This window comes from Danio rerio, chromosome 16 (genome assembly GCF_049306965.1).
Source record: "Danio rerio strain Tuebingen ecotype United States chromosome 16, GRCz12tu, whole genome shotgun sequence".
NCBI lineage: Eukaryota > Metazoa > Chordata > Actinopteri > Cypriniformes > Danionidae > Danio > Danio rerio.
The window spans coordinates 38,719,882-38,788,173 of record NC_133191.1 but is presented as its reverse complement, the minus strand read 5'-3'; the positions used below and the strand labels follow the sequence as shown (position 1 = coordinate 38,788,173).

General features: G+C 36.8%; 1 long non-coding RNA gene across 1 annotated transcript; it reads left to right on the top strand.

The window, feature by feature from the left end:
* Nucleotides 1-7,736: 7,736 nt before the first annotated feature.
* On the top strand, nt 7,737-30,737 carry LOC141378243 (uncharacterized). The gene is made up of 3 exons (XR_012392254.1): nt 7,737-7,912; nt 23,515-23,652; nt 28,986-30,737. It is a non-coding gene; the product is annotated as an uncharacterized lncRNA (long non-coding RNA).
* Nucleotides 30,738-68,292: the final 37,555 nt, after the last annotated feature.

Below are 68,292 nucleotides of genomic sequence, written 5' to 3'. Positions count from 1 at the left end.
TTGTTATTATTCTTCATTTATTTGTTTGCTGGAAATTAGAATTGAATTTAGAAATAGTTTTGAAACAAATCTTTGTGCTTAACAAGCAAGATTAAATATGCAGGCTAATGGATGTCTTTCCCTGTTTCATTATCCACTAAAGTAAAGGAGTAAAGTAAAGAGTAAAAGTAAAATAAAAAGAAAGTAAAAAGGCCAAATGGAGGAGGCTCCTTTATCCTCGCGCTGCAGATGGTCTGTTTAACAATTTTTTTAGTTTTTCCACTTACAAAGTCCGTCATGTGAATAGTAAATGTGTCATGGCACGATGCAACTGACTCTTAAGGGCGTCACACACTGTATGCGACGTTCGGTGCCGCGACACGGCGCACACATAACAGTTAAAAGTATCGCACCCCTGACGCGCACATTTGCATGCTATTTAAGATGAAACTAATCAGATGGATCCCTGTGGCGCGGCAGAAATATGAACAGTGTCTTGAGTCGTGGCTGGGTGCCGAGGACAGCCGCCGACTTGCGGCACCGGTTTGTGTACACTAATTGAAACCTCTATTTAGAATTCTAAAATGCATGGTGCTGCGTGGCGCTACTCGGGGCGTCACTGAACGGCGCTTCTGGTGTGTGACCCCCTTTAAAGGAATGGGAGATGAGACTCTGATTGGTTTAATGCACTTTACATATACACACCCCTATTCACATTAAGAGAATAAGTACAACCCTGTTGGGGGGTGCAAAGCGTCCTTAAAATAGCAATAATGGATTCGGACAACCCCTTAATGCTTTTGTGCATTACTCTTTAGACTTTGTGCCTAGATCATTAAAATAGAGCCTATAGTGATTCATTCATTCATTCATTCATTCATTTTCTTTTTGGCTTAGTCCCTTTATTAGTCAGAGGTCACCACAGTGGATCTGCCAACCACCACAGTCAAGGCTCGAACCAGTGACCATCTTGCTGTGAGGTGATCGTGCTACCCACTGCGCCAACGTGACCCACCCTAGAGATACAAAGGACAAATATTTTTAATTAATTTAAATGTTTTATTTATTAATGAATCTTCTAAGTTTCTGAAAACTGCACACTTTGCATTTATTATGTTGCACCATGAAGTGAAGTCTTTATTTTACATCATGTTTTTATCATCCTCTTCCCACATGGGCCTCCAAAATCAAAACCTTCCCCCAGGCTGTTTTTACATAAGTGTGGTGTCCCAAATTTGAAATGAAACATTTGTCTAGAGTCAGGTGTTCTGATTCCCTAACAGAATAAAGCAGCTGGGCTTGGAATCAATATTTCAGTGTGAATAATCACACCACATATACATTCCCAATTACCTGTGCATTAGACCTCATCCGCTCCTCAGGGCAGACGCACGGTCCATTGAGATCTCAGCTGTGGGAGCTGCTTATTTACCCACAGTGTCGCAGCTCTGCAAGGGTGTAGACGTGTTGGATTAATGTCTATTGACACACAAACAATTCAAACATATGATTAAGCCTAAACAACTAGACATGCCCATGGACATCAGCGCCACAGCCCCTAAAGTTAGTGGTTTAGTGCCGAGCTTAGACACCTAGTTTGGAGGCTTGTTTGTACAGTACGTGTCTGGCCGGCCGAGGGCTCGTCCTCCCCCACACCTGATTAGTAAAAAGAGGCAAGAAGCTGGAGGAGGGGCCCGCCAACTGCCACCAAGAGCAGTGCAGAGAGGCTAAATACAGAGCATGCTCATACTGCTGGACATGTCAACTTCTGTTTGGTTTAACCTAGAAAATGTGTTCTGTTAAAGCTCACGGATGACTGTAGGGTGATGTTTAATAGTGTGTCTGACTTTAATCAAGTCAGAAAAAATTTACACAAACTATTTCAACTTAACTTTTTGTAAGTTTTATGTGACTGAAATCTGGCCAATGCGAAGAGCATGCTTTTGAAAACGATACAGTTATCGTCAGTGCAATCTAAAAACAACAACAACGTTGATGTTTTTCTAGGTTTTTTTTTCTCCAGGAATGTCTAAAAAGGCTGTATTTATTATGCTAAGCTGGTTTTTGGCACTAAGGTGTTGTTTACACTAATATATATTTATTTTTAAAATGCATAATTTTTGGGTACAATTTCGCATCCAAACTACTAGCACATTGTAAAAAAGGCTGTGGTTCCTCAATTCCTTCATGTTGTCCCAACACAAATCAATTATTCATTCATTCATTCATTTTCTTGTCTGCTTAGTCCCTTTATTAATCCGGGGTCACCACAGCGGAATGAACCGCCAACTTATCCAGCAAGTTTTCACGCAGCGGATGCCCTTCCAGCAGCAACCCATCCCTGGGAAACATCCACACACACAATCACATACACACTCATACACTACGGACAATTTAGCCTACCCAATTCACCTGTACCGCATGTCTTTGGACTGTGGGGGAAACCGGAGCACCCGGAGGGAACCCATGCGAAGGCAGGGAGAACAGGCAAACTCCACACAGAAACGCCAACTGAGCCGAGGTTCGAACCAGCGACCTTCTTGCTGTGAGGTGACAGCACTACCTACTGCGCCACTGCCTCGCCCACAAATCAATTAAGTTAATTTAATCTTTTTTTTTCCAAATATAAGTTGATTAGACATAAAACTGTTAAGTTGTGCCAAAAAAACTTTAGAATTATGTTGTTTCAACTTATTTTCAAGAATTCATTTTAACAAGCAGCAAACAACATTTTTTTTGAGCCTATCCAAAGTCTCTTTAAGGCAAGTCATTTCACTCGGCGGCCATCATTGAAGCACCTCTCAGGCAGTATGCTTGGGCATTCTGTCTGAATGAGAAAACATCAAGTTCTTTGAAACTGCTAGTCAAGCTTACGATTACATTACATATTTGGAATCAACAATAAAATTGAACAACAGCTGTCTTATAAGTTTCATTTCTAAACATCTGAATCAAACAAAACTGCATATTTTCAGGTTATATATGCTAATGTGCATGCACACTCAAAGGGAATGAGATCACAGCACCAACCTCGTTTACAGCAGTGTTACAAATAATCAACCTCTGGATAATGCTTTGTCAGATTGCACTGCTCTTCTGAAGTAATCCACAACTTGATCTTGATGGTGAATCTCCTCGAGAAATTAAAGTGATTCTTTGTTTACAAGTTTGTGGGTGTTTCAGTAATTGCTGTCATGTAATGTGCGTTTGACAGGATGGACTGTACGTCTCCTTTGTTTTTTTATACAGATTCCAAAACCGAAAAACGTTTGTTTTTAACTGTACTTGGTTATTTAAAAGCACAGATTTCAAGCTTTATCTGGATATATGTGTGTGAAGCAAGTATTCGCTGAGATTTCTGTGTGTTTGTTGACCACCAAACTGTCTAAAAAGCACACATCTGGTCCAGGGGCGGACTGGGACAAAAATTCAGCCCTGGCACTGTTGCCACACCAGCCCACATTACCACACCGACACAGCCCCACCCACGGACACGCACATTCGCTATTCATTTTGGTGTAAAGATGGTGAAATAATATGACATTCTTGCCAGATTTTGATTATGTCCAGGTAACCCTGGATTGGGTCGGCCCATCTTGAAACCAGGCGGCAGTTGCCGATTAGGCCAAATGCTTGACATTTATTATTATTATTATTTTTATAATCACCATCATCATAATATCACATCTAGCAAGAGATAAAAGCTGTCTGCACTTTAAAAAACAATACATATTGAAAAAAAAAACTGACCAGCCCACATTTAAAAATTGGTCCGGCCCATCTTGCATTTGCCAGAATTGCCAGAAGCCTGTCCGCCCCTGATCTGGTCCCCCGGAAAAAAATGTCAGTCTATAGCAATTGATGATTAGCTCCTGTACTAGTAGGCGGGGCTTCATTCGCCATATTGACCTTTACACTGTTCCCCATTCAAAACTATACAAGTGACATGTTTTGTGTATTCTATAGTCTTTGGTGTGTCTTTAAAAATGCTAAAGATTAAAGTTTGGAAATGCTGGTTTTCAGTGTCAGTATAGAAGTGGAAATGGAGGTCTAGCTATCTACAACCACTTTTTGACCTATTTTCTGGATTATTATCATGTATTTATTCATCAAGTCCCTCTCCACACAGAATGTGTTTTTTTTTAATTTTTTTGCGTTGAGAGGCACATCTTTTGAATGGTTTTCTAATGGCTGCAAACATTTTGCATACTGCATATGTGCCCTGCCCGACTCGCGTTTTAACTGCCTGCTGCGCCTTCCATTTTTTGTGTTGCGCCTGCAGTTGAATAAAAGTCAACTCTGAAGAAGCATGGAAGATTGCATTGGAAGAAGCATGCTAGGTCAGTTGTGTCTTCTAGGTCAGTTACGATTAATTTCACCAATCAGATAAAATCAGAGGTGGAGTTGAGGTGACAGCAGTGTTTGTGTTGTCAAGACGACTACATAGACTTTTTAAAGATGGAGAAGAGGCTAGTGGACAAATTTCAAATTATTTTAAGTGAACTGTTTTAAATTATCTGAGGGTGTTTGAAATTCTTGCTTCAAAAATCTTGAATATCACACTATTATAAAATATTAGAATTATAACAATATCAGCGGCATTGTTTGCGCATAATATGCAGATGATTCAGTCGTTGCCTAGTGGCATAAATAAGTGCATCATACTTTTTTTTTTTTCTTGTCAACAAAAAAGGTTGTGTGGTGCGCCAAAAACATGTTCGGCCTGATCGGCCCCTTATATGTCCATTACATAACTGGTAGACTGCAAGTACGGATGTTGGCAAAATATTAGCATTCAAATTGAGCATGAATAGTCATGTATCATACCTTTTACACTGTATAGTGTGGATAGAGATTGTTTTTCACAATTGCCATAAAAACACCTTACTGAAGAGTGTTTTCATTCTAAAATGCCGTTTAATACAAATACACACTAGTGTATCTCAGTATCATGAGCAACACAAACACAATCCTGTAGTTTCCTGTTGTTGTTTAAGTACTTGCATTTGCCTATTGACTAAAATTAGTGTAGTGTACACTACCGGTCAAAGGTTTGAGGTTAATTTTTTTTCAAGTTTTTTTGTAAAGAAAAAGATTTTGTTCATCAAGGCAGCATTTATTAAAAGTACAAAAAAGGTTAAAATGTTAAATATTTATTTATTACTTATGATATGTAGTTTCAATTGAAATTATCACTCTAGTTATTATTGGTTTTATAACTATTACCATTAATAATATTAATAATAGCAACAATAATAACTAATATTAGAGTGATTTCTGAAGGATCATGTGACTCTGAAGACTAGAGTAATGAAGCTTAAAATTCATCATTAAAATCTCTGGAATAAATGATTAAATTAAATGATAAACTACTTTTGAACAGTTGTTTTATAGTCCAATAACATTTTACAATTTTACAATTCGAACTGTGTTTTTGCTGAAGTATATGCAGCCATGGTGAGCAGGAGAAGCTTATTTTAAAACATTTAAAAATCCTACTGACCTCAAACTTTTGACCAGTAGTGTATGTGTACACATATTGTTAGTGTTTTTACATAATTGCAATTTTTGCTTATAAAGAAACAGTCTTGTTAAATTTTAGTTTTTCGTTTGAAGGTTTGGATTTTCAGTCCCTAAAAATGTCATTGTTATGTAAATAAACAGCCAAAATGCATCAAAACTTCTTTTTTTTGTTGTTGCTAAAAATGGCATCATATAAACATCACTTATAGCTCTCCGTTTATGTTAGCTTTCTGTTTCTGCACTTAAATGGGGCTTTTCACCATAATCAGCTGTTGAATTACACAATGTGATGGTCAATTTTATACAGTGCATCCAGAAAGTATTCATAGCACTTCCCTTTTTCCACAATTTTTTGTTACAGCCTTATTCCAAAATAAATGTAATTCATTTATTTCCTCAAAACTTTGCACACAATACCTCATAATGACAATGTGAAAAAAGAGTTTTTTTTAATTGTTGCAAATTTATTGAAAATAAAAACCTAAAAAATTCACATGTACACAAGTATTCACAGCCTTTGCCGTGAAGCTCTAAATTGAGCTCAGAAACATTCTGTTTTCACTGATCATTCTTGAGATGTTTCAGCAGCTTAATTGGAGTTCATCTCTGGTAAATTCAGCTGATTGGACATGATTTGAAAAGACATACACCTGTCTATATAAGGTCCAAGGGTTGACAGTGCATGTCCAAGCACAAACCAAGCATGAAGACAAAAGAATTGTCTGTAGACCTCAGAGACAGGATTGTCTCGAGGCACAAGGCTGGGGAAGGTTACAGAAAAAATTCTGCTGCTCTTAAAGTTATTATGAGCACAGTGGCCTTCATCATCCGTAAGTGGAAGGTGTTTGGAACCACCAGGACTCTTCCTAGAGCTTGCCAGCCATCTAAGCTAAGTGATCAGGGGAGAAGGGCCTTAGTCAGGGAGGTGATCAATAACCCGATGGTCACTTTGTTTGAGCTTCAGCGTTCTTCTGTAGAGAGAGGAGAAACTTACAAAAGGACAACCATCTGTGCAGAAATCCACCAATCAGGTCTGTATGGTAGATTGACCAGAAGGAAGCCACTTCTTGCCTGGAATTTGCCAAAAGGCACATAAAGGACTCTCAGACCTTAAGACACTAAATTCTCTGGTCTGATGAAACTAAAATTGAACTCTTTGGAGTGAATGCCAGGAGTTACGTTTGGAGAAAACCACGCAGTGCTCATCACCAGGCTAATAGTATCCCTACAGTGAAGCATGGTGGTAGCAGCATCATGCTGTGAGGATGTTTTTCAGCAGCAGGAACTGGAAGACAAGTCAGGATAAAGGGAAAGACGAATGCAGCAATGCGCAGAGACATCCTGAATGAAAACCAGCTTCAGAGTGCTCTTGACTTTAGACTAAAGCGATGGTTCATCTTCCAGCAGGACAATGACCCAAAGCACACCGCCAAAATATCAATGGAATGGCTTCACAACAACTCAGTGAATATCTTTGAGTGGCCCAGCCAGAGCCCAGACCTAAATCATATTGAACATCTCTGGAGAGATCTGAAAATGGCTGTACACCATCGTTTCTCATTCAACCTGATAGAGCTTAAGAGGTACTGCAAAGAGGAATGGGCAAAAATTCCCAAAAGAAAGGTGTGCCAAGCTTGTGGCATCATACTCAAGAAGACTTGAGGCTGTAACTGCTGCCAAAGATGCATCAACAAAGTATCAAAAAATCTTTTTTCACATTGTCATTATGGGGTATTGTGGGTAGAATTAAAAAAAAAATGAATTCAATTTATTTTGGCATATGGCTGTAACAAAAAATGAGAGAGATTTTTTTAACTGATCAAAAATAAATGCAGTTGAACATATTCAGCTGCACAACTATTTTTGACTTGCTTATTCTGCTTCATTTCAGTATTTTTAGAAAGATTATTAAAGGAAGTGACACAGAAGACATGAGTAATGTTGCTGAAAGTTCATCTTTGCCATTACAGGAATAAATTATTTAATTAAATATTGTAAAATAATAAAAGTTTCACAGTGATACTCTTTTACTGTATTTAGTTAAAAAAATGCAGCCTTGTCGGGATTTAGTCTTGTTTTGAAAAATATATTTGCAAGGCCAACCTTTTGAACACCAGTGTATCACTTAAAAGAGTGTTTTTGTCACTCAGACACTTTGCCCTGCTTTGCTAAGAGGATATCAAGCTCCCCAACCCCCTCCAACCCAGTTACAGAAACACTTCACTATCTACCTTGTTTATTTAGCTCCAAAATGACCTCTCGCTCTCTCTCTCTCTCGCTCTCACAAGAGCTGAGCAGCTGGATATTGCCGCAAAGCTGTTGTTTTTCGCCCTTGTTTCTTCAATAGATTTCTTAGTATGGGCCGGGAACTTGTTTTCATCATTATTCTGGCATGAAGTTTCAACAAATTGTAAGTAATATGTGTCAACAGGGTCACGTCAGGTCAGGGTTTGGGTGCTGGCTGCTTTACAAGGGCACTCCCAGTAAATACATGACGCAATTATACATTGCAACAGCTCGAATATGATTTTGCTCTTAGTGAGTTCTTCAAAAATACTGTAAATATGTCAGCTGTGTAGGCGTTGACCTGGGTTATTTATTTTTTTAATTCAAAATATGTCATATATATGCATGATGGCTGAAATAAAACAAAGCAATTCTTTATCTTGTGACTGGTCCCATAAGCAGAGTCACAATTTTAGGGCATAGTTCAGATTTTCCCAAGACTGCATGTATGACAGCAGGAGCGAGACCTTCTACTGTTTCACCAAAACAGAAACACACCTGCTGGGCTTCAGAGAATCTTCGCCCCACCCCCACTCAAACAACCCTCTCCCAAGACCAACATATGCATAATGCTTTGTCTTAGGCCCTGTTTACATCTAGTGTTCAATGCACTTTTGTCAGTTTGATGACATATAAACAACGCTAAATACAGATGAGATCTGAAATGTTTGTTCACTTTTGAGCATTCAAAACTGCTCATGTGGTTGACATACATACGTCAACAAATGACACCAACTATTATCAGTGGTGTAAAGTAACAAATTCCAAATACTCAAATTACTGTAATTGAGTATTTTTTCATCAATTGTAATAAGTTGTATTAAATATTGTGAACTTTTACTCTCTCTTGAGTACATTTTTAGCACTGTATCGGCCTTTTTACTCAACTATTTTCCTTCAACCTGCAGTCACTACTTTATTTTTCTTGTCTATGGGGATTGGCTAAAGTAGAATAATCAGTCCTGTAATTCTTGTTCAATCAAATCGACATAGAAACTAAATCGCATCATACTAAACAACCTCAAGACTTGCACGCTTTTTAAATGCAGCAAATAACTTGGAAGCTTTAAAAGTGTCCTATAGAAAAAGTCTAAAATCTTTACACCCAATGATTGAGACTGTTTAGATGCACGTCTCTGATGAGAAGTTGACTGATGCCTAATGACTGAGATCTCCAAATGGCCTTAAACAACAACTAACTGCGCTACAAAATGTTACGTTTACACTTCCCTGCAAAAATTGCATGTAAAACTTTCACAGCATAATACAACACTCACTACTATTGAGTACTTTTGAAAGGGCTACTTTTTATTCGTACTTTGAATAATACTTACAACAGATACTTTTACTCTGCTTGCATTACATTTTTGAGCATGTAATGGTACTTTTGTTACCAATGCACTAATGTTAATGTTCTGTTATGGGATTCACACTAGCAGCTTCGCCCATGAAAACAAAGTATTTTAAAAATGCTAAATACAGAGTTTTATTTTGAAAATGCTGGTGTTCTGTTTCAGTTTAGAAGTACTGAAACTTTTGAAAATGGAGGTCAGGTCTTCTAGACTAATGCATATTGTTTCCTGATTCCCTCTCATATGTTCATTATGCCACCAGCAGAATGCAAGTTTTAAATCTTACAGTTGTTTACAGGAAAAACAGCCACAAATACCACATACATTATTCACAGTTCACTACTGTAATATGCACTGGATTGGGGGTAATTTCAAAACTTTTACAGTAACTACTGCATATTAGAAATTTGAGGTATTCTACTGTAATCATAGTAAATCAAGTACTGCTACTATAGTTGAAGACAAAAATGAGACAGTTGATAAATAAAATATTAATTGTATCACAAAATATATTTGAAATAGATTGATGAATGAAAATGACTTTTGTAAACCGTTTAAAATATAAATAAAAATAATGAATATTAAAATACTGTTGTACATGATCTCGTCACTTTTTGGAATTGCCAGTGTAAAATATAAATGAATTACAGTAAAACTACTGTAAAGTTGTCTTACTGAAAAATTAAATAAAATGAAGCTGTGATAGGGTCACCTACATTCACAGATAAGTTGCGGTAAATTGCTGGCAACAGTGCTGCCAAAAAGTTCCCGCAAAAATACAATAAAATTTCTAGCAGTGTATGAATGATAAGCCACTCTAAATCAAAGTTTCACACAGACTTGACCTTCATCGGTTTATTAATTAGAATTTTCATTACCAATACGTACGTTAAATGTTAAGTTATATGAAGTGTGTTTGCCAAGGAGACTTAAATTTTGCGTTTGGTTTGGTTCAAAGGTGAATAGGTTTTTATTCAGTGTTTTTTATGTAAGTTGATACAGTATATACTTCCTTAAAGGATTAGTTGACTCAATTATTAAAAAATTCCTCATAGTTTACTCGCCCTTATGTCTCATCTGTGAGATGAGACATTAAGGTCAAACATTGCATAGAAGGAAGCACTGACCCATTTTAAAATATCATTTTATCCTGGCACTTAGGGACAAAACCAAAACACATGGATAAATTAAATTTTATCTAATATATTTAATAACAAAAATAGTTTTTTATTATTACTTTTCCAAGTGATGTTTAATGGAGAGAAGATTGTTTTTAACATATTTATAAATGCAAATGTTATAATATCTAATAACTAATATCTTTTACCTTTGCCACAATGACGGCACATGATATTTTACTAGTCATGTTGCAAGATACTAGAATTCAGCCCAAAGTTGAAATACTACAATTGAAAGGTTTCACTAGATTGATTAGGTTATCTAGGCAAGGTAGATTTATTAGGAAAGTCATCGGACAACAGTAGTTTGTCATCTAGCTGATAATAAAATAATAATTATTAAGGCGCTAATAATATCAACTTAATAATAACAGAAAAAAATGCTTTTATTACAGCAAAACTAAAAGGCACATGACCTTCTCTAGAAGAGCAATACACTGGGAAATGCTGTGAAAACATTTCCTTGCTCTGTTCAACATCAAAAATATTTGTAAAAGAGTCACAATTTCACAGAAGAGCAAAATGTTTTGCCTTGTACTGTAAATACTGTATTAGGAACTTATTAGAAATACAATTAATTCTTATTTTATTTCACTAAATTTTACTCTGTTTACCAAAATAGTACATCATATTAATATAATAGCTTTTTTTACTATACAGTATATACAGTGCTTAGCATATATAGGCACACCCCTCACAAATCTATGTTTTAAACCAATATTTTTAATAGTAAGCTATACAGTATTATACTTCTGCATACATTAGATTAATCAGTACTGAAGCCAAATCTGGAGCTTAACTAACAAAATAACGGTTATAAAAATTACGATAGCGGTCCAAAAACTTGTACACCCACATTTATATGTTATAGAAAAATATTACATACAAATACAAAAATGGAAAAATCAAGAGAAGCAAAAAAAAAAAAAAAAGAAAAACGTAGTTTTATTTTTAGTAATACTTTGCATGAATTTATTGTATTATGTTTTAATTTCTAAATATGTTTAGTGACTAAAAGGTTATTTTAATAAATACTTCTGTTTAGTAAATATGTTTTGTTTAAATGCACCAAAATATATTGCCTATATTCACTGAGAAATTGATACAAATATTCATTTTCAAAATGGGCTGTACTCAGTTATGCACTATATATATTGTATTTGTATATATGTATTTATTTATTTGTTTATTTTACATTTTATGTAGTATTATATAAACCTTCCCTATTAGCAAAGTAGACAAAAGAGACTTTAAAATACCAGGTGTCACAAACAATACGTCTCCCTTGTCTACTTGCATCTTAATACCAGGTGTAAACAGAGCCTTATTCTACAAATCAACTGGTCCCAAGTCCTAAGGCTCCAAGACTTAACACACACTTAACAAAATAAAGAGTTGTTTGCACCCACTCAAGATACGGGCCATTTGAAGGCATTCATCTAGTGCTCCAGACCCATCACAGACATCACCTTATAAAGCCTATAGCGACTGGCCCATAATCACCACACTGCCTGTTGAAGCGTTCACGGATAATTAAGGGGAAGATGTTGTCGGTAGATCAGCATGGCAGCACCATCTGCTAGTTTGTTGACTGACTGCTTTAACAGTGATGTTGGTTATACCCTTCCTGACACTTCTCTACACGCAGACACTGTTGAAAGCGCTGTTCTGGTGGTTTCGGCACCTGCAGACCCAGTTTTGTTCACGCAAAACAATCTGTTTCGGTTGTGAAGTGTGCACCATTTTTTTGCATGACTGGTGCAGCTGCGAGATCTGTACAAATCCCTGTCCTGTGCAGAGCTTGTGTTGTTGTTTTGAAGATGCGTGACTCAGTGTTTATGACTCTCGCTGTATGTACAGTGGAGCAGGATTAGACAGAAGGCCTTGTGGGTACCCATGGTTGTGATTGGCCAACCAACAGATGGTCACCAGCACTATTAAACAACATGTTTTTAATTTTTTTTTGTCTTTTGCATAATCTTAAGGAGTTTTTGTCTGTTTTTTTGTTGAATAAGTCACTTAGCTGAGTAAATTAAAGTAAGATTATTAAAGTTATACAGTAATACGATATTAAAGTAATACAGTTCAGCTTGATTTTAGTTTGCACGGGAAATGTGGCTGTGGTTTTAATAGTAAAAACTGTAAATATTCTACAGGTAAAATCTGCAACCTGATTAACCATCCAGATCTCATGAGAAAAACTTAATTATTTGACGGATTGTCTGGAAATTTGGTAATTCGTGCAAATTAATACAATTTCATTCATATGACTCATATGATAACATGATTTTTAAATGGTTGTGCCCAACTGAGCCTGGTTTTTCTCGAGAATTTGTTCTTTTTTTTTCAATTGGTGAAGTTTTATTCCTCTGCATTGTCACCACTGGATTGCTTGGTTTGGGACTTGTGGAGCTGCACATCAATGGATTTGCTCTTCAGTGTTTGGACTTTCAGCAGTGAAAATTAAACCACACTGAGCTGAACTAAACTGAACTTCAACTCTGAAACTGGACTGACAGAGTTCTGTGTTAAGCTGCTTTGACACAATCTACATTGCATAAGCGCTATAGAAATAAACATGAATTGGCGTGCAACCCCAAACCCCTCCCCTAACTCTAGCCCTCACTGGGAGATTAACTAATCAAATGTTTGAATGAGATTGTACAACTTTATACAAATTAACCACAAAATCCAAGATGTATGGATGGTCGTGATATTTGGTTGGATTTTGTTAACATCACTATGTTTTTTTTTTAATTATACATTTTATTTTACATTTAATATTCATTCATTCATTTTTCTTTGGTTTAGAACCTTATTCAGAGATCGCCACACTCACAGTGGAATGAACCACTGAGACACTGTGTCGCCTTGTTTTTAGTTTTGCACAGTAAATAATGGTAAAAAATCTGTAAATGGTTAAAATCTGTAACCTAGTTAGCCATCCAGATCTCATAAGAAAAACGTAACTATTTGTCAGAAAATGAGCTAATTCATGCAAATTAATACCATTTCATTTGTATGAAAACATGTGATTTTTTCAACATCCAAGATTTCTAAATTGCTGTGAAACTTTGTTGGGTTTAGAGTTAGTTTCATTAATATATACGTTGAATAAACATAAATTGACTTTCACAGAATTCCCTGAATGACACATTTTTTTGTTTACATCAATATGTTTTTTTGTTAATTTTATGTTACATCTAATATTCATTCATTTAATCATTTTCCTTCGACTTAGTCACTTTATTCATCAGGGGTCACCACAGTTTATAGAATAAAACAAATAATTTGGTCTACTCAAACACAACTATATATTGTAAATTCAGAAAACTGAGAATCAAGTAGTGAATACTTGCGGTCTCTTAAGTACTTTAATTAAACGATTTATGTGCTTTATGATATGCATTATATATCAATTAAAATATACAAATAATCACAGTGGGCGACGCAGTGGCGCAGTAGGTTGTGCTGTTGCCTCACAGCAAGAAGGTCGCTTGGTCGCTGGTTTGAACCTCGGCTCAGTTGGCGTTTCTGTGTGGAGTTTGCATGTTCTCCCTGTGTTTGCGTGGGTTTCCTCCAGGTGCTCCGGTTTCCCCCACAGTCCAAAGACATGCGGTACAGGTGAATTGTGTGTGTGTGGATGTTTCCCAGTGATGGGTTGCGGCTGGAAGGGCATCTGCTGCATAAAAATGTGCTGGATAACGTGTTGGCTCATTTCGCTGTGGCGACCCAGGATTAATAAATGGACTAAGCCGACAAGAAAATGAATGAATAAATGAATGAATGAAATATACACAGCCATAACAAGCTTAATAGGACAAAATCAGGGAAAATATGTCTTTTAATCCAATTTAACGTTTCATTAGACATGTTTATCTAATACTTCTCTAAATAAATCTGCCGCTTTAAGAGTCATAAGACAACGCTCTCCACCATATTTATGAAATCGTAATTAGTCACATTCTTCAAACACAATACACGCATTTTTTAACAAACTTTTTGTTTTTGCTCTCAGATAAACTGAACTAACATAACTGCTTCCATAACTGCTCAAGAATCCAACTTTTCCCCTGATTACCGTCACACAGAAATCACCCAGTTCTGCGTTAGCTGTCAAAACCACCTTGTACAATGCAACTAGTGCTCTCAGTTTTATTTTCCTGTCATCATCGAGCAGCGAAACCGAAGTTTGATTAGCTCTGCTATTCTCCCCTCCACCCGTGGCTGTTGTGTTGTGGTAGTGAGCTGGCTGTGGGGGTGGGGGTTTGTTATTGTTCAGACTTCTCATACCAGAAATGTCTATAAATACACGCAGTGCTTCCTCTTAGTGAACACAACGCCCCGGCTGGACGTGGTGAGTCAGGGCCATGCGAGAGGACAGTGGGTGGATTCTGGATAAGCACCTTTGAGGAAGACTTGTTCACTTGTGGATGGGAGGGTCTTGTTTTAGGGAGCGAGAGCAGGGGTTGCCTTCTCTAAAGCCCCTGTTTTTGACAGTGCCACATCCTGTTGAAAGCAACCCTGAAAATGAAACTAGAATAAACGTTTGATTCACCTTTGAGGTCAATAAGACTAATACACTGATAACTCATAACAGCCAGCTTATTAAAATAACCGGTTGTGTTAGCACTGTTGGACATTTTTTGCATTTTTGCGGTAACCTAATGGCAGCACTTTTGCCAACTGCCTCTTTACCGTAACTTACCTCTAATAGTATTTTACAGTAGGAGAGCCCTATCGCGGTTTAATTTTTACAGCGAAATATCCTAACTGCAACTTCTTTTTATGGTAAAATGCCCTTTACCACATTTTAATCATACAGTAGGACAATTTTTACAGTACTTTTACTGATATTTATTTACATTTTACACTAGCAGTAAAAAACTTTAATTTTTATTATTTACTATAACAAGCGACAAGTTTTGTCTTCAACTACAGTAGTAGTACTTGATTACTTTGATTACAGTAGAATACAGCAAATTCCTAATATGCAGTAAGTTACTGTATATGTTTTAAAATTACCCACAATGCTGTGCATTTTACAGTAGTGAGCTGTAAAGAATGTATGTGGCATTTTACTGCCCGTTTTTGCAGCAAGTAACTGTATAATTGTGGCAAAATCTAACGATGTACATGCAAAATAGCCAACCTGCAATGCAAGTGGTTTTGGATGTAATTACACTGGAAAACAATATCTGTTAATTAACAGTCTCCGTATTTGTTGTGTTTTCTGTTTATTTTTGGTTGTGAATTGGATTATGGTTGGAGCATGATCTCTGCTCTGTCGATTTTTGAGGTTCGACCTTGACTTTTATTGACATTTTTTCATAATAAAAAGTCATTTATAAAAATATAATGTATAAGAAATAATATATGGAGAAATAAGTCTGTAGAATAACAGACAATGTACTGGCAGTTTATTACAACATAATTTGTACCATAATGTAAAACACCAACCCAGACTATATAGCACTTTAAACTATTAAAATATATTCATAAAAGCCCCTTTTCAAACTATTCAAGGGTAACAGTTGTTGGAGGAAAATTCCATAATGTTAGTATAATGTCCCATAATCCAGTTCAACAGCATAAATAAATTAGGAAAAATAAAAGCATGAATCACAAAATATGGAAAATTGCTAGTTTACAGTACATCAGTTACTTTCTACCGATACCGAAATCTACCGATTTTAAGGTAATTGAATTGCAGTTATTTTTAATGTACTGGCCTTCATTCTGTATAAATCAATTCAGAGAAGCAGGGGATTTGTGTTTTTTTTTATTTGTTATACAAATATATTTTGCATAATCTTTTTTTTTAATTAAAGAAGGTTCGTTTATCAAGATGACTACATAATTAAGGAACAATGAATTGAGTCAGAAATGTATATCAATATATGGTATTTATGACATGTTCTGTTATTGCTTTGAAACGTTTTGTGATTAACGCATACTGTTTATTATTGTTTATATTTACTAAGTGTTACATATTTAAAAAGCTAAAATGTTCTCTTTGACTCAAATAGAAAGAATCAAGTTTAATTTCTATGTTTATGCCTTGAGATTTAGAGATATTAAATAATGTTGAGTCAAGTAATACAATTACTTATTGAGTTATAAAGTTACTTTTCTCACACATCAATTAAAAAAGTAATTGAAATACTGTTAATTATGTAATTAGTAATGAATTACTTTTTTGAGGTAACCTGTTTATGTCTTGAGATTTATAGAGACATTTAGTAAGGTTGAGTCAAGTAATAAAATTGCTTATTGAGTAATTAAGTTACTTTTTAAGGCTAATTTATACTTATGCGTCAAGAGCGCAGATAAGCTCCGTTGCAGCCTTTGCACAATCGCATATCCCTCCTTGTGGCTGACGTAGATGCTGATGCGCACCTCTCAAAAAATGAAACTACATGTGTTTACAAGTGTCGAGCTCTTGATGAAAACTGTTGTTTTGTGTTTACCTTATGATTAATGTTGTTGCACATACACCAGTTCCTGCCTCTGAATGAACGAGTTTTAGCTAATTGTACATTAAGGTAGCGTTCAGAAAAAACACAGCATCCGCCAAGAAACGACACGGAAGAACATAAGAACATAAATGCACGGCTACTCACAAGGCAGGCGCCGTGGGTCACGTGGGTCACGTCGATCACTCGACGCAGAAATATAAATCAGCCTTTAGACACAGTAATTAAAAAAGTAATTGAAATACATTGTTAATGTAGTAATTAGTAATTAATAACTTTTTTTAAGTAACTTGTTTATGCCTTGAGATTTATTAAGTAGTTGAGTCAAGTGGTAAATGTAGTTTTTTTTCTTACATTACTTTTCAGACAAAGTAATTAAAATGGATTTAAAATACGTTGTAATGATATAATAAGCAATAAATTACTTTTTTTTTTACTTTTAAAGTGAACACTGAATTGAAGTAAACCTCGATTCAAGATGTTATGTGTTAATCAGTTTATATGGAGGTAGCGATGTCAAAACGTAAGACATTTTGCATATCATTTGCATATCTGGCACTGAGAATGAAATTTGTTACGTTGTTTGCCCTGTTACGTAAATCATTGCTACATGTCAGCGGGAAATTTATGGCTCATATTTCCTCTCAAGATGAAGCATTTTGGTTGTATCGCTTCTGCTTTTGCTGCACGAGAATAGGACATATTTTTTATAACACTCTGGGTCAAGAAAGCAGCTTAGTTTGCAGTATATTCCTTCCTTCCTATTGCAAGTAATTTGCTTTGTCTGATGGGCTTAAATTTACAGTAAACACATAAAACACAATGTACATTAAACTAACATGAAGCAGTCTAACATGTTTAAATCTATTTATGTTTAGACTTTACTTCAGTACAAGAATTTTTTTCATATTATGCACTCAGTGGCATTTAACATTATATAGTCGAATATTATATGACCCATCTGAAATGAATGGTCTGTGCGTTATTTATTTATTTATTTTATAAATACACATCAATGAACTTGTAACTGGTGTTGAAGTTTTGCTTTCCGCTGTTAGTTAATGGTTGTTTCCTCCAGTGTTGTCCATGCGTAGGTACTGAAAGTCTTGATTATTTATGGGATGTGGAAACAGGGCTATTCATCAGCTCTGGTTCTATGGATGCAGGGCAGAAGTCAGTGCGCAAGATCAATGACTGTGACTGCGCTGTCACTATAGGTTTGTTTTTTATCCTAAAATATGCAGGAGCACTGCTGCATGCTATGAACACACGCAAATCGATGATAAACCCAAAGACTAGATAAAAATTAAATTGAATTAAATTAAATTAAATTAAATTTAATTTAATTTAATTTAATTTAATTTAATTTAATTTAATTTAATTTAATTTAATTTAACTCTTTTTAAATATTGGCCAAATGCTGTTTAACGGAATTAATTTATTTAACAAATTAATTGGCCAAATGCTGTTTAAATAAATAATTAAATATATCAGACAAAATGTCTTGTCTCTGTTAGCACTCTGGAAATATTTTGCAAAGAATTTGAAGGCTACAGAATTAAGGAGGGCGTTTTCCTTTTTTTTTTTACTTTGGCGTTATATGTATGTAACCAACCAGTCCTACTGCACCAAATCCGGTCTGAGCTAGGACCGAACTGCCTATTATTTGTATGGGAGTCGATTACTCTAACAAGGAGGCTAAACACCATGGCCTCTAGCATCTGTTGCTATAGAGCATCTTTTGAGGTCAGTGGAGGGAGGTTTACCTGCATAGCTTTTCGTCAGCTTCAACGCTTCCCTTTCACTTTCAATGGGTGCCGTCAGGCGTTGCCGAACTGCATTGTGGATCTGTCGGTGCCGCCTCAGTGGCATTGCTCACTGCAGAAGTTGCAACTTTCTCAACTTTTCAAGCGCTGACGGAAGCGTCAGCCAATCAGATCGCTGTATGCAAGTATACCAGCTAAGATAGTAGCCGATTGCTGACAAATTTCATTGGTTGACGCTGCTATGATGATCGCGTCAGCCCCAACTTCAGACACGACCACTGTCAAGCTTTAACGCTGAAGCCCCTTGTGAATGTCGAGTGAGGTTTACCTCCATAGCACTTTGCTAAAGGGCCTCTGTTACACTCACCCCTCTAAACCTCCCTCCCATCCTGAATGAGCTTCCAACCCACCTGTCCTACTGCACCCAACCTGGTCTGAGCTGGGATTGAACCGGTGATTCTTTGTATAAGAGTGTGTTGCTCTAACAAGGAGGCTAAAGACCATGACCTCTAGTGTCTGTCAATAGCCCACTTTTAGAGGTCAGATGAGGGAGGTTTACCTGCGTAGCACTTTGCTAGGTGGCCTCTGTTACACTAAACCCACCTAACCTTACTCCCATTCTGTGAGACTTACCTTCGTAGCACTTCGCTATCTGACCTCCATTACATGTATTTATAACTTTCTTACATATGTGGAATTATCAACAGACACCTGACAGAAAAACTTGCATCACAAAAGGGATTTAGATAATGTTTGGCAATGGATTTAAAAGTAAAAAACCTAATAAATAAATAAAAAATGGCCTTTTACACTTATTCGGTAATATCATTTGAAGTGTGTCATAATCATAAATGCAAAGTAAACTAGGTTTGTACGACAACCACAATTACAAGAAATAGAAAGTACATGAGCGACTTTAAATGAAATATCATGAGGAACAAGGCAATAAATCCTTACTTTGGAAACTCCCATTCACATTCAGTAATGCCATGATCTCTCTGCAAGTGTCATATTTATTCAAAGGATGACACACAAAAACATCCTTATCAGCGAGTCCTGGGTGTGATCTTTAAATGTTTGATGATCTCCTATCTTTTGTGTCGGGGAGGGATTGTTAAACTCTGGGTATTTTCCACAGGAATTTCATTACTGGGGATTTGAGCTGTTAAAAAGGGGGTTATTTGCATATGCGATGTAATGTGCACAATGGTGACATTTTACTCCAGCCATTGTTTGTTGACATTTGAAAACGGCCATATCTATACCCATTGTGTTATCACGTAAAGTCTAAAAACCACCGCACCGGGAAACTCTTTAAAGTCCTCATGAAATCAAAAGTGATTAGTTTAGATTTGATTTTATTAGGACTACATTTAAGCCTTAATGTTTAATATTAGCCAGTGAGCTCCAAAAACACTTTTAGGAAAATGTAAGGATTCAAATAGTCTCTCCTCTGCCAAAACAAATCAATGATTTTGATGACACTTCAGTATCTTGTTATTTTTTTTTTGGCCAATCAAATGCTTTCCTAAAACACAGATGATTAAATACTGGGGCTTAAACAATTCAGACAATGTAAAAATGTTTTCCATTGGGGTAAACAAAGTCTAGTTTCATATTAATATCAAGAAATAGTATTACCATTATCATTACCACTCTTCAGAAATACTTAGACTCAGAATACTTTTAAATAGAATTCATTCATTCATTTTCTTTTCAACTTTGTCCCTTTATTAATCTGAAGTCACCACAGAGGAATAAATCTCCTACTTTTAAACAAAAATTACAATGGTGAATAGCTCTGTATATTTTAAGACACTTCAGGGGGACATCAAGTATGATGTGATTGATATTTAAAGGGTTAGTTCACCTAAAAATTTAACTCTGTCATCATTTAGTTTTGTCATTTTAAACTTATTAGACTTTTGTTTATCTTCTGAACATGAATTAATAGACTTTTAATGAAATATAAGGGATTTTTAACCTTCCCCAAAAGCCTGTTCTTTTAAAACTTAAAACGCAGAGGTCAAATATCCATATCAGCGTTTCTGCTGTTTTTTTTCACGTCACATTTTAGACTTTTTAAGGCCCTTTTAAGACTTAAATGTTAGACTTATACATGGTTGAACACAAAGGATTTTTTCTAATGACCCGGTATTGTCATGAGGAATCGTGTAAGTGTTTTTAGTTTTCTTTTCTTGTGTAACCGCTGTTGTGAATTGTATTTCTTTGCAATAAAAAATCTTTAAAAATTAGGCTTTATTGAGATTAATCTAACCTAACATTAACGTCTTACGACATTGTCTGCCTGCTGGGTTGATAGGAAAACCATGAAGTTCAACAGGGTGTGCTTTTTGAACTTTTTTATATGACTATATACGTTGATCACTGGATGGATGTCGGCTGAATGAGTAACTTTACTTGGATAAAGCAAAATTAAGCCTGTTTAAATTTATTTAAGAGCTACAACACATTATTTCAGTGAATTTAAGAGGTTTTTAAGGCGTAGAATTTTGTTTTTGAAATTTAGGATTTTTAAAAACCCAGCAAACACCCTGCATATGAAGTGTGTGAAGTCATAGGAAAAATGTTTGGAAACCCTATTAAATTCAGTTTCAGCCCCTATGATTTCAGGAGGTAATCAATTATTGAGGCATGTTTTAGTTGAACAACAACACATTAGTGAGGCACTCAAATACTTTAACTGTCATCAGCACAAGTTTTAGCAGTTTGTTGGTCTGGAGCCATCAGGTGTGTGTTAACAACTTGCCCGTCCCACAGCTAAAGCTTAGCCGAAATTGAGTCATGCAACAAGACAATGATCCCAAGCACACCAGAAAATCAGCAACAGAACAAATGTTGAGAAAGAAAACAAAGTCAAGATGTTGCAATAGTCCAGTCAAAGTGCAGAGCTCATCCTGACTGAAATGCTGTGCAAAAAACCACTCCAAAGATTGTGATCAGAGACTGAAAATGTCACACAGAAAATAATTACTTAATTCCTAAATTGATTTCTAAAATAGTAACAATGATAAAAAAGTGTAATGAAAATTAAATAAAAAAAAATAATAATGATCTAAAAATAAGTAATACATTAAATGAGTAATTTCTGCTAAAAGTGGATCTACAGACATCTGAATCATAGGCTATCCTATGTTTGTCACCCATGGTTTTTCTATCTTGGCTTTGTTTTCGTTAAATAAATAATGACACCTTTTCATCTGAGGTTTGATCTACCAAATTTTAAGACATGCTAAGAACCATATAGTTTTTTTTTATTATATCTTCCTAGTAGGGACAGGACGTCAGCATGATGTCAGATTGACTTTGTACCCCATAGTTGTAGGGATGTTGCATTTTGTTTGAAAATGAAAATTGGTTTGACAGCAGAACCCATTGTCAAGCTGATGTCAGTGTCCAATGTCCAAACTAAAATGAACCAAATATCAATGTCTAATGATGGAAAGCTTGAAATTGTGTCGACGTTACCACTATGACGTCTATCAGATGCTGGTTGCCATACCTGATGCATAAATGTCAGTATTTGATGTCAATATGACCCTGGTTTAAGATGTTGGCTCGACGTTAGATTTTCGTCGCTTTACAAAACAACCTAAAATCAGAAAATAATCAACATCATTTGACGTTGTTAATGGACATCAAAATAACATTGTCCTTTGACACTGGCTAGACTCTGAATTTTGGTCACCTGTTGCCATGACCTAAATCTAACCTAATATTAACATCTTGTGACATTGTGTGCCTACTGGGTTTAATGGGAAACCATAAAATACAACAGGGTGTTCTTTCTTTATGTTTTTCACATGACTATAGTACCATTTATTACTGAACAGCGTTTACATCATTTAAATTTGGTCAAGGAAACTCTGTCATGCTTGCTTGACACATGAGAACCCAGGCCCAGATTGGCTAATCGGGAGGACCAGGAGAATTCCCGGTGGGCCGGTCTGTTTTTTGGCCGCGAAGGCCGGTGTCCCTAGCTCCAGAATCTGTTGCTCTCAGCAGTCACACTTTATAAATTAATTTATTTATTTACTTGACCACAGTCTTTTTATTCATTATTTAACCGCAGCTCTGCTCTTTCTCTCAGCCTTGTAAACAAGATGCAGCCTGCAGGTTAATGATGATATAACTCAGATGTGAGTTAGCACGTTAGTGGTTAGCACGTTAGATTGCGACGCCACCAACCCGGGTTTGATCCTCGTTTGAGTAATTTATTTTTTTCATATTTATTGTTAAGACATATAATACTGTTAGGGTTGTTGAACATTTGAAGTTCTAAAGCAGCTGCTTTCTCAAAAAAAGACGTGATAGTGTCATTAGAAACTGAATTGGAAATGAACTTATTTTAATATAGTCAGTCGTGAACTGAGGTGGGCCGGTCCGAGGCTTGAAACTCCAGGGCTGAAAAGGAGTCCCACTCCGGCCCTGTGAGAACCAATCATGTTTATTCTTTCATGTCACATACCTGTAGCTCATTTGAACTTCACGAACTAATGAGGTTTATTCTAAAGGCTGCAACACGCCAAGCTGACAGTTGACTGTTGGGTCAGATTGTTTTGACCCAAATCAGCATATAGAATTTGAGTTAGCTGTAGAGAGCGCTCTGATTGGTTTTTTAGCAACAAATCAGATTGCTAGAACAAAAATGACATGCCCAAGTAAACAATTCAAGTCAGGTAGGAAGACAAGGAAGCCGGCTGTAATTTCGCTGCATTTCTCAAATATTTTCAAACGATTATTAGATTATCAGACATATTTGCATGAACACATCCCTCCATGGCAAGAGACAATTACTGTGATAATGATACTAAACTCTTTGTCTGTGGGCATTTCATATCTGGTTTTCATTTTGGAATGAGAAAACGGATTACTGCCTCCCACAGGTGCAGAAAGACACATTTTCTTATGCAGACGTATGGTCTCGTTTCAGATGCCGTTCATTTGGTGTGCTCATGCGCAGTTTTTTGGTCCAGATGAGACCATGTGCGAGCAAACAACATAGTTGGTTTCCATCAGTGCTAGATGTTTGGCACAGCTTGGAGTGTCCCGGCCCTAACAAGTCAAGCAGGTTTGGTTGAGCTTTCGTTTATGTTCACAAATCAGTGTTTGTTTGCGAATAAAACCTCGTCAGAAAACCTCATAATTTTGGGTGAACAGACACTCTTTGTTTTCAGAGAGTTAAACTTAAAATAAAATCTAACATACGCATGTCTATTTGACTTTCGCTTTATATAATAGCTCGTCTTTTTATTTAACAACCAGTCCTTCAGTCTGAAGGCACTTGGCATGTAGCCATGACACAAGATGGCTGGCAGCCTGAATAAACTGAGAGATTGAGTGGGACCTGTATGGATAACAGATAAGTATCTAGCGTGAGAATCCTCGGGAGATGAGGCGAGGTGGGAAAGAGAAAGCGACAGAAGCGCTGAGCGTGCAGCGACGTTAAGAATGCCGCATGAATCTTTTATTATCCCCTAGCCCAGTTAATGAGGTGCTGCTTCTTTAATAATTAGCAGGGAGACTGAGGCGTATTTCCATAGCAGAGCCTAAGGATGCAGAGGGCATCAGGGAATGGGACGAAGAATGAATGTGGGACGCCTCAGAGAGACGAGCTGGAATCCATACGCTGAGAAAGATACACACGTCCGCTTTCAGATCTCTGCGTGCTTGGGAAATGATCACTTTATTTTTGAAAATTGGAGATTCTTAGTGGATATTTACACTTGGGCTAGTTTTCCAATTGGGATAAGATTCAAGGAATGCAATCCTGGGCCCTTATTACATCTGGTATTGAGATTTGAATGGTCGATTGGATCACAAGTATACAAAGGAAGACACATTCCCATTTACACCTGGTGTAATCTGTCTCTTTTGTCCAGTTTTGTTCTATTTTCAGTTTCTTGATTGTGCACAAGAGCATCTAGGTTATCAAAGCAATCTGACTGAAATGTCTTTTCAACAGTCTTGAGTGAATGAGCTCAAAATGTTTTACATAGAAACTGTTTATAACTATATTTAGTGTTGTCTGGATGTGGTCAGATTGACAAAAACAGGTGTGAACAGGGCTAAAAGTGTGATTTGGGACACAACAAGAAGCATTAACTCTTGGGACTTGGTTATTTAGTTGAAATCTTAAATGAGAATATGACAACATGTGGTCTTGATTAAAAAAAATCAAGTTATAAATGAAATCACGAAACTAAAACAGCAATTGAGGCCAATGGAGCATTCAACAGAACATCACATCTACAAAGTGAATGTAGTTATTCATATAGCACTGGAGAGTAGAACAAATTTTTTATCCAATTACATTTATGTACACAATGATGTAAAATCAGAGATGTCCAAACTAGGGCCCGCAGGCCAAAGTTGGCCCATGGTATCGTTAGATTTGGCCTGTTGTCCCATCTGAGAAGAGAGGAAGAAGGATGGGGATGGTTTAAAGCTTGTAAATTCTAATTTAATGTGACCTGTTATTTGTTTGTTTCATTGTTAAACTACAAAAATGGCTAACTGAAATTGAATGTTTCATTCTGTAATTTAGTTTAAAATGTGTATACTGTCATCTGACGGACAGAGGACAATGCAAAGGCTTTGGTGAGGGAATCAAGGCAAAAGCAGATTCGGCTTGACTAGTGTATGCTGTTATAAACTTCACTGTGTTATAAATGTGATTGTTTATGTTTTAATTTTAATACGTTATAACTAAAAAGTTATACTGCATTAGTTAATATTATTCAAAGTAATGTTTTCTATTTACTTTTAAATATTATGAAATAAATTAGAAAATAACCTGTGGCAACTTTCATGTAAAATAGTTTATATTATATTATATTATATTATATTATATTATATTATATTATATTATATTATATTATATTATATTATATTATATTATATTACATTATATTATATTATCTATATTATCTTTTATTTTCTTGTCGGCTTAGTCCCTTTATTAATCCAGGGTCGCCACAGCGGAATGAACCGCCAACTTATTTTTAAGTTTTTACGCAGCGGATGCCCTTCCAGCCGCAACCCATCTCTGGAAAACATCCACACACACATTCACACACACACTCATACACTACGGACAATTTAGCCTACCCAATTTACCTGTACCGCATGTCTTTCGACTGTGGGGGAAACCGAAGCACCCGGAGGAAACCCACGCAAACACAGGGAGAACATGCAAACTCCACACAGAAACAACAACTGAGCTGAGGCTCGAACCAGCGACCCAGTTTGGGCAACCTCTGGTATAAATGGAGCATGCAAAATGGCCTGGAAAGCAATTTGATTGACCAAGACATACAGGCCCTACCAAGTTGTATTATTGTTCTTTTCAATTCTGAAATATATAGGATTTGTGTGTAAAATAATAAAGTCGAAATAATAAAATAAAAACGTGAAACTTGAAAAAAATAATCAAACACAATAAAATACATTCATACAATTATTTATTTATATACAATTATTTTTATAAATATTAAATAATAGATATAAAATCACACAAAGGAATAGAGTAAATATTAGAGTAAATATTAACCTTTTAAAGTTTAAAGTTTAATGTTACATATTTATATAAATAATAATAATAATTAACACTATTATTAACACAACTAACACAATAGATACAATTAAATTAAAAACTTATTAAAATAAAATACATTTAAATAATTCAACTTTCATTCACAAACACCAACTGGCCCTATTAGTACTTGCACTTATTCATGCACAAGTTGTAAAAGTGTAAGATCCCTCCAATGTGTCACTAAAATATACAAAAACGCACAACATACAAAAGAACAAGCCAAGAGCCACATTCTTGACACCCAACCCCATTACCCTCCCCCACCAATACACACCCCTCCCCCAACAGACCGGCCTGCTCTCTCTGCTCACCCTCAGATGTGTGTGTGTGTGTGCGCAAGGTGGAGAGGGGGATGTTTTCTCTTTAGACAGCTAATTGACTCACAGATGTCAGGATGAGCCGACAGAGGGGTGGCAGTGCAGCACACACACTCACACACAGTCAAAACGGTCTGCAAATAAATCTCTTATGGCCGCATATAGGGCCTGGTTCTTTTGATCTAAATAAATCCGTTGCACGGAGTTTGCACAGTATGAACGCACGGCCATGAGCAGGTCAGATCTCGAACATGCACACGCAATGCAGACCAAAACACACAAACAGACACAACACCTCATGAGACGCACATCGGTGCCAACAAACCAACCCCTGCTGTACCTCTACCTGAGATGCTGTTTTTAACAGCACACCACAACCGCTGTCTAATCTGAAGAGATGGGTGGATAATCTGTAGTGAAAGTAAAAGTCACACCTGATTTTAGGTGATATTTGTTGGAATGGATTGCATTGGTAAATAGAAAATAAATAAATAAATAAAGTGTGTGCATACACAGTACAAATGCAAGTCATTTATCATATTTGAAATTATGTAAAATATTATTATGAAATTGCAACCAGGGCAGCACTGTGGCGCAGTGGGTAGAACAATCGCCTCACAGCAAGAAAGTTGCTGGTTCAGTTGGCATTTCTGTATGGAGTTTGCATGTTCTCCTCGTGTTTGTGTGGGTTTCCTCCGGATGCTCTGGTTTCCAAAGATATTTGGTACAGATGAATTAAATAAGCTAAACTGACCATAGTGTATGTTTGTGAATAAGTATGTAAGGGTGTTTCCTGATGTTGGGTTGCGGCTGGAAGGGCATCCGCTGCATAAAACATGTGCTGGATAAGTTGGCAGATCATTCCGTTCTGGCAAGACCTGATTAAATTAAGAGACTAGGCCGAAAAGAAAATGAATGAATGAATAATCGATTTGTGTTGGCACAACTTGACGCAATTGCGTGGAATCCAGCATGAACTGCAATTTATAATTCATTAGTGTTTTCAAATTTTATACAATTGAACTTCATTTTGGAACCTCTCTGGTCTTTTGTAAAGTACAGTTTAAAACTCTACAGTTTAAAGTGTCTAAGTAAGGAAGTACTCACGCTATGTACAGTTGCCTTGAACCGGGCCAAAGCACGCGTGTCCCCCCTTTCGTCTCCACCGACGGTCTGCAGCCACATTACATTCGGGCCTGGGCACACTTACGTCATCGATGATGCTCTGTTCAGTTAGCGCTCTCGCTCAGCACAGTGGAGATTTCTTTAGTTATATCGTTTAAGTCATTTGATATGCTGTGTCACGCTTTCAAATATTTCACCGAACAGATCAGCCACTTTTGACACTCATAAACAATCATAAAGTCCTCGTGCTGCAGGAATTAGGAGGTTTGCTGAAGGTGCGCAGCTGTGGTGCAGTGAGGGGTTTGCGTCTTTAATAAACAAATAAACTGTTTTGCACAGTGGCCCAGTGGCTGGTGCTCCGGTTTCCCCCACAGTCCAAAGACATGAATTTGGTAAGCTAGATTGTCCATAGTGTATGTGTGTGAATGAGACTGTATGGGTGTTTTCCAGTGATGGGTTGCAGCTGGAAGGGCATCCGCTGCGTAAAACATATGCTGGATAAGTTGGCGCTTCATTCCGCTGTGGTGAAGCCTGATTAATAAAGGGACTAAGCCGAAAAGAAAATGAATGAATGGATAATCCATTTGTGTTGGGACAACTTGAAGGACTTATGTGGAATCCAGCATTTTTTACAGTGTGGTTATTTTTATAGGCTGAATTTAAACAAACAAATTCAATTTAGTTATGCTCAACTATTTTTTTTTGTTTAAATTCAGCCCTTATAAATTGTTTGCAACAACTTACCTTAAAAAAGTGAAATTCAATGAATATTTTTTTTTCATTATAGGTAAATGATCTGGGGGAAAATGAGATCTTTAAGACCGGCCAGGTGGTTAGTTCCTACCTGCTGAAAACCCCCTTGTGCTTTTTTTTGTGTCTGATATGAGATTACATTATTGATATTTTTTTTGATAAACATCTTCATAATATGATGTCATGGTGGCCAGTTGTGTCTCTTTCAGTGATGACACAGCATTTGTTATCAGAAAACTCCTAAAAAATCCAAGATTATGTGAAAAACAAGCTCACACAATCATACACACTCCTACGCACTCTCACACATGTATTAAGAAATCCCTGGGTTGCTTTGCAATGCCACACATATAGCAAATCCCCTCACCAGACAAAATATCACACAGACTCGACAAGAGAAAAGCACTCAAACCATCCACCAAGTCTCAGCCTGACTGTATGTGTGATTAAAAAAAACATGCGAGTGCTTGTGCCACAAGTTACCCAAATCTCAGCTCAATGCGAGCCAAAGCTCACGCTGGATGTAGATTGAACCCTGTCCACTGCCCACAAGTTCAAAGTTGGTATCCTGTTATTCCACTCGCCCACGCTGCTGTTGTCATCCTTTGCTAGGAAACTGTGGGGGAGACGACCGCTGCCACCAGGGTTTCACTTCCAGTATTATGGACCAATAGGAGGCTGGAGAACGAAACATGATGTATTAATGCCAGGTTTAGACTATACAATTGTTTGGTCAAATTCTGCGATTCTGCATTCCAGTTGTGAAAAAGAAATGTCAGACTACGTACTTCTTCAAAACCAATAGTTTCGTCTCATCATTAATGTCATTGAGAAGGTTCTTTATTGGAGTCAGTGGTTCCGTGAAGGATCCTTAACATCAATGGATCCTGTTTATTTTCATATAGTGGATAATGGATCTTTAGATTATAAAAAGTTTTTTTCCCATTAGGGATGAAGGACTTCGCTAAATCTTCACTGTACGGGTCTTTGAGGAACTGTAAATGGTTCTTCTGAAACCCCACTTTTTGAACCTTTATTTATAAAATTGAAGGCGGAATTAGCCACTAACTTACGGAAATAGATGTTTGAACAACATACTTGCCTTTACAAAAACTCCAGAAATCTTTTTGCTGGTTCAGATTTCTATCTATAGGATCACCAATGTATATTTATTTTCTGTTTTGTTATTTTTTTTTTTACAATTTTTTAATAAGCATTGTACAGAAGTGCTTCCTATTGGTTGATGTCTGAGAAATGAAAAAAAAATAATAATAATAATAAGCATGGTTGTCTTTATGTTAGAAAATGGTCCACTTTGACCCACTATATGACTGTATAGTACTTACAGTGACTATGTTTACATGGACATCAGTAATCAAATGACTTGCCCTAATCTTAATAAGACAATAGTATGATTAAAGTGTTTACATGAGTTGCTTTTTGAATGTTCCTTTCATGATCCCATTTTACATGTTATAGCACATAGATCGATTAACAGCATTGCGTCTCCATGCTATCCACATTTTCTCCGAAGTTTCATGTAATTTTGTGTGTTTCATTTTTAATGTCAACTTTAACTGCAGTTTGGCACTTTCACTTTCATTCAGGAACATTTCATGCATGCTCCCATGGACAAACGAAATATTGAATGTAAGTATGAACTGCTGGAAAAGTGTTGTTTTAATGGAATTTTATACCACATGCCATATAGAAATAAAACCCTGTCTGTGGTCTTTCACTGACTCGGTAGGTGCAGAGAATAGTGTCAAACAGCAGTGAATGTATAGACTATCCTGTCGCAAAAAAGCAACGAAAATCTTAAACAATGGCAATAGTTTGAGGTGATAGTTTTTGCGATGAAAATCAGCATACTCCACATGTCTCATTTTGATTTCTGTTTAGTTTGATTAAATTAATTAAACATCGCCGTTTACATGGTAGACTCTTAATCAGAGTATTGTTTTAATCAGATTAAAATTATTTTGATTAATTATTTAGATTAAGATTATTGGTGTTCATGTAAATGTAGTGTTATGATATATATGATTTGTACCTACAGTAAATTACCCATTGTCATTTACCAATACATTTCTATGAAACAAATAATTGTTTCATTTAAAAGGACAAAAAGGGTTTGGATGTCTTCTGGTGGAACATTACATCTTCTGTTGATTCCATTAAACCAGCTGAGCAGTAACTAAGCACAGTTTAGTTTTGGGAAAAGCTTAGCACTGTTTGTTTTCTTGATGATGCTTGATTTGATCCTTTAAATCTGATGCAATTACATAAAGAACATGAAAAAAGTCATTAATTTAGTTATTTCAATCAACTCACTTCCTGCTCAATAAATTCAGATGGATTTTGTTTGCCTGTTGATGTTTTTATCATTCATCAGATGGCATTATTGCTACATCTATAGTGTTGACAATTTGCTTTCATAGAATAAGAATGATTTTAATAATTTACAATTAGTTATCATTATCTTGAACAGCTCTTTAGTGATAAATGCCCACACGGCGTTCTCACGCTGGAGTGTCTGCTTCATTGGAGTGTCCGCTGTTGCATCACAGGAAGTGAATATAAATACTGATAATTACACAGCTATCATCTTGAACATCTTGTTAAGTACATTCGGCAGAAACTATTTGCTATAAAAGGAAAACTCCACTTCTAAAAAAAAAAAAAAACTAGTCTTACAACTCCCCTAGAGTTAAACAGTTATGTACTTGTACCATTTGTAAATCCCTTCAGCAGATCTCCATATCTGGCTTAGCATAGATCAATCAGATATGACCATTTGCATCTCGCTCAAAAGTGACCAAAGCATTCTAATAATTTTCCTACTTGGTTACATTGTCTACTAAGACAATCAAAATAACTTGACAAAAGTTACAAATTTTCTTAGCTAGCAATATTGCTAGGAACCATTCTATCATTACTTGCTTACTTACTCCCAGGGCCATTTATATCAAATTTGATATTTAGCAGCACCATATTGGAGTTTTGTATCATCTAGTTTTTATGAGGTGAGTTGTCAGCCCAACGCTTAACCCACAATCTGAAGGACTAGGACGTGCACTACGGTCAATTTAGCTTACCCAATTCACCTACAGCACGTGTCTCTGGACTGAGTGTGGAGCACCCAGAGGAAATCCACACAAACATGGGAAGAACATGCAAACTTGAAATGCCAACTGACCCAGCTCGGGTTCAAACCAGAGACCTTCTTGCTGTGAGGCATCATCGCTATTCACTGCAGCACCATGTGTCCTATCCTATCATTACGGTTTAATAATCAAGGAGCTCTACTGTCGAACCATGGCAACTATTTAATATCGGTCTTTATACACAATGAATTGTCAAGCTTTAATTAGGAAATCAGGCAATGCAGTGGCGCAGTAGGTAGTGCTGTCGCCTCACTGCAAGAAGGTCACTGGGTCGCTGGTTAGAACCTCGGCTCAGTTGGCGTTTTTGTTAGGAGTTTGCATGTTCTCCCTGCGTTTGCGTGGGTTTCCTACGGGTGCTCCGGTTTCCCCCACAATCCAAAGACATGCGGTACAGATGAATTGGGTAGGCTAAATTATCCGTAGTGTGTGTGTGTGAATGTTTCCCAGAGATGGGTTGCGGCTGGAAGGGCATCCGCTGCGTAAAAACGTGCTGGATAAGTTGGCGGTTCATTCCACTGTGGCGACCCCGGATTAATAAAGGGACTAATTTATTGATCCATATACTAACGGTCCAATCGGATTCAATGATCTATGCTAAGCTAAGCTAAAAATGTCCCGCCAGACCCATTTAAAGATCACCTGACTGATCACTGTTTAACTCTAGAGGAGCACTTTAACACTACTTGTCCCTGATTGTTTTCAAAGAAACAAAGATTGACAAAGATTGTCAATTATGTTAAAACATCACTTTACTTGCACTTCTACCTGAGTCTTTTATTATTTTTATTTGCTAGACATTGTCTTTATGGTCACAAGCCCAAATTAAAAGACAAAGAGTGTGGAATATGACAATGGTGAACGCTAATGATTAAGACATCTACCTCAGAGCTATCAAAAGAGATAATGCTTCATTAGCATTCAGCCCCATGTGCACAATGATGACATTATCATCAAAATGAGCTGCAGCTTTGTTGACATGCTGGTACTGTTGGGGTTTCCTGGAGCTTTTGGGAACAGGATGTAGCTGGTAGCTCACTTAACCTCTGGTCTGGCTGTAAAAATTGACACAGCTAAATGACGATGGCTTTGGTTTGGGTTTTTTTTGTTTTGTTTTGTTGTTGCGTGTGTAGGCCCTGCATTGTCCTGCCGTTTGTTATTTCCTGTGATGTTACACAATTACTCATTCTAGAACAGTGAAGACACAGAGAATGTTAAAATTCGTTTAAAGGGGTGGGCTGAAACTTTGAGGTTTCGATTTTCATAAACACACACACACACATACACAACAGGATTTGGAAACAAACAGCAGGCGGTTACTTCCTCTCCTAGAACAAGACGAGACGTTGGAGACAGAGAAGTTTCTTTCAAGGCTTGTTTGCCTTTGATTTTAAATGTTGTATAATTTTGAATCAATCTAGACTACATATTTGCAACAGCCAATGATTCAGATGAGAAAATCAATTGAAGAAACACCCCAAGTGTTTGTAAAATTGATTGCCAGACATGCATCCTCCAAAGTTTGACCACAAATGTTGGGTGTTCAAGTCAGTCTTCTTCTGAAGAATACTGGATGTCCAAATCAATATATTGAGTGTCACATGATTTCCTCAGATGACCTTCACACAGTTTGGATGAATGGTGTGGAGAATCAGTAATGCGCAGGCCGCGGCCCATGTGATACCTCTGGATTGCAGCACAAACACATGTTTGTCGACCTTCACAAACACTCCACTATTTGTTTGTATGTCTGTCTGCTGTAAATGTCTTCCGCAATCAATATGTGCGTGTGCCTTTGAATGCTCAAACTGTGTTATGCCTTACCACCAGCTGCTACAGAAAAGAGCACTGTGCTCCAGTGGAGCCAATCTGCATATTAGGTATTTTGCATTAAAATGTGTGGTTACTTTATAGATAAAAAGAAAGGTATTAAGCACAGTGTTGTTCAAACCAAGCAGATTTTTCAAGAGGATGTGTAAAGCAACCAAACATATGTTTTATTCAAGCAATTAAAATTGTACACAGTAATAAGAGATTAGTTGACTCTACTTAAAAGAAATAAACCTGTTGCTTTGAATGTGAGTAGTTGACTTTACTTTAAAAAGTAAGCAAACCCATTGCCCTAAAATTATTAAGTGAATGTAATATTTTAATAATTATAAACAATGTTAATTTCTAAATTGGTTCCTACTAGGGGTTAACAATGGATTTAAGTCTAAAAAATTCATTAAATCAAGTAAAATTTAACTTTACTTTTTAAAGTGGTGTAACTAATTGCTTTTACAGTGCATGACTTCGGGAGATGCTGTTCCACTAATCAAATGGTGGCTTTCTAAATCCTAAAGGGTTTCCAGTTTTGTGTGCCATATGCATGTACACTACCTGACAAAAGTCTTGTCGTCAATCCCATTTGTAAGAGCAACAAATAATAACTTGACTTTTAACTTATCATTTGGAAATTTTTTCAACGAATCATCTGTTGAACTGCATCCCAATCATCACAAATACTGCAGAAGACCTATTAAAACCCACATTGACCCAAGATTCTCACGGAAATCAGTCAAGTTTGGTGAAGGAGAAAACCATGGTTTGGGGTTACATTCAGTATGGGGGTGTGCGAGAGTGCTGCAGAGTGGATGGCAACATCAACAGCCTGAGGTATCAAGACATTTGTGTTGCCCATTACATTACAAACCACAGAAGAGGACAAAGTCTTCTCATACTTCCGCCTCCACATCAAAGTTTCTGAAAGCAAAGAAGGTCAAGGTGCTCCAGGATTGGCCAGCCGAGTCACCAGACATCAACATTATTGAGCATGTTTGGGGTAAGATGAAGGTAGTGGCATTGAAGATGAATCTAAAGAATCTTGATGAACTCTGGGAGTACTGATGAACGCTTTCTTTGTCATTCCAGAGGACATTATTAATAAGGTATTTGAGTCATTGTAGAGATGTATGGATGCAGTCTTTCTAAAACTTGGATAGGTGACAAGACTTTAGTCAGGTAGTGTAATGTATACTCCTTGGGTGTGCCGTCTGAGGCTAAACCACAATAAATGTTACCCCACCTTAAGACATTAAAAAGATAAAGAAAATATAAAAATTAGACATAATTGTGTTTTATAAGAAAATGTTCTCTTCTTTTCTGTGCTACATAGCAAGCAAGTGTATTATAAAGGGTGCGTAATAATCCATTGACATCACAGAAATCACAGGTCCGACAATTTTACGTTGATTCAGAAGCCAAACAGATTTGATGTCTTTCAGTACAGAGTTGTTCAGAAAGATTTGTTAGTCCAGACATGTTGATGTGTCCGCCACCTTGGCATTTCATCAACATCTTTGTCACAGTAAAAATCAATGAGCTTTTCAAGAGTCACAACAATGCACAGCCTCTGTTTGTAGCAAGATTCAGCTGACTGCTCCAATATGGCAGACTAACGAGGCATCAGTGTTTGAATCTATGGATTTAACAATGATTATGTTTTTCATTTCGAACAGATTCACTGAATGATGAATATTTACTTGTGCAATACATCTAGATTGGTAAAAGCAGTAAACAAAGCTGATATGTCGTTGTTTCTACCAGCTTATATTATTTGTATTTTTCATTTGCTTGGCATGGCATAAATGTGCCACCATTTTTGAAACTTTTGCTCATTCAACACAACCTTTATTATCATCAAACAGGACTATGGTGGCATTAGTTGTGTAATTATGTTGTATTTATTTCAGTACATTCATATGTAAATGTACATAGTACACACAATCTTATGATAAACTGTGATATTAAAATGTATATTATTTTAAAGCTCCCAGATTTTAAAATTAATAATTTAATTGATTAATTTAATCTTTATCATATGATTTTGAACCTTTTTGATGTTGTTTCTTTTAGAAAATCACATAGAAGATTTTTTAAAGAATGTTGCTTGCTGGCACCCATTGACTTCCTTAGTTTAAAAAGCAATTACTATAGAAGTTAATGGGTGCCAGTCACCAGCATTTTTCAAAAAAAAAAAAAAAAATCTTTGTGTTTAACAAAATAAATAAAATCAACTATTAACTTTTGGTTTTGAAGGAGTGACGGAGTAATTTACCACAGAAGAATTTTCATTTCTTGCAGATTGCAAAAATGCAGTGTATGAAGCATTCACAAAAGAGTGTAAGGCAAATAAACTTGTATAGCCTACAATGTCTGCTTAGATTCTGAAGTTTGCATCAAATAGAAACTTGACTCTCCCATTAGGCCTCCAGAGAGACTTTGTGAATGGCAGCAGGTCACATGATAGCATGACAGATGTAGTATGTCTGTATTTGCATAGTAGTAATAAAAATATATACACTCGTCTGCCACTTTATTAGGTACACCTCACTAGTACAGTATTGGACCCGCTTTTGCCTTTAGAACTGCCTTAATCTTTCGTGGCATAGATTCAACAAGGTGCTGGAAATATTCCTCAGAGATTTTGGTCCATATTGACATGATAGCATCACACAGTTGCTGCACATTTGGCTGCACATCCATGATGTGAACCTCTCATTCCACACACTTCCCAAAGGTGCTCTATTTGATTGAGATCTGGTGACTGTGGAGGAAATTTGAGTACAGTGAACTCATTGTCAGTTCAAGAAACAACTCTGAGATGATTCAAACTTTATTACGCATTATCCTGCTAGAAGTAGCCATCAGAAGTTGGGTACACTGTTGTCATAAAGGGATGGACATAGTCATCAACAATACTCAGGTAGGCTGTGGCACTGACACAATGCTCAATTGGTACTAATGGGCCCAAAGTGTGCCAAAAATATTCCCCACACCATTACAGCCAAGGCAGGATGGATCCATGCTTTTATGTTATTGATGCCAAATTCTGAATCTACCATCCGAATATCACAGCAGAAATCAAGACTTATCAGACCATTGTCCACTTTGGTGAGCCTGTGAGCGAATTGTAGCCTCAGTTTCCTGTACTTAGCTGCCAGGAGTGACACCCGGTGTGGTCTTCTGCTGCTGTAGCCCATCTGCCTCAAGGTTTGAAGTGTTGTGCATTCAGAGATGCTCTTCTGCATACCTCGTTTTTTAACAAGTGGTTATTTGAGTTATTGTTGCTTTTCTATCAGCTCGAATCAGTCTGGGTCCTCTGACCTCTGGCATCCACAAGGCATTTCAGCCCACATAACTGCCGCTCACTGGATATTTTCTCTTTTTACGACTATTCTCTGTAAGAGATGGTAGTGCTAGAAAATCCCAGTAGATCAGCAGTTACTGAAATACTCAGACCAGCCCATCTGGCACCAACAACCACGCCACATTCAAAGTCCCTTAAATCACCTTTCTTCCCGATTCTGATGCTCAGTTTGAACTGCAGCAGATCGTGTTGACCATGTCTACATGCCTAAATGCATTGAGTTGCTGATATGCGTTTGGCTGATTAGAAATCTGCGCTAACGAGCAGTTAGACAGGTGTACCTAATAAAGAGGCCAGTAAGTGTATATAGTACATTAACATTATATAAATTTTTTTTGCTTTTCAACATTAGCTGTTGCAAAACGAACCATTATATAGTGCTGAGATGGTGCGCAATTACCTTTAAGCTAAACGTTTATGTAGGCTCCCTGCAATTTGAAATACGTCACAAAATTACAGGACAGTAAACTGCACTGTACCTAACAGCAATCAACAACAGGAAACCAATGCGCTAAAACCTTTTTTTTCACAGCTACAATGCTGTTAAACCAAACCAACATCACGATTGGTACTAAAGGAAATAGGCAGAGAGAATGAGACGGATGTGTTCTGAAGTGCTTTTCAGGCGTACTGGAGATTGATTGAGAATGATTAATGCTATAATTTTAGCGATTGTATAATCCTCTTTGACTGTAGAGCCGAGCATAAACGTGTTAAATGGACAGCGTTTGAGCCGCATGAATAAAACCAAGGCAGCGTTGCCAGACAAGTGAATGGGAGCACGCTCTGTCTATATGTGGGCCGTCACTTGTGTGGATGGTGATTTCCATATCAATATTTGAGAGCTGGTGAATAATTTATGGACTCGCTGATACAATGAACGCTGAGCTGAAAGATACTTACCCCCCTATCCTGCGCGCAGCCCTAAAGGGTGTATTTGTGCAAGCGACACACACACACAAACCCAACGGTTGTAATGGTCAGCGTTCATTGTTGAGGGGTCAATCCTTCTGGTCTACTCTCTCCACGATGTTGCTGAGTCTTTCTGGAAATGTACGGTCCCCAAAAAAAGACATCTGCTCTGTAAGAGAATGCCCTAATTATTCATGAGCGTTTAAGCTTTGAGGAGTTAGTCTGTGAAGCATATGTGTCCTTCTCACTAGCACATTGTTCGGACCTCACTAGTTAAAGACTTGTTCTTTGTATTTTGTCTCCTTGCCTGACAATAGTGTTAAGTATTCATGCAAAGGAGCTCTGGATTCTGCCCAGAAACCTATTTTTGGATTCTCCCTTGGTTTCACAGATTTTTTTTTCCCTTCTTCTTCTTCTTTTCTCGTCACTGCCCTAAATCTTTCAGCATCTCTTTGAATTACTTTTTGTTCCCCCTCTGTGTGCTGATCAATATTTGTAACACATTCACTTCTTATACATATTGATGTTCTGGAATTTGCATGTCTGCAAAATGGATTCTTGCAGCCGTCATCACACTATTAGTATATAATCCTGCGCAATCCGACAGGCAGCGATTCAAACACACACACACAAACTATCATTTGCACCTGGGACATCACCTTGGATCCAAACAAAGGAGTCTGCTTCTTTGTGTGAATGCTTGTGTGTGTGTGAGTGTGAGCTATTGTTACACCGTCAAAGCCTGTTATTCACAGTCCTGGTACACAATCTGCCTATGAGAACAACAAATCAGTGGTCAGTGTCAAAGGTCAGACTGTTGAGACTCATGTTAATGTCATGCTAATGATTGGATTCACTAGGTTGCACATATACAAAGAGCTTTAACTTTTCGTGTTTTAGTTACTTGATAGGGATTTGTTTTTATGTTAGGATTGGGAGGGGTTTTCATGTATGATGTTATGCATGTGTTGCTTCTTATCTCTGTTACATGCATCGTTGATAGTCCTCACTGGGATCTAAAGAGCTTAGCCTGCTTAATATGAGATAATCTAGGTGGAGTTGTTCCCTGCGTTCGCTTTAGTGTCAGCGCTCTGGATGTCATAACTGCAGTTGTAATACGAGATTCTGCAGAAAATGTGAGAAAAGCGCCACCAAAACAAATCAACATGAGGCTAAAGGTGATTTGAGAGGTTGCTTATGTGGTGTTATTGTAGGTGATTAATAGGGTAACTCATGTTGTGGCCTTAAAATATAGCTCTGAAAAAAAAGGTAGCACTTTACTTGAAAGGGGTGTTCATAAGACTGTCACGACAGATTTATAATCATGACAAAAACATGAATGAGATTATATGCATGCTTATGACAACTTTCATTAAGTGTCATTCACTCAGTAATGTCATTTTAGATGCAAGTATAACATTGTTTCAGATGTCTTTGTCATGATTACTTAACATTACTAAGGCCCCATTTACACTAAGGCCTGTTTCGAACGGCAAGTGTGAGCAGAGTGTGTTTTTTTCGGCGTCAATGTTAACAGAATAGAGCTTTCATACTGCACGCAGAAGCAGCGCATCGCCCAATAAATGCATCGATAATATCCACTTATTTCTATATGTTTAATCAAATGAACTTAAACTATTAAAAACGTCCACAAATATTTATTTGAGGCCGAACTACAAAACGAAATTTAAAACAATGTTAGTATCAGTTTTGCTCAAGTTGCACACTAGTTTGATCATGTATACATATCATTATTAAAAGTGTCAATGCTGTGGCAAATTATTTTATAACAGGTTCATAAATATTTCATGGCGTTTTAATTACATAAAATTTTGATGACAAATACAATTTGTACTATTGTAGTAGAGAAAAATATGCTGTTCTAAAATTCATGACACAATTATAATGGCCTCATGATGATTGTGTTTATGACAATTTCATGATTGTTTTATGTTGTCTTGATAATGTCAAGTTGCCATGACTATGGTATGATATGATATATTTGGTTGAAAAGTTTAAAAATTACACAACAATTACACAATGACATTAAAATGTCACTTAATGTTGTCACAAGCATGCATATAATCTTTCCTATTCAACATGATGTGTCATGTCATAATTATAAAGACTTTATAACCCTTCCCCTTCAAGTAAAGTGTTACCTTATTCATGTACTAAATAATAATGGCAGGTTTAATGTTAGGTTTTTGTTTGAATGGTTTAGTTTGCATGATATAAACTAATATGATATAAATAATGATGTAAATATCAGCTGGTTGCCCAGTTTTGTGAATATGCATGTGTGTTAATTTGTCTGCACTAGTTTGCACATTCTTTAGTTGGTAGCATTCACAGTAGGACAGTTACTTAGAAGAAATAGATGAAAAACAAGATGATAAATGACAATAAAAACAACAGTATGGAATTTTTTTTTTGCTGCAACAAGAATTAAGGAAATATCAGATCTTTCACTCATTTAACCTAGTGATTTAAATGAGTGGTTTACTGAGAAATCTAAATGACCTCCTCGTATACTCTCCCTCATGGAGTTTTAAACAATTGTGGGTTTGTTTAGTTGAATACAAAAGAAGATGTTTGAAGAATGCTGGTTGCTGGGACCTATTGACTTCCATAGGAATAAGAATACTATGGAAATCAACCATCATTAAAAAAAAGTCTTCTTTTGTGTTCACCAGAATAAGAAAAAGCTAAAATAAGTTTTGATCAAGTAAAGGGCGACTAAATGATGACAGAATTTTCATTTGTGGGTGAACTAGTCTTCCTAAGACATTTTTAGATGATGAGTAAATACTTTGTCCTTCAGAACAGGTGTGGTGTCACAAAGCAGTGTGCATCTGTTGTATGTCTAAATGGGCTGCTGCCCAAATATGGCTGCTTAGAAAATAAAACCTCCTAGAAGGTGCTCTGTACTTCACGGGTGCTTAAAAAAAGAGTGATCTTTATTGTAAAAAAAGACTATATGGATGTATTACATCAGTTCGACCCATTTTGGAGGCAAGCTAATAATAGGATCTGTGTGAATAAACCTCACTCCTGTGGCCTCAAGAGGTGCACTAGTGATTGGTGGTGGTCTATAGTGTCCTTATTGGTGTGGTGACTAGCATCTCATGCTGAGATGTTAGTTCCTGCTTGGTGTGGGGCAAGAAGATTGGTGCCGTGACCCGGATGGGTAGAGTAACAGAGGCAAGCTAATATGAGCTGTATGAGTAAAACTTACTCCCTTGGCCTCAAGAGAGACCTTTTTATTTTTAGGATTCTTGTTAGCATGCATATGCTCCAATGCTGACATATTTGAACCCTCTTTGGAGCAGGATAAATGCTTGGGTGCAGTGACCCAGATCAGAGTGAGGTAATGAGGGGTGAGTGTAACGAAGGCCAGCTAGTAAGAGCTGGGCATTTAAACCTTACTCCTTTGGCCTCAAGAGGCACACTAGCAACTCACCCTAGAGCAGTGGCCTCAAAAACAATTCCTGAAGGGCCAGAGCTCCAGTTTAGCTACAACCAGTTCCAATTTTCATCTGCATGGAAGTTTCTACTAATCTTAAAAACAAGCAGAACGGTGTAGAGCCCTCCAGCATCTAAGTTTGAAAATGCACTATATTTATTATTTTATTTATATATAGGATACAGTATATGCTACAGTTTTTAGCATTCTTGTTAGTACATATGACCTCCCATGCTAAGATGGCTATTTAGATCTTATTTAAAATTAGGTGTGAAAAATCAGAGAGGTTGCATTAGTGCCGTGACCCGGATCGGAATGAGGTTGAGGAAAGTGAATGTAATTTATTTACAGGCAACACTACAGGCAACAGTTTTTAGCACCCTTGTTAGCACATATGTCCTCCCATGCTAAGATGATGTTTAAATATTACTTAAAGTGAGGTGTGAAGAATCCAAACATAGGCTCGTTCTGAAAAGGTAGCCCTATATACATTTCTGGAGAGCGAGAATTATGTTTCCAGAATTACGTATGGCTCCATTTTGTCTTAAAAAATCAACGCGGTATGATGCCGTTCCTTTTCATGCTTATCATCTGACCGCTTACCTCTTACCGCTTATCCGCTATTACAAGTTTGTCCAGTTAGCTCGCAATGTACGTTGGCAGACTTGAGATGCAGAGAGAAGTTGACCACGATGACAGGGTTCAAGTCCAGTGAAGAATGGTTACAGAAAGCAGGTAAGACAAAAGTAGAATCCAAAAAATAAAATAAACAAGTTAAATAACAGGGTGATAATGTGGTGAAATCTGATAACATGGTAAAAATCAGGGACCTTTTCTTTTTCTTTATTGCTTTTTAAAACTGTCTGTTGGGTTCAGGGAAGTGGGTGGGGCGGGTCAATCAATGCTTTTGAAAACACTATTGGTTGGGTTTAGAGAAAGGGAAGGGTGGGTCAGTCGATCGGTCAGTCAGTCAGTCAGTCAGTCAGTCAGTCAAACAGTCAGTCGACAGCGGCCTCTGGAGAGAAGTTTAAGATCTCAAGAAGTATAAACAGCAGCTTCTGGTGGGTTTACGAAAACAAACACTGCAAAAAAACATAACTTCTGGGACATATTTCACGATCTTCAGATATGTATAGCGGTACGTTTTTAGAATGAGCCTGGGTTGGAAGAATCAGAGGGGTTGCATTGGTGCCATGACCCAGATCAGAACAAGGCTGAAGAGGGTGAATGTAAATTATTTAGAGGCTACACTATAGGATACAGTTTTTTAGCATTAATGTTAGCATATTTGTTTTTCAGTGCTACCATAATAATTTAAATCTTTGCTTGAAGTCAGGTGGGTAGAACCAGAAGAGTTGCATTGGTACAGTGACCCAGATCTGAATGAGGCTTAAGAGAATGAGTGTAATGGAGGCCACTAGTAGGATCTTACAGAGAAGCTCATGATGTAATCACATTTATTCAATATATAACGGTTCATTCTGAAAACGTAGCCCTATATACATTTCTGGAGATCGCAAATTATGTCGCCAGAAGTCTTTATGGCTGCATTTCATTTTTAAAACAAACGCTACGGAGCGGTATGACACTATTCCTTTTCGCGCTTATCAGCTGACTGCTTACCTCCATATGGACAGCTTTCCTTCTGTTACCAGTTTGTCCAGTTTGCTTGCTGTGTACGGTGGACTTGAGACATAAAGAGGAGTTGACCATGATGACGGGTTTCTAGAAAGCAGGTAAGACAAAAACTGAAGCCAAATAAAAAATAAAAAAACAAGTAAATAACCGGGTGAGAAAGTGGTCAAATCTGAAAACGTGGTAAAAATCAGGCGAGGGCTTTTTTGTCTGTATTGTTTTTGAAAACACTATCAGTTGGGTTTAGAGAAGTGGGTGGGCCGGTCAATCTGTGCTTTTGAAAACGTTATTGATTAGGTTTAGGGAAGTAGGAGGGTGAGTCAGTCAATCGGGCAGTCGGTCAGTTTACAGCGGCCTCTGGTGCATTTCGCAAGAACAACAGGCGCGAATGACACTCGCAAGAGAAATTTGAGATCTCAAAAAGCATAAACAGCGGCCTCTGGTGGATTCAAGAAAATAAAAACTGCAAAAAACTTACCTCCTGGGACATATTTGGCGCTCTCCAGAAATGTATATAGGGGTATGTTTTCAGAATGAGCCAGGGTTGCATTTATTGTTGTGAAATTTCACAGCATTTTTGCAAATCAAGTGATTCCACAAGAAACTTGTGGATTTGGGAGTTTTGTGTTTTGCTTTTGTTCGAGATGCTCAAGTAAATTTACCACACTAACGGAAAGATATTCAGTTACAAAGTAACCTCTAAGTAAGCAGCAGTATATCTAGTTTGTATAGTGTTATAAAATGTCATGTTAAGGTGTGAACTGCACTTCACAAGTTTGTTCAGCAGTAACTCAATTTATGAGCAATATTACCAATGTCATCACTAATGCACCTAGTTTTGGGAATCCATTGACCACAGATACATGCTAATAGGGGAATAGGTGTCTCACTCACGCTCTCACACTCATATAGAGCCTAACAAGCTTTGCAATCAATGAACACATAAACAAACGAGTCAGTGAGATGTAGGCAGTAGCCAGTTGTCAGTCAGCGTTTTTCCCTCGACAAAAGAAACTCCTTCTCCTCATCTACCAATCTCCCACCCCCATTACTGCTCAAGTTGCACTCCCTGCATACCACTTACTTTTCTCTCTCATTCTGTCTTTTTTTCCTCCTCTGCACCCCCTCCTTTTCTATCTTATGTTATCTTTTGTCAGACCTTCCTCCTCTCTCTATCTGTCACTCCCCAAAGCTGTATTGCTTCAAGACAACAGTAGCATTAACCTACTTCTGAGACCACCTTCAGTTAAACTCCACAAAGTTATTATCATACAACGTGTAATGCTATAAAGATATATGCATTATAAGATACTGTGTTCTTCACAGCTCAATTGGCTGCTTGTAGAAAAGTGAAACCGCATTTTTTTATAGCATTTTAGTTGGACACTTCATTTGCTGTTCAGCCAGCCGTGAAAGACTGCGCTCTGGCTTTCTCTGTTTTTCTGGCCTGCCCTTCCCCCCTATTGCACAAAGTGCCACACGCTTCCTGTTTACACTTGAAACAACTGGACTGGGAGAGAAGAGAGGAGCTGTGTCATCTCTGAACCTCAGGTTTCCTTTCTGTTGTCGTTAGACATGGTTATGGAGACGTGTTTTTCAGATCCACCTGCTGTAGCACAAACACATTGTACTTATTCATGATGAAGAGGCAGTTTTGTTCACAAAGTTTTATTACTTTTTTAAAATAAATGCTGAGTCAGCATTAAATTGCATAAAAAATCTCTATGCTGTTGATTTGTCAGTGGAACGCAAACCTGTTTTTTTTTCTCTACATGGCTCTTGATATGCATTGACAGTTTATAATCTCTAAAAGAAGTTCTCACTTTAAACATGAGACTGTGAAACAGCATAAAATACACTTATACATACATTTCAAGGCAAGGCAAGTTTGTTTATATAGCACATTTCAAACTCAGTGGCAATTCAAAGTGTTTTACATAAACAGGAATAAAAGAGATAAGTATAATAAAAAATAATAATATAAAAACAGATTAAAATGTGTTACAACAGGTTATAAAGGAATTAAAAGGAAAAGAAAGACATAATAGTGTGATCTGTCGGATGTAGCAAAGTGCTCATTAAGTAAAGGCACAGCTGAACAGATGTGTTTTCAGTCTTGATTTGAATTTGCCTAATGTTGGAGCACATCTGATCATTTCTGGAAGCTGATTCCAGTAGCGGGGGGCGTAGTCGCTAAAAGCCAATTCACCCTGCGTTGACTAAACTCATTTATATGATCATAAAGATCTGTTTGTATTCAGTGAGCATATTTGTATGTATTGAGCTCCTAGGCCATTTAGGGATTTTTTAGACAAGTAGTAATACTTTAAAATCTATTCTAAGTGTAACTGGGAGCCAGTGTAAAGACCTGAGAATAGGTGTGATGTGTTCTGATTTTCTGGTTGTGGTCAGAATCCTGGCCGCAATGTTCTGGATGACCTGAAACTCATCAATCAAGTCCATTACAGTAATCCACCCTGCTGCTGATAAAAGCATGAACAAGTTTCTCTAAGTCTTCACTGGAAACAAAGCATCTAATTCTTGCAATGTTTTTGAGATGATAGTATGCTGATTGACTTATTGCTTTGACGACTACTGAAACTTATATCTAAATCCAGAATCACACCAAGATTATTGACTTTATTTTTTGTTGTTTGACCCTTAGAGCCAATAAGGTACGCATTCACCTTGAGAACCTCACCTCTGCTCCCAAACGTAAAGACTTCCGTTTTGTCTTTGTTTACTTGAAAGAAGTTTGGCACTTCCAACTGTTTTTCACTGTGATTTCATTGCAGGTTCTAGGTGTAAATGAAAAATAGAGACATTAAAACACTAATGACATTTTGTTTCACACAAATTATGATTACTAGGGAAATTATTAGTAAATAAAGAAACACAAAACCACTCATAAATGTAAATTTAGTAAATGTAGTAATTTAAAATAAAGCAGAACAAGTGGTTTCTATTAATGTATGGTTTGTTAGAATAGGACAACATTTGGCTGTGATACAACTATATGAGTTTTTGCTGGGTGGCATGTCTGAATGCATTGTGAGTATGTTTACATGGACCATCTTAGTGCGATTATAATGAGATTTTTGCAATATTACTGTGGCATGGTGGCTCAGTGGTTAGCACTGAGCACAGTCGTCTAACCGCAAGAAAGTCGTTGGATTGAGTCCTGGCTAGGCCAGTTGGCATTTTTGTGTGAAGTTTGCAACCAAGGCTCATTCTGAAAATGTAGTCCTATGGATGTTTCTGAAGACTGCGAATTTATGTAGCCGGAGGTACAAATACGCTGCATTTCATTTTTTAAGCAAACAATATGGGGCGGTATGACGCCATTCCTTTTCACGCTTACCGGCTGACCGCTTACCTCCTGTGGAGGGCTTTCCCGCTGCAACCAGTTTGTCCAGTTAGCTTGTCGTTTACATCGGCGGGTTTGAGACGCAGAGAGGAGCTGACGATGACCAGGTTCGAGTCCGGTGAAGAGCGGCTAAAAGTATATTAAAATAAAATAAAAGTTCATAACAGGTTGAGAATGTAGTAAAATCCGAAAACGTGGTAAAAATCAGACGAGGGCTTTTCTATTTCTGGATGGCTTTTGTAAATTGTTGGTTGGGTTTAGGGTAGTAAGCCTGTGGGCGGGTAAATCGGTAAATTTGTTGGGTTTAGAGAAGGAGGACAGTCAATCATTCAGTCAGTCAGACAGATGGTCATTCGACAGCGGCCTCTATGGGTTTATGCGAGGTGTAAACACAGCACACACAGTGGCCTCTCGTGGATCCACCAAAACAAAAACTGCAAAAATACGTACCTCCTGGGATTTTTCGCAGTCTCCAGAAACGTCTACGGGACTACATTTTCAGAATGACCCTGTGTTGGAAGTTTGCATGGTATCCCCGTGTTTACGTGGGTTTCCTCTGGGTGCTCCGGTTTCCCGCACAGTCCAAAGACATGTCATCTGTGGAATGCATTTTCAAACCAGTTTGGTTCTGTTCGGTGTATAAACAGAAAACTCTTATGGGCTCATTTGGTTCACAAGTTCACACAGCTCTATTAATGATATCCGTGACATTCTGAAACTTTCCCTTCACTTCGAATTTGCTGAACTCTTAAACACAACTCAATGCCACCTCTGCTCCCTCATCCATAAACAGCGCATGGAATGTGACATTAGTGCAGACAAACTTTTGTGTGTGTGTGTGTCAGCGCAGAAAAACCCAGCTGAAGTGGCATTGACATCACATTTCTATGGGGCCAAATAAGCATGAGATACAACCATACAAAAATATTTGTAAGCGGTCAGTAACATCTACAGTAAGTCCATTATTTGTACTATGAAGTGAGGGATGTAAAAAATGGCAGTAGGAGAAGTAACTACAATTCTTAGGGAGCAATATGGATAATGGAAATTGCATGTATTAAGAGTTTTGCTCCTAACATGTAAACATTATTAAGCCCTTACTTTGGTTACTGGAAATATTATACATACTGGATCGGATTATATATGCTCATGTAAACAGGCATATTAAAAAGATATAACTGAGAGAATGACACTTAATGACAGTTGTCATAAGCATGTACAAAAATTCTCCTTCATATTTATGACTTGTCATGATCTTAAGGGGTTAATGACAGTCTTATGAATACCTATTTCAGTGTTACTAACCTTTTTGCACTAATTTGCTGGTCAGCAAGATGTCAACACTGAACCAGGCTGTTGTTTCATAATCTAAAAAAAGTCAAAGACGAAACAACAACAATCTACAGAAGACAGCAAAGACACCTGTGTTGAGAAGTGCATGCTTGAGGGACTTCAAATGTATCCATAGCTCTATATTTTCAACAACAATAACTTTTGGAGAGAAAATGTGCAGACACTGGACAAGGATAATTGTTTGTATGTATGTGTGCATGCTTTAAATTGAAGTAACAGTTATTTGAAATCCTGTGCATTCAACGTATGAATTATATTATTAAAAGGTGGATGGAAATAAACATAAAAGGGTTTCTTTCCTCAGAGAACAAAACAACATACAGGCTTATAACAAACAAAAGGTTTTATTTTAAGTTAAGCTTGCTTTAGTGGTTAATATAATAAACATATTGTCTTCTCTTTATCCCTTTGGATTTGATGTAATCACTCAAGCCCACTTCCTGAGTGGGCATGATGTAGACTTTGCCGTAAATGTGGTTCTATGGAGCTGTAATGTCTCTCCATCATTCTTTTCTCACCATGACTATTTGATCATAGACTCATCTGTCTCTTCCTCTCAGTTGTTTAGCTTGATGATGTATGATGTCAGACCCATGAAAGAGATCATGCTTTGAAATTTATTTAGATATTTATGCAGCTATGGAAAATGAAGAGACCGTTTGAACATTCTCGGTTTTTCTAGATGTGCTTGATTTATTAGGAATGAGTTTGAGTTTGGCTTTTATATATATTTCTTTAAATAAATATTCCATTTGGTGAAAGTAACAAATGTTTACATTTGTTGTGATTAAAATCAAGTTTATTTCACCAAATATGAATTTCTTAACTCTTCATTGGTGTTGTGTCATCAAGAATTTAATATAAATTTGTCCAAAAACAAGACATCTTTTATGATTTTCCTGCTATAATATAGGATAATAATTATAAATATAGCTGTAAGCAGCAATTAACAAGCACAACCACAAGCTACAGAGCAACTGGAAAATTCTATAACTTTTTGGCAGCATGGTCTGAGCCAAATTTGCTGGAAATTGGGCTAATGATCTATGGAGAGTTCAAAACAACAGATTTTCAAACTAATTCAAGATGGTGGACAGGAAGTGTCAATTGGGGAATAAATTACATCAATGTTCTATGTATAATACAAGAAATCTAACAAGACCAGTCTCATGACAACAGGCAAAACTATTCAAAAGTCATTTGATCAATTTTGTATGATTTACATTGATAGAATTTAACTGTTTGTCAATTTTACCCAGTCGGTGGCTGGTGGCTGGTTTGGTCAATGCCAGATCACACAGATCACAAACATTCACACACACACACACACACACACACACACACACACACATTTTTATTTAAAATTAAGAATAAATGTCATCAGTACCCAGCAGGCACAGGAGGTCAACATGACGTCAGATTGATGTTGTACTCCAACGTTGCATGGGACGCTGCATTTTGATTGGTATTTTTGAATGAAAACTGCATTGACAGAACCCAACGTCAGGCCAACATAAATGTCCACCCTCGGACAGACATTGCATTTTGATTACTTTCCAGCGCAACTTAAAAACAACAAAATATCAATGTCTAATGATGTTACAGCTTGATGTTGTGTGGACGGTACCAATATGACGTCTATCAGACCTTGGATTTTGGCTGCAATACCTCAGAATAAGCCTCAGTATTTGACATCAATATGGCTTTAGTTTAGGGCAGAGATGTCCAAACTCGGTCCTGGAGGGCCGGTGTCCTGGAGAGTTTATCTCCAACTTGCTTTAACACACATGCTAGGAAGCTTCTAGTATATCTAGTCAGAGCTTCATTAGCTGGTTCAGATGTGTTTGATAAGGGTTGGAGCTACACTTTCCTGGACACCGGTCCTCTAGGACTGAGTTTGGACAGCCCTGGTTTAGGATGTTGGCTTATCTTTGGACTTTGGTCACTTTCTAACACAGCTTAAAATCAACAAAATATCAACGTCATTTCACATCGTTATTGGACATCAAAATAGCCTTGTCTTTAGATGCTGACGACCTAAATCTAAATTGCTGGGTGGTTTACAAAAATAAACAATAATTAAACGTTGCTTTGGAAAGCATAATTAGTAATAAAACTAGTACCTTTTATGATGCTTTATGATGAAGTATTTTACAGATCAGTTGATACAGATCTCAAGTCATTTTCCCTAATTTTGCAAACATTAAATCCATTCATGTGTCATGGTGGCACAGTGGGTAGCACGATCGCCTCACAGCAAGAAGGTCACTGGTTCGAGCCCCGACTGGGTCAGTTGGCATTTCTGTGTGGAGTTTGCATGTTCTCCCAGTTTTCGCGTGGGTTTCCGCCGGGTGAGGAGGAAGTCCAAAGACATGTGCTATTAGGTGAATTAAATAAGCTAGATTATCCATAGTGTATGCGTGTGAATGAGTGTGTGTGGATGTTTCCCAGTGTTGGGTTGCGGCTGGAAGGGCATCCGCTGCGTAAAACATATGCTGGATAAGTTGACGGTTCATTACGCTGTGGCGACTCCTATTGAATAATGGGACTAAACCTAAAGGAAAATGAATGAATGAAAAATTTCTCAAAATGTACACTTCCTCATCGTAGTTTTTAAAGCCCCCCTTTTTTCAATCACATTTTTAATCAAAGTTTGCAAGCGTGGTTGATTTACAGCATATATAACATGTAGCGTGCGACCGTATCATTCCTAACGCAATTTCCAAGAACATTAGATCATCATTTTATCTTGCTCTTCTCCATCACACTGGACACAAGCAAGAAGCAAATTCAATTAAAACACCAAAACAGACGTCCACCAGGAAGAGAGAGGGAGCCAAACACAGCAGCGGACATGCTGCTCTTTGTTTTCCTAATTCACTTAAAGCAGGGGTTAGTGATCCACCCACACGTGCTGCGCATTTGAGACATCAGGAAAAGAGTCAGGCGACACCTCGGGCCTTCAAATAATCCAGTCCTTTCTTCAGCATTTCCTATCAGTTCCTCCAGGAAAAGGCCGGACACATTCACAGAAGCTCAAACACCATTTACATAACAGCCGCTGGGTCTACTCTGTGTTTTATTGTTTTTTCTGAAATATTCAATGTAATTGCGATGCCTCTGTATCAAGTATAACTATTATTTTAAACACTAATTCGTTGTATAATGCAGCCGTAGTGGTTGTTTGGTGCTTCCTGCAGGCTGTGTTATGTAAAATCCTGCCGAATGTCTGACTAATAGACTCATCTCTATTATGAAGGCTAATTATGGTCGCGGAGCAGAATGAGATGTTTGTTTCTCGTCTCGATTTAGCCACCTTAATCAGATGCTAACAATGACTGTCTCTTGTTATCCCAGAATAGGGATGTGTACCCCTCTATTGGTTTGGTTCACTTAAATACTCACAGGACTCAAGCGGGAAAACAACACAAAGGTCAACTGAGAAGAGACTGATATATAAACCCTGTCTTTGTCTTGAGGACGTGAACTGAAGGTCATGAGATGTTGACTTGAATACATAAAAAGCTTTACGGGAAGCAGACGTGTGTTTGTGCGACTTCATATTGTAACTCTGGCATTTGAGTTCACTTTTAAAGTCTGTGAGTTTAATATTTGCAATATTTATTTTGCTAGTGCATATAGTTATGGTGATGAATCTGCTTGTTAAGTTATGATGTTTGGAATACCGTTCCTGGTCCAGCGGCTTGGACCAGCAACGGTATTCCATACATCATAACTTAACTTGAATTCAGTAAATATTTGTTTATTACCCCTTTTTGTTCATATAAAAGTGATTTTCTTACAAAATTAAATTGTACATAACATTTACTGGACTTCCTTTATTACAGACACCAATATTTTAACAATTTATAAAAATCAAATCACTTTCTGGTCATCTAATATTAGGCATATATATATATATATATATATATATATATATATATATATATATATATATATATATATATATATATATATATATATATTAGGGATGTAACGGTATCAGAATTTCACGGTACGGTAATACCTCGGTATGAATGTCACGGTACGGTATTTATTGAATCATTTACAGGAAAAAACAAAACTTATGAAAATACTCCAAAAAAGTGCCAAAAGTGTCAATGACATACAAATTAGCCATCTATCTGTAAGCTTTGAAACAGGAACTTCAATTTTAATAACAAAAAATTATTAAACCATGTAAAAACAATAAAGTTTCAATTTAGTATTGTTGAAAACTCATCACATTCAACATTTAATCACACTCAGCCCATCTACCCAGATGAGAGCTCTGCTAGTCGGACTTCTCATCAAGCATCTCCCGCTGGATCTAATCTCACTATATTTATTAAACGGGATATTTCATTTATCTTGTTGTCTTTATCTAACAACATATTCCCTGACTTTGGTCATTGGAATCTATTACTTGTTCTCAGGTAACGTGTTTTGGCTGAGTGCAAAGATAAGTTAATGATTAATGTAACCACGTACATTCTGTATATTGACTGATCGCTTGCCTTTATTTCCTATAATGTATAAACTTATTGTATGTTATACTTTTAAAGTGGCCATTATCGATTATTAAAACTGATACTCAGCAAAAGAGAGGCTGTGTTTCGTATTTTCACTGAAATTGAAAGGAGGCAGTTGTTATCGGCTCCGTTTTGTTATAAATATGCACACAGTGAAGATGACGCTCATCTTATGCAGCACGACTCCTCAACATGTCTGCTGTCTAAGTTGCTAATATTAAAATGAAAATAGGCAGTTCTTTAAATCATGTTTACATTTTATTGTTGATAAAGTGAAACAACGAAGCCAGGGTGATGTGAATGAAGTTATAAAGTACACTGTTCCCTTTGAAGATTTACCCGTGTCCTCGGTATAGTCTGCTTTTCCATATCAAACTGAGAAGAAGAGACTGCAGCCTTGATCAAACTTGCGAAGTCTGAACTTACAAGGAGAGGATGCAGGACTGAACTGTGCGTGTTAGGCTACTTAATATTCAGGAAAAGCCCCAATCAGAGAGGCGAACGTCTGCAGCCCCGCCTCCGTTTTCAGATGTCTCCGTTTTCCATTATCCACACTGAGACATTATCCACACATTTCGAAACGCTCCGTTTTCGGCGCTCGAGAGCTCTTTTCATCCCCGCTTCTAGCAGCACACTCCATTTCCGCATTACTGGATCTGTAGCGACAACAGACCGCAAGGGATGATGGTCAAGCATGGGCTGATGGGTATTGTAGTTTTCGCTACCTCCCGTTCGCTTCATTCGCCTAAGCAAATTTTCTCAGAAGACCTATAGTTTTACCGAGTCATGCGACTTCGGTAATATCGAAAAAAATTAATATTGCGGTATGACGGTATTTACAATACCGTTACATCCCTAATATATATATATATATATATATATATATATATATATATATATATATATATATATATATATATATATATATATACACACACACACACAATGACCGGCCACTTTATTAGGTACACCTGTCCAACTGCTCGTTGACGCAAATTTCTAATCAGCCAATCACATGGCTGTAACAAAATGCCTTAAGACATGTAGACATGGTCAAGACAATCTGCTGCAGTTCAAAGCGAGCATCAGAAAGGAGAAGAAAGGTGATTTAAGTGACTTTGAATGTGGCATGGTTGTTGGTGCCAGACGGGCTGGTCTGAGTATTTCAGAAACTGCTGATCTACTGGGATTTTCATGCACAACCATCTCTAGGGTTTACAGAGAATGGTTCAAAAAGGAGAAAATATCCAGTGAGAGGCAGTTCTGTATGTGCAAATGTTTTGTTGATGCAAGAGGTCAGAGGAGAATGGCCAGACTGCTGAGAGCTGATAGAAAACCAACAGTAACTCCATAATAACTAATAACCATTTGTTACAACCAAGGTATGCAGAAGAGCATCTCTGAAAACACAACACTTCAAACCTTGAGGTGGATGGGCTACAGAAGCAGAACACCACACCGGGTGCGACTCTGGTCAGCTAAGAACAGGAAACTGAGGTTACAATTCGCACAGGCATGGATCCATCCTGCCTTGTAGTAACGGTTCAGGCTGGTGGTGGTCATATGAAGTTGTGGGGGTTATTTTCTTGGCACACTTTGGCTCATTAGTACCAATTGAGCATCGTGTCAATGCCACTACCTGAGTATTGTTGCTGACCATGTCAATCCCTTTATGATCACAGTGTACCCATCTTCTGATGCCTACTTCCTGGAGGATAACGCGCCATATAAAAAAGACTGGTTTCTTAAACATGACAATGAGTTCACTGTACTCAAATGGCCTCCACAGTCATCATAACTAAATTCAATTGGGCACCTGTTTGATGATCATGGATGTGCAGCTGACAATTATGCAGCTACTGCATCATGCTATAATGTCAATACTGATCAAAATCTCTGAGCAATATTTCCAGTAGCTTGTTGAATCTATGCCACGAAGGATTAAGGCAGTTTTAAATGCAAAAGGTGGTCCAACCCGGTACTAGTAATTTGTACCTAATAAAGTGGCCGGTGATTGTATTACAACCATAGTTTTTGAAAGTATTAGATCAATTTGTAAACATTTATTATTACCATTTGTTGAGTATACAGTTTGATAGAGATTTATCACTTTGAGTGATGTCAGTCTTAACAAGAAGATTAATCTGTGCAAGTTAATCCACTGAAAAAAAATCAGTCAGAAATGTTGGTCACACTTTATTTTGATGGTCCGTTTGTTGAATTTAGTTACATTGCATCTACATGCCAACTAATTCTCAATAGCTTACAAGTAGACTGTTAGGTTGGGGCTAGGGTTGGGGTTAGGCTTACAAAAATTTCCAATTCAAGAGTTTACATTTAGATATTGTTTGACAAACGTTAGAAGGTTTGGCATGCTGTCCCGGGAGAGAACCCTGAGCTCGGAGACAATTGAGCCCAGGGCTCCCGCCTGGTCGATTGAGCATGTAAGGGAAGTACGAGGTCAGGTAGTTCTCGGGAGCTCCCCATGGTAAAGGAAGAAAAGGGGAGAAGGGGGAGATGGGGGTTTCTTCGGAAAACAGTTATTTTTTCTAGGCTGCTATTAATGAGTTTGGATTAATCTGATTGGCTAACTAATGATTGTAGATGAGAGATCAGCTGCGGTCAATCATATCACGTGCTCCTCTCGAAATTAGTTTGTGAAATTTCACTCAAATTCAAATTCCATTGACGTCCGTCTGTCTATTTCAGCCACAATATTTTTAACTCCACTGCTTGTACCGTTAGTTTGCTATAAGTGCATAATGCGCTAAAAGAATGCCCTTGACCCTACTCAATATTACATCTCAGTTGGAAAAACACCAACAAACAAGAATAAAAGTCTCAGCAATGTCCAGTTGACACAGACTTTAAAGCATGCAGGTGAACTGGGATAATACAGCCCGATTTCACAAGGAAACATAACTATTTTTCTTATTGTCAGAAAAATTTATTAATACAAATTAATTAGATTTTTTTCATACAAAAATGTATGATTTTTAAAAGGCAGTGTGCCGCTAAACCTCGTCCCTAAACCTAACCGTCATGTGGAATGAGCAAATTGTACAAATTCAAATGAAATAGCCACTAAATCAAAAGAAGTTACACATTGTCAGATTTTGTTAGTAATGATATACAGCACTTCTGTTTTTTTATTTTATTTTAATAACAGTCAATAATCACAGCTTTAAAATAGGTTGTCTGGCCATCAGGGTGCTTTTGCTATTGTTTTTAGCAATGATGCTACAGTGGAGCACAACACGTTGAAGCCAATTCAGCCCTGAAGCAAGCCTATTCAGGAAGACGAGATGACTATCAATAGCGAGACACTCCAGAGCCATCAAAATGCATATCCAAGGTGAACACATGTTTGTTAAAGGATGGGCTCTAATCTATATTGAAGAGCTGATATCAATTCAGTGTGAAACTGAGTGTTATTTTGAGCTAAACGCTCTCAGAACTTCCTTTTAGTCATAGGATTAAATTCCAAACAACCCCCTTTCTGTCATTTTTTTGTGGTCTACTCGCTTTATGCTAAATTCAGACAGCATAATATCATCCTAATTTGGGGAAAATCTGTTTAGTGTAGTTTTTTTATCTTGTATAAACTGTGAAAAACAATTAGTTGACTTTACTTTGAAACATTGAGTTGCTTTAAAATTAAGTAAATTAACTGATGTGCATAATCCGCTGCAAAAAAGTAATTGGTGGTTCATTCCACTGTGTCGACCCCTGATCCATCAAAGTCAAAGCTGAAGGAAAGTGAGTGAGCAAACTATGTGTCTAATTATATATAATTAGGTTGTCAACTTAGTAGTTCCAAGTTGGAAAGGATTTCTTCCCTTTTTAAGTAAAGTCAATATGTCGCCTTTAAGACAACAGGTTTACTCACTTATTTTAAGCAACATAACCATTTACTTTTTACTGTCATTATCTTTTTTGAGAAAAAGAATTGCATGTTCCTTTATTCTTTTGGTTTTCCACAACATGTTTTGATATGTTTATAATGTTTAAAATTTGGGGCACAGATGTTTATGATGGCAGCACAGTGGCTCAGTTGTTACTGTCGCCTCACAGCAAGAATGTCACTGGTTCAAGTCCCAGCTGGGTCAGTTGCCATTTCCGTTTGGAGTTTGTATGTTCTCCCCGTGTTTGTGTGGGTTTCCTTTGGGTGCTCCAGTTTGCCCCACAGTCCAAAGACAGTACAGGTGATTTGAATGAACTAAATTGGCCATAGTGTATGTGTGTGAATGAGTGTGTATGGGTGTTTCCCAGTACTGGATTGCAGCTGGAAGCGCATCCGCTGTGTAAAACATACACTGAATAAGCTGACGGTTCATTTCCCCAATGAATAAAGGGACTAAGCTGTAAGAAAATGAATGAATAAATGAAGTCCATGATCTTGTTCTGTCTTTTCGATGACGTGACAGGCATCATAAAATGTGGCAAAATTGCATAATCTGATATTGTGACTCATAACCCAAAATATCACTTGGTCTGAATTGGCATGAGTTGGTCTTGACAAAATATGCTGTTTTTTCCCTCATAAAAGTGCAGGCTATGTTGTAGGTAGCATTATATAATCGCTATTTATGCAGTGTATTTTAGTGTTTGTTTGAACAGTTTATTAACCAATTTATTGCACTGATGTCCAATTTCTAATGACTAATTTCCTTGGTGTTTGCCATGATGACGGTACATAATATTTTAATAGTTATTTTCCTATACTACAAACTAAGACCCTATCCAATTTCTACCTCTTAGCCCTTCCCCTTAACCCTCTTGTGTGCGTTCACGTAAAGAGGTAGGGGTGTCCCAATTCTCTTTAGCTTGAAGGCGTAGGGCTAAGGGGAAGGGCTACATACCCCTCTATACAACACTCGAAACCATCTACAGTGGTAGCATGGCTGCACATGGAAGTAAGGAGATGCACAGATTAGTATTTTTTTGTCATTATTACAAATTTTTACAACATACAAGCACTAATACATTTATAACGGCGTTCATGTTTAACGTCACACTTAAAAAAAAAAGCTAAAAATGTAATTGGGATTGGGCCTAACTCAATTCAAAGGCTTAACTTGGTAAATAAAGTAACTAGGCAAGATTGGTTAATTAGGCAAGTCACTCAACAACTGCGGTTTGTTCTGTAGCCAGTCTTAATGGGCTAATAATATTTTAAATATTATTTTTAAAAATAGTAATTTTGAAAATATGTTTCTATTACAGCCAAACCAAAAGAATTAAGACTTAACTATGTTAAGTTGTTGAACAGGGCAAGTTTGTTAATCAGGCAAGTCATTGGAAAACAGTGGGGTTCTGTAGAAAAAAAAAAGGGGGGCTAATAATGTTGACGTCCTTTTTTAAAATTGAAAAATATATTACAGCCACCTAAAAGAATTAATGTTTTCTTCAGAAGAAAAATAGAATTAGAAATACAGTGAAAAAATGGTCTCCAACTGAATATGCTTTGCCCAAAACAGTTTCAGTTCAGTAACATTTCAAATGTTCAGTAAAATAATGTATCATAAACATAAAGTAGCATTAAAAACTAAAAATGTATGACTTAACAAAATATGTTAACTCGACAAGCTTGTTTTAGAGGGAAAGAACAGAAGGCAGTCTTGCAGAGCGCATCAGGAAACAACGTTATCGCCCGGATGTGGGTCGCTAACACAGAGGTTACAGGTTCAATCCCAGCAAGGCATGAGCCAGAAATGGACCCTGGAGAGTTTCTAGATCATAATCCAGTCATGTTACAAGTGTGCCCTTGACCGAAGTGCTTAACCCCAGGTTACTCCAACGGGGCTGTTCCTGTAATTAGTGTGCTGTCAGTTTGAATGAAGAGCATTATCTGAATGGCAACTAACTACCCATGTCTATACCCTACTTTAAGGTCACATTACAAGAACCTTTCGGTGTAGTGAATTAGCATTCAGCTATATTTTTGTAAGGTATAAGTGGTTACAGCTCACTGACAGGTAACCCAGTCTAACTTTAGTTTAGTGAAAGAAGGACATGACTAGCCAATGGCATTATTCCTTTTTGTGTATGTGTAGAAAGTGATAAAAAAACAGGAGTATTTTTCATTACACTCACACAAGCATCATCATGTCACTGCATATTTTTTTCATCTGGATTCAAGCCATTTATAGCCAGCTATAAGGACAGACACTGCAGGTGAAAATTAGTTTACACTACAAATCCCCAGCTGATTGATTCCATTAAGAACTGCAAACACTTTTTGTATGACACATTTTTAAAGAGTCTTGTTTGAATAGGCAAATGAGACATTTTTTAATAAAATATGCATAATTTGCATGTATTTCTAGCACAAAACTGGAACATCGGGCGAATCGGGTTCAAAACTATTGTTTAAATTTTTTACATAAATAATTTCTTTTGTGTTTGCTATGATGACTGTATGTAATCATATTATATAATGTTTTTACAGTGGCCGAGAGAGCTTAACATGCTGCAATTTAAGAAAACACATGCACTACAAAAAAGGCCATCACATTAAGAAAAGATCTTCATCAGTTTGGCAGCAAACGTGATGCAAATCCTCACAACGCAAACACATTTAAAAAAAAAGCGTGCTGCAAAAAATGTACATTTTTGCTTTAGTTTAATTATTTTACGCTTATTTAAAAATATGTATTTTAATTGAAAGACACCTATAGATAAAGTGCAAGAAAATTCATTCATTCATTTTATTTTCGGCTTAGTTCCTTTTTTAATCAGGGATCATCACAGTGGAATGAACCACCAACTTATCTAGCACATGTTTTACACTCTTGCATTCACACACATACACTACAGACACTTTAGTTTATTCAATTCACCTATAGTGCATGTGTTTGGACTGTGGGGGAAAACCCACGTGAACACGGGGAGAACATGCAAACTCCATACAGAAATGCCAACTGACCCAGTCGGGGCTCGAACCAGCGACTTTCTTGCTCTGAGGTGATTGTGCTACTCACTGCGCCACTGCAGCACCTCAGAAATTAAAATGTTTAATTTAATTAAACTAAAATCACCTAATAAAAAGCCAAGAAAAAAAATCTTATTGACACATAAATGAACAGCTTTTCCCCTCCAATGTCTCAATTTAAGTTCCTGACCTGAGATCAGCGCACTCTGCTTTACGCTTGTTTAAACCTCTAAACTCCAGATTAAATAAGATTGATACAGGTTCCCGCTGTGCGCGAGTGTGATGAACGTGCTTATCATATGACTGAAGACGGAAAGGATGGGTTCACTGCTCTGTGTTGTTCAACAAGACTGTGACCCAACAGCCCACAGCGCTCGCCAAGGCTCTTCTTGTTAATCGCTTCCTGTCATTGTGTGTTAGAGGAAGGGGAGTGGAAGAGATCTGTTTTCATTTGAAATAACAGCTTGTTTGTTGAATCGTAGGCTCTGACAACCTCAAACAGCATGGTGGTCGTCTCTTTTTTAGTGTGCAGGTAGTTTTTAGGAACTTCTGTTAAACTGATAATTCATTCAAATATGTTATGAATTGGTTTGACTTTCTGTCTTCTGTTGAACACTAAATAAGATATTTTTTAGAATGTTGGAAACCTGTAACCATTGACTATCAAAGTATTTGTTTTTTGTGTGTATTATGGAAGTCAGTTTTTTTTAGCTTTCTTCAATATATATATATATATATATATATATATATATATATATATATATATATATATATATATATATATATATATATATATATATATATATATATATATATATATATATATATATATATATCTTATTTTGCATTCAACAGAAGAAAGAAACTAGAAAATGTTTGTGGGAGATTAAATAGTGAATACATTTTCATTTTTGGCTGAACTGTTCCTTTAATGACTGGACTGGATTTGTGCCTTTTCCATGCAGAAAATCAATTGGTTGAGTGTATTGCTGTGTGTAATTTTGGTGCCAATTAAGCGAATGGTTGGTACAGGAAATCCTGAGTCTGAGACGTAATTGTGATAGTCATAGTAACAGTCTATTGATCGCATCTATTGATTGTGAGAGCTAAAATCAGTAGGGGCAATTTGCAAAGACAAGAAAGCAGAAAAATGTATAGTGTGTCCTCAATTACCACCAAGAACTATAGTGAAAATTTCTCATGCATGATGATAAAGAAGAAAGATGACATGTTTTAACATGTTCTTACTGCAGCTCAAACGGTCAAAGCTTTAGATTGGATTTTGTCAACACAATCTCATGGCAATATGTAACTTTTTGATTTAGTGGCTAATTCGTATGAATTCGAATTCGAATTCGTACGCTTTAATTCGTACAATTTAGTACGATTTGCTCATCCCCCAATGACGGTTGGTTTTAGGTGTGGGGTTAGATGCCACACCTCTATTTTAAAAACGTACAATTTTGTACGACTGAATTCGTATGAACTCATACGAATTAGCCACTAAAATGGCAAAATGTAAAACACTTACGTTTTCTCTTGAGATCAGGCTGGATTTTGTATGACGAGTTTATAAATACAAATTATAATTTTTTTGTTTGCCATGTAATTAAAATTCAATTGGATATTCTAACACAATGGTTCTTAACTGGTGGGTCGCGACCCAAAAAAAGTTACATTTTTAACTTATTTTGAATTTTATTTTGAAATGCGTGCACAACAACTGTACTGTTTGACATGTGCAATTTCATTTAATTATAGCAACAAATATGTCGAAGCGCAAGTACGATCCTGAATATGTAAAGTATGGATTTACATAAATTGACAGCAAAAAAGACTTAAAGCCTCAGTGTGTCGTAAGTAGCGAGGTGCTCTCACAAGAGAGCACGAAACCTACTAAATAAAAACGACATTTAGAAACCAAACAACATGTTTTATTAACAGTTCAGTTTGGTTGATGGTAACTGAACCTTTTCTTACCTTAACCACTGTTTACAGTATTTGTCGTTTTTACTTTGTAATATTTCTATGATTTGATACATCTTGTTAAATGACAGCAATAAAGTATTGTTTATTTGTAAGTCTTGGGGATTTTCTTATGATTTTTTTTGTCACTACTTGTGTATGCTAACAAATAAATACAAATAAATTATAAATTCTAAAATTGTATTATAGTTCCTAAAAGTTTGGTTGATGGCCATGTAAAAATGTGGGTCCCATGGCCAAACCAGTTGAGAACCCCTGTTCTGACACTTGTAAACTTTGTAGAGGAACATTCCACTTTTTGTTTGGTAGCTGTGGACTAATTTCAGTAGCTGATGTTGTTATTGAGAAAATAGCATTCATTCATTCATTCATTTTCCTTCGGCTTAGTCTCTTATTTTTTAGGGGCTGCCACAGTGGAATGAATCACCAACCATCCAGGATGTGTTTTACGCAGTGGATGCCCTTTCACCCACAACTCAGTATTGGGAAACACCCATACACTCTCACATTCACACACACACTCATACACTGAGGCCAATTTCATTAATTTATTCATTTCCCTTTGGCTTAGTTCCTTTATTCATCAGGGGTCGCCACAGCGAAATGAACCGCCAACTTATCCAGTATTTGTTTTACACAGCGAATGCCCTTCCAGCTGCAACCCAGTACCTGGAAACACCCATACACACTTATTCACACACATACACTACGACCATTCACCAATTGGCATGTCTTTGGACTGTGGGTAAAACCGGGGCACCCAGAGGAAACTCATGCTAACAGGGAGGACATGCAAACTCCAGACAGAAATGTCAACTGGCCCAGCCAGGACTCGAACCAATTACTTTCTTGTTGTCTCTGTCTTTGCACACAATATAACTACAGAAGAGTCAAACTTTAAATAGGAAAACTATCAAAATACTTTTTAAATAATGTTTGAGTCAAATGCTAATAGTCCAGTCCAATTCAATGATTTATGCTTAGCTAAGCTAAAAGGGTTCAAGATTGCTTGAATGGATTCAAAAACAGCTAAAACTCAGCTGTGTGAATGAGGGATCCTTTTAATGCTGTTTTAAAATATGTGACTTAGATGACTATAAGACAATGACTAGGATCCTATTGTTTCTCAGCAGATCAATATTTATCTAGATGAGAGGCTTCATGCCTTACGTCATGTATTAATAATCAAGGGCTAAAAATGTACAATGTAAGACAGTGGAAGACGTATTGTATTACACAACAGTCTATTTAGATGCTATTACGTTCATCAACAATCACTTGTTCTATGTGTCATATGTCATCACTGTATTACTACACATTTGCACAAGAGCAATACTTTCCAGTTCCAGTTTATTAATCAGTATTTACATGTCCTATTAATTGGATTACGAACAGTTTAAACCAACCCTTTACAGTGACAATTTAATCAGATTTAGTTCCAGGCGGTCTTGTATTTTATGTTTGATTACAGTTTATCAATACAATGGCAAAAAAGAAGCAACATTTTTTTAAATACATTAAAACTCATACACATTATTGTGCAATGTGGAAGTATGCTCTTTTCTGTGTTTGTTTTAGGACTTGTTATTTATTTGCCTATGGGGAATGACTAGGAATAACAAATAGCAGTATAGAGTCAAACTACTTGCTCTACAAACAACTGATTTATCATTCATTCATTCATTTTCTTGTCGGCTTAGTCCCTTTATTAATCCGGGGTCGCCACAGGGGAATGAACCGCCAACTTATCCAGCAAGTTTTTACGCAGCGGATGCCCTTCCAGCCGCAACCCATCTCTGGGAAACAACTGGTTTATGACAATGCATAAAAACAAAAGTGATATAATAAAAAAACGAATAGTTTGAAACATAAGGCATAACAAGCTGTTTTTAAGTGTAAAAATCTATGGAAGTGAATGAGACTGCAAGAATCGGTCTTGAAATTCTTACGCGAATGAACAAGGTCAATTGCTTGTTTTAAAGACACTGTAATTTGTAATTCATGCGTGTTCTTTTATTTACACATTTAAATTTCCTTATGGGACCTTGATTTCTTCTCCAGCAGAAAGTTAAAAAGTGACATTTATTGAAATTTTTAGTACTTTGAAATTATATATTTTGTGGGGGGGGTTGCGAATTTCATACTATATTTATTATATCTAATGACAGGTTTTTAACTATTAAAAATGTCAATAAAAGTCACTTTGTTAAATTGCTAAGTAAATTTTAAAATACTAAAAGTAAAAGTAAAAAACTTAAAATGTCAGTTTAGAGACCAAGGTCTGATAATCCATAATCTGAACAACTGTTCATGTTGATTTATCCAATTTGTTCACCGAAATATTTTCCTCTAAATTACTAAGATGAAATAAACTATTAAGTTTGCAATTACATGTAAAAGTACAGAATTACCATTTTCAATCAACTGTCTTTTATGCAACATATGCATAATGTAGAACTCATGTTTTTGATTCAATTCAATTCAGTTCAATTCACCTTCATTTGTAAGGCGCTTTTACATTGTAGATTGTGTCAAAGCACCTTCACATAAAAGATCATGGTAAATTGGAACAGTGTCCGTTCAGTTTTCAGAGTTTAAGTTCAGTTCAGTTTAGCTCAGTTCAGTGTGGTTTAATAATCACTACTGAGAGTCCAAACACTGAAGAGCAATCCATCAATACGTAGCTCTACCGATCCCAAACCATGCAAGCCAGTGGCGACAACGGCGAGGAAAAAAAAACTTCACCAATTGGCGAAAGTGAAGCAAAAAAATAAAAAATCCTGAGAGAAACCAGACTTAGTTGGGCACGACCAATTCAATTTCTCTGCTGGCCAAACGTCTTGTGCAGAACTGCAGTCTCAGCGGCGGATGTTCCTAGTATAGCTCTATTGTTTTTTTTTTTTTTTTTAGATATAATGATTTTTACTATGAGTTATAGGGTCCAGTCACCCAGAAAAGTGCTTTGGAATAAGATGCAAACCCTTGAGATGTGTTAATGAAAAGTTCCGAAAGCAACTTAGAACAAAATCTGTAGAACAAAATAACATGCATGAGACATGAGCACTATGATCAAATATAACTGTTCAGTATGTTTTATATAGAGAAACAAAATAAAAAGTGCAGTTTAAATGACTTTTATTTAAACTTTCTGAACTTGAAAGACTTTTGAAAGATGTGAGTGAAAATGAATAATGTAGTGAGAAAGAATAATGTTGAGTAAAGTTACCTTTAAAAGTAAGATTTTAGGATCTTAAATCACCCTTTCAACATAAATAAATAATAAATGTGTTATTTCTTTACTTATAAGGAAAATAATCAGATTTTTTTTTTAAATAATGATATTTTTAAGATTGTTATATATTACTTTACCCAACAAATAATGAAGTATGTATTTATATAATAAAAAGTGATTCTCTCAAACGTGTAACCTGTTTTGAACAATGCTATCCATCCATGCAAGCAGGACCAAAGGTGATGATTTAGATTTTCAAGGAATGCATGAATGTGCCCTAAAATCGTCCAATGTAAGTTTAATGTAAATGGGAAAAATGGAGACGAACACGTCCTTAATAAATAGATATTGAAAATCTGAAGTGTCTCTCACATGGCCCGTTCAGACACTTACCCTCCTCCACACTGGAACAATAAGGGTCAGTGCTTTCTATTAGTCATGACAGCCTCTGAGCTGAGAAACAGCAGCAGAAAGAGGCACTCTGTGGGGGGCTGTTTCCTCAAAGTATCCCCTTACCCTCAAACAAAAAGCTTCTTCAGTGTGTCTGAATGAGGAAGACCCCGAGACTGGGACAAGAGACAGTGAGGACAGCTTGGGGGAATGAATCATAGTGTCTGATTTGAAATAATACTCTTTTTCATACAAAAAATGTTTCTAAAATATTGAATTATATTCTTATTTTATTCATATATATATATATATATATATATATATATATATATATATATATATATATATATATATATATATATATATATATATATATATATATATATATATTAAAATTATCATAAGAAAGCATCAATTACTTACACATTTAATTATATATCTAAATGACAGCATTTTTCTCTGTTTATTACTAGCAACTCATCTATATTTATAGATGAAAAAATAAAGGCCCGTTCACACCGGAACACTTTTTGTTTACGTTTTTCGTTGACGTTTAATGCCTTGTAAAGGGTTGTACACACTGGGACGCTTTTTGTTTGCATTTATCGACAGCGTTTTTCAAAACGTTTTTCCGCATTCAAACCTAATCGATTTTCACTGGCGTCAAGCATGCAAAATGAGTATGCAAAATCACTCCGTGACGTTAGATGGTGCTAAACAACTTTAAGCTTCCGAAACCCGCTTGTAACACAGAAGAAGAGGAAGAGAGAAAATTGACATGCTTGTTGATAAAGTTACTGGCAATTCAAACAAGCATTGATGATTCAAGCAGCACCTCCAGCTCTAGTGATGAAGAAATGATTATTGTTCACAGAGCAATAAGCAGCTCCACGTTCATATCGCCTCTGGGCATCTTCTTCAATGTGCGCTTGCATTGACAGTTTTGTGCTTGAGCGCCTCCAAGTGCTGTTTACTGTAATTTCAGCAGCTCCGTGCACATGAACAAAAGGGGCAATCTGATTGGTGGAGAAAGTTTTTAAGTGCCATGTCAAAACAAACAAAAAATAATAATAACGAGCATGAGGCTTTTCTTAAAAAATAGCGCTTTTATGGCTGCTGTTTTGAGCGTTGGTGTGCTCGATCCCACCGGTGCCCTTCATTTAGTCACAAGGCGTTAAACGTCGACGTAAAACAGGAGCCCGCTGTGCACAGGCTTTAACTTAAAAAAAGCCGTCAGTGTGATCATGCACACCAATGCGCAAAACACCAGGCAAAAAAGAAACATTTTTAAAGAAACGTCTCATGCTCGTTTTTTTTTTTTTACATTTTTTTTGATGCGCACGTTGAAACCTTCTCCACCTTTCTAATTGGCACTTTTGTTTACGTGCACAGAGCCGTTGAAGTTACAGTACACACTACTTGGAGGCGCTCAAGCACAAAACTATCAATGCGAGCGCACATTGAAGATAATGGCCAGAGGCCATGAACGTTGAGCATACCATCCATGCTTGTTCGAATTGCCAGTAAAAAAACACTGACAAAGCCTCCTGGTGTGACGAGCCTAAAATGTCATATATTTTTTTCCTCAGCAAACAATAGCAATTTGTCTAAAATTTTAGCATTTTTTCTGTCTGGTCATAAGAAAGTTGTGATCTGTTTTTTTTTTTTTTTTAAATGATCCTCTACTCTGTGATCTTTTTGTGGCTATTTTCAAATTAAATTGTTACAAAATTGCAAATGAATTTTTGCTAAAATAAAATCTAGGTTAAAAAAACTCCTTGATAGATAGTTATAAACACAATAACGACAAACAAGGCCATTATTCACAGCTCTCCTTAGTCAGTCCTGGCCTTTGTCTACAAACCCCAGCCAACACTTTTGGCAAGTGTGTAATCATTCCTCTGTCTGCATAATTCAAACGTGGCACACATGAATTATGCACACGGTGGAATGATTAGCGTCTGGATTTAGCATTGAGAAAAATAAACACTGCGCAGTTTTCATTTGTGAAGGACTCTCCAAGGTTATGTATTTCATTGCTCTGGAGTGCCTTTAAAGGAATGGAGAAATCAGCGGAAGTTCAGTGCCCTCCATTAATACTGGCACCCTTGATAAATGTGAGTAAAGAAGGCTGTGGAATAATGCTAATCTTTCGCTTAAAATATTAACCAAACACTCTGCTCTCATTGGGTATGTTTACATAGATACATCAGTAATCTTATTATTAAGATTATTATTGTTAACCTTATTCTGAATAATACAATATTATAATTACATGAGTTGCTTTTAGAATATTCTTGTGCTCCAATTTTGCATCTTATAGATTCCTGCAGAATTTCACATATCAACATTTAATTCTTTTTGGTTATGGTAGCATTTTAATTTAATGAAAGCCTCAAAATTGTTTGTTATACTATACATATAACAGCTAAAACAAATTCTTCAACTAAGGCTCACAGACAACCCTTTTCTTTTAAGTTTGATTTTTGAAAATACTATTGGTTGGGCATAGGGAAAGGTTTAGCCCCGCACTATAAAAAACATATGTAAATTATAAATTTTCCACATTTTGTTATTTATGGTCTTGTTTTTTCATGTTTATTTATACTTTTCAATTGCATTATGGGACCTTGACCTTTCTTCCAACAACTTTGAACTTTGAAAAGTTTGAAAACATAACTTTTAATAGTTTAAAGTGATATATTGTCTGGGTTGGTTTTGTATATTACGGTACATAAAATATTGTAATAAATATTTTCTGTTCTTTTACTTACTTATTTTTCTATGTATTATTTCTTGCACATTATATTATTTCAAACTACTATAATGTCAATAAAAATCCCTTTGTTAAACTGTAGAGTTAAATTTTCAACATCAAAAGTAAGCAGAGCAGAGATCAAGGTCCCATAATTCACAACCGTAAATAAACAGAAAACACTTGTGAATCACATACGGAAACTGTTAATTAACCAATATTTTTTTACAGTGTGTCTTCTCATGGATGTGTACAAGAATGCGAAACATAAAACAAAACATAAAATGCTGTTCACAGCAGATGCAGAATGTGCAAATAAATTGCGATATTCGCACGTAAATAGACATGAGAACATTTCAAGTTTACTTGCTTCATTCGCGTGTCAAATTTGCTTCATTTGCGCATCAAATTTACTTCACAATAGATGCAGATTTGTGTCATGGGCAGGGTTTCTGTTTTCCTGGTGACTCTAGCTTTGTTGCTAAAAGGTTAACATGGATTATATTGAGAAAGTAGCTCTGCTCTGTGCTTTAGGAAGACTGAAAAACAGATCTGATGCGTTCGGCATCGTGTAGTCTAGTCCACTGGTCCATCGTCTAGTCCTTTCAGAGGTGCACCCAGCTCTGTGAGTTTAACAACTTCAGAAACTGTACCTAGATGACTGAAGCTTACAGCGGTGTTGAAAGACTGAGCCAAGCCCAGTTTAATGAGCTGTTGTCCGGTTTCAGCAAGAGGATTTCCCCTTGGGACACCAACAACAACAGCTACGTCATAATAATGCCCCTACAAGAGCAAGCTCCTGATTGGCTAACGAGTTGCAAATGTCTGCTAAAGTTTTAATTTTTTAACTCAAGCGATCAAACGCGCAAAACGCTCAACTCGCGCCATTCACGCCTCATCATTCATACAAATTAAATGTATGAATTATAAACAAACAAATCTTCCGAAAGAAATAATAATAAATAATAATTAAAGATTAAATAAAATATTTAAAGAAACTCT